This window comes from Halichoerus grypus, chromosome 2 (assembly GCF_964656455.1).
Source record: "Halichoerus grypus chromosome 2, mHalGry1.hap1.1, whole genome shotgun sequence".
Lineage (NCBI taxonomy): Eukaryota > Metazoa > Chordata > Mammalia > Carnivora > Phocidae > Halichoerus > Halichoerus grypus.
This window is the reverse complement of record NC_135713.1, coordinates 61,932,495-62,004,583: the sequence shown is the minus strand read 5'-3', so window position 1 is coordinate 62,004,583 and position 72,089 is coordinate 61,932,495. Positions and strand designations below refer to the sequence as shown.

The 72,089-nt window shown below is 46.6% G+C and overlaps 1 protein-coding gene across 1 annotated transcript; it reads right to left on the bottom strand.

Moving 5' to 3' along the window:
- Nucleotides 1-14,483: 14,483 nt before the first annotated feature.
- NSG2 (neuronal vesicle trafficking associated 2) lies at nt 14,484-68,964 on the bottom strand. The gene is made up of 5 exons (XM_036068859.2): nt 68,809-68,964; nt 67,757-67,907; nt 51,991-52,074; nt 17,200-17,310; nt 14,484-14,776 (listed from the first exon to the last, which is right to left on the bottom strand). The coding sequence occupies exons 2-5, from the start codon at nt 67,883-67,885 to the stop codon at nt 14,585-14,587; spliced, it is 516 nt and encodes a 171-aa protein (XP_035924752.1). The 5' UTR covers nt 67,886-67,907; nt 68,809-68,964; the 3' UTR covers nt 14,484-14,584.
- Between the last annotated feature and the right edge of the window lie 3,125 nt (nt 68,965-72,089).

Here is a 72,089-nt window from a genome sequence, read left to right as displayed (position 1 = left end):
AGATGGTTCTCAAAATAAGTCACAGTATAAAATGCCTGGCGCTGAGAATTACCTGGATGTGGTATGCATTTCCTAAAGCTGCAGTAACGAAGCACCCCACAGTGCATGGCTCACACAACAGAGATTTGTCGTCTTGTAGTTCTGGCGGCCAGAAGCCTGAGATCAAGATGTTGGTGGGGCTGGTTCTATCTGTCAGCTCTGAGGAAGAACATATTCCATGCCTCTCTCCTGGCTTCTGGATGCTTTGCTGGTCATCTTTGGCATTCCTTGACTCGTAGGTACATCTTTCTGATCTCTGCTTCACGTTCACACGGCATTCTCCCTATGGACATGTCTGTGTCTGTGTCCCAAATGTCCCCTTTTTAAATTGGGACACCTGTCATATTGGATTCGAGCCCACCTTAATGACCTCATTTTAACTTGATCATCTCTAAAGACCCTATTTCCAAATAAGGTCACATTCTGAGATTCTAGGGGTTAGGACTTCAATGCATGAACTTGTGGGGGACACAGTTCAATCCATAAGAGTCATTGTCTCAAAATCAGAATGCTCCAAAGAGAAACAGCAGGGGCCATGTAAGGGAACAAAATGCACTGCACCGAAGTCAACCAGCCTCCGTGAGGTCCTCATGGTCCATAGCTAGAGCACCAGGAACACTTTGATTTATCCAGCTTTCTTTCCCAGAACTTAAAATAGCTACTGACCTCTAAAAGCATGGGCTTGGTGAGATGCTTAGAATGTGGGTTCCAGAGGCGGAGTCCTGGGCTGCAATCGGGGCTTACATCTAACCACCTCTATGACTGGATACATGAACCTCTGTGTTCTCATCTGTAACCTCAGGTGGTGCATGCTTCATAAGATTGTTATGATGATTCAATGAGCAAAATGCCTTATAAGTAGCTCATAGCAGGCATTGTGCTAAGCCCTGGGTATAGACTGACGTTGAAGACAAGCCTACCTTAAAGGAGTTGTACAGTAAAGAGCCATGCACCCACCCCCTCGTATCTCTCCAGCCAGCCATCCCCGCCATCCTGTCATTATTCCATCTTATTTTTTATGCATTTTGAAATACATTTTTTCCTAAACATTTCAGTGTGCATATCATTAACCAGTGTTCAGTATCTATTTATAGTTCTTTTTTTTTATCGTGAGGTAAACTTTCATACAGCAAAATGCACAAATCTGGAAAGTATTTGTTGATGGGTTTTGACAAATGATACCTCTGTGAAACATAAGCAACTGTCAAGACACAGAACATGTCCATCACCCCAGAACCTTCTGTTATGTGCCTTCCCAGTCAAGCTCTATACCCACCCCCCCTCCAAGACAGCCATTGTCCTAATTTCTATCATTAGGGACAAGTTTGAAAACTATATAAATAAATCAGACAGTCTGTCCTCTTTGAGGCAAGCTACTTTCACTCGGCATAATGCTTCTGAGATTCCTCCATGTTATTGTGTAGACCAGTGTTCCTTCCTTTGGCTTCCTGGTAGTGTTCTATCGTGTTCCTTTACCCAATCTCCCACTGACGCACACCTGGGCTCTCTCCTGTGCTTCAGCTATTGTGAAAAATGCTGCTATGGAGAATCTTACACGAGTCTTTGTGTGGACGTGTGCCTTCATATTTCTGAAGAGTGCCATTGCTGGCCATAGGGTAGGGTTATGTTTCGTTTCACTTAAAAAGTTCCAGAACTTTTTCCAAAGTAGTTGTATCATTCTATATTCCCACCAACAATTTCCTAAGATACTAAAAAAGGAAGATCACTCTGGTGGCCTCTGAGAAAGATGGATTAGAAGAGAACGAGCCCAGACCAGGCAGATGACCAATTGGGAGGAATTTGCAGTGTTCTGGAGCAGGATGACAGAGGCTGGACAAGTACCTCCCAGGTCACAAAACCTCTGTTTAAAAAAAATTATAATGCAGCATGATCTTGATCCTCCGTGTCTGTTCGGAATAACCCCAAACCACGACCAGGACACCAGACGGAGCTCAGGGAGAGAGAGAGCTCCATTCTTGCTTTAGACAATAATTTCTTGGGACAAAAAAAGACTTACAAATATGGAATATTTCAACATCCATGCCAGCGTATTCTTTTATTAACTCTGAAGATGTTTAACCTATTTAATACTGAAGCAGAACAGTGCGGGCTAAGAGATGAGGGTCCTTCAGTGTGGTTTCTCCATCCCTCCCCTGGCCTGCAGCTGTTGCAGGGGATTAAGTGAATTGGCCTCTGTATCTGTCCCCCCGCAGCATTTTGAGTGCTGTCCAGAAAGCTAAGCCTGGAGTTGGGGTCTCCAGCCCTCTCATCCGGGCTGGGAATCTGGGAACCTCTTAGCAAATTGTAATCAATCCCTTTTTCAAACTCCTTATACTACCTGGGAACCTTCAAACTGGGGGAGCAGAGACCTGGGGGTACACAAGGACTTGCGTGTGTTTTATTTAATCAGTTGCCAGATCTTCAGTTTGCAAAAGACCATGATTCTAAAATGGGCCGTCTGCCAGCTTCTAGGGTCTCTGCTCTCCTTTCCCCTCTCCCCTTTGCCCAACACCGTCCTGCACCTAGCCGAAGAAAGGCTTGCCTCCCCTCCAGCCTAATTATGACTGTAGTCTTTGCCGCAGGGGCCAAGGTAGCCAGGCCCAAATAAAGGGAAAGATTTGAGAAGGAACAGCTGCAGAGGCGGGGAGAGTCCCTTAGCAAAGCAAAGACCTCCAATGACGAACACTGGAGCAAATACCTTATAGGGCTTCCCCTTCTGACTTTATTCAACTGTCTATCTATCCATTTCCATCTATCTATCTATCTATCATCTATCTATCTATCTATCCAACTTAGAACTGGAGTTCAGAAGGGGGATAGTTGTGTCAAGGTCAAGTTTTTGAACTAAGTAGTGAAGTCAGGTGTTTTCTGATAGTTTGATTTGGCTGCTAGTTTAAATAAATGGCCTTGCCATTTAAACGAGGTGGCAGACATTTTCCAAACTGAAAGAGTTTAAATGTGCAGCTTCAAGGTTCCAAAGAAAATAGATTTAAAGCATATACTTAGCATACAATAAATAGCAAGCTACATCTCTTGCAACCATTTAAATTTGTGGTTTACACATCAACCTAAAAATGTGCAAGGGAAAACGACGCTTTTTAAATTATTATTGTCTTACGGGGACTTGGAGTAAAATATTTTGAAGCCCTCTGCGTTGGGATGTCACCCTTCATCCATTCGAGCTGCTTGCTCAAGGTGTTTCTTCCAAATAAATACAGTGCTCTTCTTAGAAGGAAATCTGGCAAATTGACTTCTCCCTATCTCATTGCAGGAGGGGAAAAAAATTAACAAAACTGTCCCTTTGCTTTTGGAAAAAGAAATTCATTTGCAAAAGATTCCATCAGCCACAGCAAAGCTGTCTGCCCGGCCGGATGAAAGACAGACCTATCACAGAGGCGCAGACTCACGAGGCAACACCTCTGGGCCACACGTCTTTTGCAGGCCTCCGCTGAAAGACGCTTTCTTCCCGGAGCTGCAGGAAGAGGCTGCAGGCTGAAGCCCAAGCCAAAAGCAAATGCTGAGTCCCAAGCCCCTGGCTGTTTTCCCTTGGAGGGCCCGCTCCGCCCCCCCCGAACACCCCCCCCCACCAGGCAGCAGCCCCTGCACCAGCCCCGAGGAGAAGATGGGGCTGCCCGGGGGCTGGCTTGAGCCCAGCCCCACCAGGCTACACCCGGGTTGCTGAGGAGGGGGTCAAAGAACAACTCATTAAAAGCACCACTTCTCACGCTAGAGAAAATGCAATAATGACTTTAAAAGATTTTCCTCTGTTTTCTTTCCAAACCCAATTAGATGCCAACTACCTTTGCTGATTTCAAGCCCAAATTGCTGATGCTATTTTATCTAACTCATGATTGCAAAGGCGCTGGAGAGCGCACAGCAATAAGTGGGGGAAAGGGGTTGTTTCCAGCTCATCTAGTCCAAATGAAGTTTCGCTCCTATTTTTTTTTCTCGCAGCCAGCCCAGGGTAGGCTGTTGTGGGTGTGCCCCCCACCCCGGCATGATAATGGTCGTTATTATCTGGGGGTTGTGCCCCCTGTCACCACACGGGAGGCCCCGGGCCCCGGAGGCCGTGCTGGGGGCTCCCCTCCTCCAGTTCCCAGCAGCTCTCCAGGCGGCGTGGGCACTGCCCGCGGGGGTGTGGGAGGTCGGCAAGAATGCAGGGCAGCCCTTGGGAGCTGTGTGTGTGTGTGTTGGGCGTCTGCACTCTCACCTTGAAGGTGGGGGTCTGCATTTTCAGTCATCCCTGGCTCCCCAGGTCCTAGCAGAGACCTGGCACGCGGTGCGGTGGGCTGAACGCTGAGCTGGAAAGACTCACTCAAACCTGTATTCATTTCTTATAACACAGCGAACAGTTGTTGCAAGCCGCTTGGAGAAAGAGCACAGCCTCCGGGGTCTCTGTTAGTTTGCTAGAGCTGCTGTTAACAAGTTCCACAGACCGAGGGGCTGCAAATAACCAAAACGTGTCTGCCAGCTCGGCAGCTGGCGGTCTGAGGTCAAGGCGCTGGCGAGGCGGTCGCCTCCCGAGGGAGAATGCGCCCGGGCCCTCCCTGGCTCCAGCCGGTTTGCCGGCGGTCTCGGCGCGCTTTGGTTCATACATGCGTCGCTCCAAACCCCGGCCTTCCCAACGGGGTCGCCCTCTGTCTGTGCCCCTGTATCTAAATTCCCTCTTTTTTAGAAGGACCAGGCACATTGGATGGCCTCATTTAAACTTGAGTACCTCTGTAATAGCCCTATTTACCCATAGATCACATTCTGAGGCCCTAGGGGCTAAGATGTCAGCATACCTTTTTGGTGGGGGACACACTTCAAGCCACAACAGAGTCTAAGAGACCATGAGGTCATGACTCCCTGAGTTTCTAGCAGTGTGACCATATGCGCTAGAGTCTTGGAGCGGAGGCGCGGACCACTCGCAAGGTTTTCTGCAATTTAATGTAAAGGACTCTTCTTCCTGTACTTCTACTTCCGTAGCATCGCGGAGCTCCCCAAACGTTTGGACGCTCAAATGACCTTTCCAGCAAGCCCGTGAAGTAGGGATTGGCACCGTCGCTCCATGGATGAGGAAAGGGAGGCGCGGACTGGCGGCGTGGCCTGCCCGAGCTCCCAAGGGCAGGAATCAGTGCAGCCGGGATTCACACCCAAGCCCAGGACTATTTGGATGCCACTGATGTGCTGACAGCTCTCTCGTTTTCTCTTTCAAGAGCTCACGGGTCTGAATTGTGGTGTTGTTTTTTTCTTTATTAATTAGTTGGACAGTTTGCATAGAAGGGAATAAATTGCCAGCATAGACACACCCTCCTCATCAAATGTGTTTATTTAAAGCTGCAGGGGAAAAACCCAGCCCCGCACACAGTCAGCAGATGATCTCTGTCCTGCAGGAGAGCAGGACTGGGGGGGCCTCCAAGCCAGAGGGCAGAGGGCCGTGAGGAGGATGGAGGAGGCAAGGGCGGGCGCCAACAACTCCACACGAGGGGACAAAGGCTGGCACCCAGGAGCTGGAGCGGCCAGGCCGTTTCAAACGCCACACTTGACCTCTCGGAGCCTCCATTTCTTCATCTATAAACTGAAATCATAATGATAATACCTACGCCATACTCTGTTGGTTGAATAAATAATTATAGAATAAGGAATACACTAGAAGGATAGATGAGATGCGGTGGGGATGCAGAGGAGGGGTTCCCGCAGAGTGAGCACACAAATAGGGAAGGGCTGGAGGTGGTGAGAAGGGCAGAAAGAGTGTGACCCTCACTCTGTAAATTCAGGGGGGCAAGATCCCTCTCTCTTTTTCCTCCAAACTCAATGAGATTCCTATCTAAGTCCCCATTCTGCTGGGACAGCAGGAGAGGTAACCTCAGGCCTTTGAGGAATTTGGTTCTGGAATCCTAGGCGTCTCTTAGAAACAAGTGTGCCTGTCTCCGGGGCCTCTGTCAGCCTGCTTCTGAGCCACTGATGGGCGCCTGCGGTCTTCCGGACATGCGGACACCCCATAGCCAGTCCTCAGTGCCCCTTGGTGGGCCCCCCCCCTTGGTGGGGGTGAGTGGCATGCACGGCTCTCCTCTCTCTGTGACCCACAGAACTGTCCGTTCCATGCCCTGCTCCCTTCAGCCCAGAGGATCCTTTCTGGAATAAGACAAATCCTTCTCCATGTTTCTGCAAGACACTTCATCTGTATGCAGGAATTATCTCCCCTCTGAGATATAGATTTTAGAAACAAAAGCAAGAAGGTGAGGAAGGCACTTTCTGCTTCATGCCGTGCTGTATCCCTTTCCCACACAGTGAGCACAAAGACAATTCCCAATTCCAGTCAGGCATGGTGAGGAGGATGGAGAAAGGGGCGGGGAATGAAACCTTCATCTCCAAAACATGATCCCAGTTCAAAGGGCAGTTGAGGCTGTGGGTGCTTGTGAGGGGCCAACTTGGTGGGACTGAGTGTGGATGGGAGGGGAGGGTTGTCCACGGAAGACATGAGGGGGTAGGAGAAATCAGGGCTCAGGCTGCAACGGGCTTCCCATGACAAGGTAAAGAGGCTGGATTTAATCCTGAGGGCCAGGAGAAGCCAGTGAGAGTCTGTAGGCAGGAGCGTGACAGGACCGATGCAAGCCCTTGAGAGGGGCGGAGGGAGACTGTGAGGCCGTGCGAGGGCGAAGTGAGCAGGCATGAACTCAGGTTCCGGTGGAGGAAAGGGCAGAATTGAGTCACACTTTGAAAGTGGAATAGGCAGAACTTAGCAGCTGACCAAATGTTGGTTGATGGCGGGGGGGGGGCGTCTAAAATGACACCCAGGTTCCCAGTTTGGAAAGCTGAGTAGTTGATGAAGTCATCGCCCAGTTTCATGAAAAATGAGGCACACTTGGGTAAAATATGATGAAGGTTTTGGGGGGCATGTTGAGTTTAAGGTGCAGGCAAGGTCTTCAATTAGAGATGGTCAACAGGAAGAGGCACACGTGGGTGTGACTCTCAGAGGGGAGATCTGGATTGGAGATGGACATTTAGGAGTTATTGGCATAAAGACATTTTTCATCTATCAATTTAACCCGGAGTTCACAGATAAGTAATCTGATGATAAAATAGACTGTGTACCTCTGAGATACAGGGATGCACAGGATTTGGGGGCGTAGCAGTGGAGGATCCAACCCAGTTTGGGGAGAGAGAGGAAGACTTCACAGAACAAGTGATGTCTGCTTCCTGCAGCATGAACCAGAATGTGCCTGATGGCTGAGAGAGCGCGGAGGCTGGAGAGCTTACCTGAGGGACCACGGAGCTGGTATCATGAGTCCAGGCCAGCGTAAGTCCTAGTCACTGTTGCAATCAACTCTAAATGAGGTATGGTGTCCAGAAGGAAAATGGATTTCATTTGTGTATTGGTCTGGGCAATTCTTTCTGCCGTAACAAATAAAACCTAAAATTTCATTAGTAACACCATGAAAGTTGTTTTTCATATGTAATAACCCAATGTAGGCAGGTGGCTCTCCTCCACACGGAGATTCAGGAATCCAGGCTCCTTCCATTACCCCAAGTCCTGCGAGTCCTCGGCTTTAAGACGTTGCAGAGTGGGGAGGAGTGGGAGGGAAGAGAGTAGAGAGGCCCTGTCCCCTGCTTCAAAGTGCCAACCGAGAAGTGACACACATCACTTCTACTAACATTTGAAGGGTGAAAACCGATGTGTAATCAAGCTTGGATATGAGGGGGGCTGGGAAAGATGGCCCCTCACCAGTCAAGGCCCTCCTGGCAATAACTGCATGCTCTGGGAGGGGGTCATGAGCGACAACATCACATCGAGCAATAGAGCGAGTGTGGAGAACCGGTGCAGGGAGAGGGGCCCCGGCGGCAGCAGGCCCCACAAGAGTGAGAGAGAGAGACACGAACAATTCACAGTCCGCCCTGGGTGCGGGCAGGAGCAGCTAGGGTGCTGGCCTCTCCCTAGCACCCAAGCACGCTACTCCCATTTGTCTTTCAGTGCAGACCTCACGAATTCCCACAGCGGTCCCGTGTAGGGCACAGAGGAGGTAGGAGTGACGAGGATACAATAGAAGAATAAAGAGAGCTATTTTGGTTAAAACTCTGTCAGGTTCTGGAGGCACAAGCAGTCCCGCAATGGGCCCCTGATAATAAGGTGAAGTTTAAAGGGCAGAGAACACCATGTCCCCTTATTCCACCAGAGCCTGAGGAAACAAACCACACTGCCTCTAGGGTATCTGTGGTATTGGCCATCGGTGTCTGAGAACAGCTGGGGCACGCGTGGAGCTCAGCAGAACCCAGCAGGAGTTCACATCTGTCCTCAAGCGCACATGAGGCTCCGCCTGGGCTGGGGAGGAAGGTCTTTACAAGGAGCTGAATCCTCCAGGAGCCGATGGAGGCATGTGTTTATGACATTTAAGGTATTGTTGCTAATAAGAGCCCATGATTATTCTCAGTGGTGAGGCCTTGGGAAACTCAGCTGAAATATACCACGATGCGGCGACCTCCTAAAGTGCTAACCTTCAGAAAACAAATGGGTCTACCTGTGAGTCTTTACAAATTAAGCACAAAGGAAAGTGATAGGGGCACCTGGTGGCTCAGTCGTTGAGCGTCTGCCTTCGGCTCGGGTCATGATCCCAGGGTCCTGGGATCGAGCCCCGCATCGGGCTCCCTGCTCGGCGGGAAGCCTGCTTCTCCCTCTCCCACTTCCCCTGCTTGTGTTCCTGCTCTCACTATCTCTCTCTCTGTCAAATAAATAAAATCTTTAAAAAAAAAAAAAAAGGAAAGTGATATACTCCAAAACACAAAGTTAAAGATTCGAAAATTGTCTCTAGGGATGTTAGAAATTCTAAATGTCAAAAAAATGTACCTGAAACGACTTTACCTGTATACTAGAGACAAATAAGGCAGGAAATATATGGTAGATAATAGTCATATTTTCCAGTATCAGAGATAGAAATTACAAGCAAGCAAAGAAGGGATGCTAGCATGAACGCTTTGGTTTTGCACTGGAAACAGAGGTATCAAAATAAATTCATGTCTGTTTGATTTTTATAGATGGACAGATGATAAGTAGATGGTAGATAGAAAGATGATAGATAGATAATAGACAAAAAGAGAGAGAGATAGTGATATACACATGAATTACTATACATTTATAGTTTCTTTTTTTTTTTTTAAGGTTTTATTTATTCATTTGACAGAGAGAGAGAGAGAGACAGCGAGAGAGGGAACACAAGCAGGGGGAGTGGGAGAGGGAGAAGCAGGCTTCCTGCTGAGCAGGGAGCCCGATGTGGGGCTCGATCCCAGGACCCTGGGATCATGACCTGAGTCGAAGGCAGACGCTTAACGACTGAGCCACCCAGGCACCCCCATTTATAGTTTCTTAACTCTGTCCGCTGAGAGTGTTTGGAATACACACAACTAACACCCAGATCTTGGTTTCTAAATCCCATTTCTCAAAAAGGGAACCAGGGATCCTTGGAAACATGGTTGATACCAGGTCTGGGAAAAGGAATACAAGATGGACCTGGGACGTGCCATGGTGCCAAAGCCCATGGGCTTCCTAAGGGCAGGTGGGAGGTGACCAATTTCTGGGTCATGGGCACGTCACAGCGCTGCCTTATTCTAAACCACAGCAATCCTGTGAGGGGAGGGTTTTTGTTGTTTTTTTTTTTAAATAAATAATTCCAATTTACAAATGAGGAAACTGAGCCTGAGGAAGGGAGTTGTTCAAGATATGGCAGCTATAATTTGTTGAATACGGCCCATAGGTAAATCTTTAAATATTATTTCATTGAATTCTGGCAAAATAAGGTAGGTAAAATTCTTGTCCCCATTTTAAAGATGGGGAGGCTGAAGCTGAGAGGGGGAAACGGAGTTAGCCAAGGCCGCAGCTCCGGGAAGGACAGCGCCTCCCAGGGACTCTGTTTCTCCCTCTGCCACCCATGCCCAGCACAGCGCTCACCAGGGGCCTCGAACTGAAATATAAATTACATCAACTCGGTCCACAGCCTCCAGACATCCTTCCGTTGGAAGGAGGCAGAGAGGCAGAGAGAGAGAGAAAGACAAAGACGGAGAGAAGAGAGAGAGGCAGAGAGCGTCCAGGGAGGGGATGGCCACCTTTGAGGACAACTTTGACTAATGAACTCTGGGTCTGGATTCTCAGAAGCAGATCATTTCTGACAAAAGGACAGAATCAGATAAACACCCCGCTGTGCCAGATTTGAGGCTGATCTATGGGGAATGACATTGATGTTGCCATGGAAACCAGTCTTTTTCCCTCAACTGTTCGGGAGCACTATTTTTCTAAAGAGATGGTGGTGTGTGCTTCTTGGAAAAATGATCAGGGATTTATCTCTTCTTCTTCTTCTTCCACATGACTCTCCAGTCGGATTAGAACACGAGGTAGGGATGGGGGGGCAGGATAAACTGATCAATAACACTTCTGACAGGTAGTCTCTCGATTTTCCAAGAAAAACGTACATCTCTCTGAACACCTCCGGACCTGCCTGCCTTCTGGGATTACCATGGTGCCATCACGGCCTGTCCCCGAGGTGCAGCAATGGTCTCTTCCGGCCCCTGCCTGCCCCTGCCCCTGCCCCTGCCCCCACCCCTGCCCCCGGCCTGGCCTGGGAGCCCCAGGGGAGCGGCAGCTGTGTCGTGGGCCTGTTTCGTCTCTGCACCCAGCACGGGCATGGAGGAGACGTTCCCTTACCCAGGAGTGCTGTCTGTTCCGTGGCGCCTTCTCTCCACCCTCCTGAAGTCTCTCCATCCCAATGCAAGCCATCCTTCAAGGCCCAGGTCTAGGGCTCCGTCCTCCAGGGACCCGCGGCTGACAGCCACGCTGTCCGGCCCTCCCCTCCACCTCTCCTGCACCCCTTCCGTCTGTCTTCTCTCCCGGTCAACTAGGAGCCTCTCAAGAGAGCGGCTCCCAGTGTCGGTGAGTAGGTTACAAAGGGTGCAAAAGCCACAGACGGAGCTGATCCTACGGACCAAGGGGCTGGTTTCTCGTGATTTCCTGTCTTCTCCTGACTCTCCATCAGCCAGTGGCGCTCTGCAAAACCCCCTCCTCCAAAAACCAGAGCAGCTTTTCCCTGACCAAACCCCCGCTGGTTAAACTCTCTGAGAACTAATCTCCCACTCCTTGGGTCTTATGGGAAGAGTTAGGTGTCCTCTTTTTTTCTGCTGAGAAAGGTATGACTCTACTGAGCAGAGCGCATGGCCCCAGGGTTGCCCCTAAAAACAGAAGTGTCTGTGGCCCATCCCCTGTCCCCCATCCTGTGCCTCCTTTCCAGTTACATACCCATAGCCTGTTCATTCCAGAGAGAAGATGGCTTTGGTTTATTTTTTGAGGCAATGGAGTGGCAGATCCATTTATGACAGAATGTTTGAACATGTGTTCATTAAGTCTTTAGTTGACTTTGTGTAATTGAAAAAAATAGTGGGTGTTTACGCGTTGGCCATATGGATCAGCCTGCCTCAACGAGTGGGCTGCCGGCCCAGATCCCTGCCCTGGCTTCCCCCCGGCCTGAAGAGAGGCTGAATTGCAGGGCTCTGTGGGTGCGCGTAGGGCTGTCTCACCCCAGAGCTCAGCAGCGTGGGCCACCCCAAAGGACGGGAGCCCTGCTCTCTTCCTTCTCCTTCCCGCCAGGCGTGCATGAATGGCCACAATCCCCCATGCAGCGATGAACTTGGAGCCTCAGCCTCCAACTCTGCCCAGAGTCAATCCCAGCCTTTCCCTCAAACATACTGTCATCTGAGTTTCAGAAGAGCTGTGAACACAAACCATAAACTACCGAGCAAAATATAGGGATGAGCGGTTACTGCTGAATGGCACCGCGGTTAGGACACCGGTCCCAAAACCTGTGGGTCAGAATCATGGCTCGGCGGTGGCTTCCTAACCACGTGGCCTTGTACAGGCTGGGGCACTGCTCCGTGCCTCCGTGCCTCCCTCCCAGAGTGGGGGTGAGGATGCCAGCGTGACGACAGTGAGTTGGTGATGAGGGTGCTTACCCCATGGAGCTGATGGAGGGTTATATGACACACGTAGTACCTGGCACGGAGCAAGGGGCATTCACGTGTTTGCTATTCTTTTTTTAATTGGGGGGGGGGCCTCTAAATCACAATCCCAAGATCAAGAGTCGCATGCTCTACCGACTGAACCAGCCAGGCACCGCACATGTTTGCTATTCTTAACATTAACCATTAATACTGAGTTCTGGCTGAGAGTAAGCTAGTTTGCTTTTATGATAACAGTGACCTGACTTTAGGGGGGGAATGAACTATAACCTTGACAGGGTTGTTCAAGGTCTTAGAGAAGCAGGGTGGGGGGCAAAGGAGCCATACACACCTGGGTTCGAATCCCAGCTCATCTTCTATGGCCCTAGGGCACCTCTCCAGCCCTCTGAGCTTCAGTCTCCTTATCTGTGAAATGGGGTCAATAACTACGCCCTGCCATGGTTATAATAAACCTAAAGCTAATTATGAAGAGGACCCCACTGATCACTCACGACCTTCCTCCTCAAGCTGTTGGCTAACAGCCCCCTGCCTTACACCAGTGGCATCCTCAAACTCTTCTTTTGCCAGCATCTCTGTCCACATCCAACTCCATCTCCAGATGTCAGGGTGTTGACTATGCATCATTCACCCCCGAATGCTCCATGCCCAGCGTAGCCTGGCCCTCCAAGGGTGCTCAGCAGACACTCATGGGGTGAAGGACAGTGCACTGCAAGCCAAGTGCCCAGGTGTATCTCTTAGTCCTTGCTTCTGACCACAGCATCATTTCAGGACCCACCTGCCAGAGGATGGAGGTCCCCCACAGCCCAATTCCAGCCCCAGCCCCACAAGACACTCTGCCCCCAGAGCCCACCCTATCTTCGGGGACCGATCCCTTCCCCCAGCATCTTCCCACCAGGCTCACCGAACAAAAGGTGAGGAAAGTTGCAAAGGAAGGTCGAGAATTTCAGACACATCTATCTTTATTTGTTTCCTGTCAGAAAAGTTCAAGAATTACACCAAAAAATACTTCAGCCTCTGCTACCTACTGACAAAAATACACCACAAAATTATAAAGCGCTCAGCGGTTTTGCTAGGGACAATTTGTTATTCCGCTTCGGATGACAAATGAATTTACAGGTGACTTGAGGTGATGGGGTGGGAGGAGGAAAGTCAGATGACAGCATTCGGCAGGATAGTTTGAGCGATGCTAGTCTTCTTACCCAGCTGTTGTGTATGATTTCGGCAACATAGCGAGGCAGGAGAAAATGTCCATTCAACGGCCTGTCGCAGCTTCATGGGGAAACAGTACTACATCTCAGATAACCAACTCTCCCAGCCCATTCTGGCCCTGCAGGCCTGGAGCCACGCCCCACTGAGTGGGCCTTCCGGAAACCTTTGCAGGAGAGCCACGTGGGAGTACCTGATGGGGTCCCAGCGCGGCAGGAGCCCTGGGCAATGCCAGACGCTGCCCTAGTCGGGAGCTTCTAGAACTAGACTGGGGACTTTGGGTGCTTGTCCAACAGCTGTCAGTACAACAAGTGGGCAAAAGATGGTCACATTTTTCAGCTTCCTTTAGGGGTGATTTGGCATTGTTGCAACCCTGGTCTTAAAGTCTCCCTGGCTGTCACCTGCGGTTCCCGGTTATGACCTTTATCACTCTTCCAATTGTTATTAGCACTTTGGGAAATAACAAGCAAACAAGACTTGCAAAATGTGGTGCCTGTGCTTACAGCTCGGCCACATATGATACGCCTGTCCCGTGCCTTGCTTCGTCCTGCGGCCTCTAGTCCCCTCTCCCTTCCTACCCCTGCTGTATCTTAAACATAGGCAGTATCCGGGTGTCGATCTAGACACGCAAGAAAAAGACAGAGAAAGTCTGCCTCTGCTCAGTGTTTGATTGCAACTATGCATCCCCAGGCCTCATGCGCCGGCCCAAGCCCCAGCTCAGATTCCTGTATGGACAGTCTGTGTTAACTTGGCAAAACACACCCACGGTGGGTGCTCTTGACTTTGGGTTGTGTGCGTCCCAGACCTAACCATGCCAAAATCAGCCCTCTTCTCTAAATAGGCCAGTCCTGACTTCCTCTCTTCCTCTCCTGCAGAGCAGGGGCCAACCACGTAGCCCCCGCCTGCATCACTCACATTTTCTGTACCTTCCAAACCCCCACTGAAACTACGGCTTCTCATCGAAGAAGCCCAGAGTCTGTGCTCTTTACTGCCCGCCAACATCTTCCAGATGCAGCCAGTTTAATCCTTCTTTGTTCATTTTGTTTCCTTTTCTGTTTTTAAATTTTCCTAACAAGAAATAAGCAGTGGCTTTGAAAATATCTTACATGGGAACAATCAACACGAAACATGCCTTTGTACATAATCCTGACTTGGGGACGAATCAACAATACCAAAGGACAAAAAGAAATATCGATTCAGACAACTCCAGTGCACGATATTTTCGGTGAGTTCCCCCCCACCCACCCCGGCCCCACCCCCGCCCCCATATCCCAGGAGTACAGTGGTGTCTTGTAACTGGAGCTTGGCTTAGCCAACAGGGGGGCTCCCCTCTGTGCCCCCCATTCTGGCTGGGGGTAGGCCTCTAATGGCCCTGGGTCTTGGGCGGCTTGGGCTCGTGGATGACAGCAGCCGCCGACAGCCACGGCCCGATGGCCCGAGCGGTGCTCTGCTTGGCCACGCTGTAGTGGCTGATGACCGTGTAGAAGCGGCTTCTGGAGTTGGGGTCCTGGGATGAGTAGTAAGCATCCAGGGAGGCCGGGATACAGCGCTTGTGCTGAGGACGAGAGAGACAGAGTCAGGGGGAGCTCAGCGGACTGCTTCCAACTCAACCTGTGCCTCAGCCACCCCGTCCGGGGGACACGGCCACAGGAGGCTCTGTGCCGGAGGGCAGGTGATGTCACCTGGCCTGAGCCCGGCCCTCAGCACTCTTTCCCCAGCATCATCACCATCGCCATCTCAAAGCCGCCACCTACTTGACACTAGAAAGAATAAACCTGATGCTAGACCAGTGGTTGCGAGAGGCTGGGGGACAGGGGCGGGGGGTGAAGGTGGTGAAAGTGGCTAAAAGGCACAGACATCCAGTTTTAAAATAAATAAGCCCTGCGGATGTCATGGACAATGGTGACTATAGTTAAGAACTCTGTCTTGTATATCTGAAAGTTGCTAAGAGAGTTGATCTTAAGAGCTCTTATAAGAAAAAAAATTTTTTTTGTAACTGTGTGGTGATGGATGTTACCTAGACTTACATTTAAAAATATATGCAAATATTGAATCATCACGTTGATTCTTGAAACTAACATGTTATATGTCAATTATCCCTCCATTTGCAAAAAAGAGAGAAAGAAACCCGAGGCTGGTACTAATCCACGGTCCTCTGCTCAGTGACTGTGAGGCTACACAGGGGACCAATTCCGCCCCCCCCCCCCACCAACCTCTTGATCCAGCTCATTCACCCATCCCCCAGCCGCTTCTCTGGGCCATGGCTCCAGCCTATGGCTGTCTATTTTATTTCTTTGATTTTATATTTGTAACTCCTCTCTCTTTGATACAAATCTTTGGTTCCCAACAAACATTGATAGAATGGTCTATTTGCGTTATCCTACAATATATACCCAAATAGTCACAAAATAACACGAATATTATGACCAACAGTTAGATTATTGAATCAACTTTAAGATTTCTCTGTAACTTTCTGTATCCTTAGAACATATTCCTCTGTGGGTTTACAGTCAATGCACTCTTCTCGTTTGGGATATTTATTTTCTTTGTACGTTTATGTCCCCAAATTGATATAGAGCTAGGTTCTTTGTTAAGCTTGTTTTGATTTTGAGGAATGACTTGCTGTTATTTAATTTTTAGATATGTCAGACATTTACAGATACCAAGGACAAATGGATAGCAAGATGTATCCAGAACAGCCTTGCTCCTCTTCCCTGTCCCCTCTACTCTCTTCCCTCCTCCACCCCCCCACACCGAGTAACCATTTTCCTAGTTTTTTCATTTATCCTTCTAGAATTTCTTTCTGAAAATATAAGCAAATATCCTTCCCCTCCCCTTTTCCTCACACAAAGGCAGTGCCTTTTTCTCTTCATTATTATCCTGGAGGATATTCCAGGCCCGGGTCTGGAGACCTTCCCACCCATTTTCACGGTTGCGCAGAAATCCCTTGTGTGAACATGTCATCGTTCATTCAACTGTCCCCTCTTGAGAATTGTTGCCTCTTTGAGAACCTCAGCTTTTAACTACCAGGAATGTAATCTGAAGAAGCCACAGAGCAGAACTGAAGGATGTGTGTTTCTAAGGCAGAACATACCCCATTTGACTCCCTCACTTAGGAATGTAATGTGACGGTTTGGAAAACTCTCTTACCCTACATGTTCTTCCCCTGTTTCCTTGTATGTAAAGTGGGAGCAATAAAATCTATTTTTAAGAATGCATGTACAGCTCAATTGAGATAATGTTTATGAAAATATCGAGGAAAGGCTGTGACTTATAATAGGTGCTCAGTAAATGGCAATTTATAAACATTTGAATCACCTGTTTTTGCTGTAGAATAGATTCTGTCTTTATGACAACTAATATTCGTTGAGAGCCCATTATCTAATAGGTCTTTTGCTAACTTAAATTCTCTCCTTAAGGCCTCACAAAAGTCCTGCAGGCAGGTATTACCAGTGCCCATGTTGCAGGCAAGAGAACTGAGGTTCAGGGGCGAAGAGACACCCCAGAGTCACGCAGCTGGTTCGGTTCTTCAAGGGAAGGAGTGCGATCAGAGCAGGGTCCAGTGGGACAGGCCCAACAACAGAAGGACTCAGGAGACTTCAAAAGCACCCGCTCCCACCAGAGGAACCGGGAATCGGACATCAAACCAGGAAGATGGGTGCCAAAGCAGAGCTTTCTGAAGATGGACCGGCCTATCTCAAGCAGAAGTGAGCTCTCCCTGCCCACTGACCTCCAGCCCAAAGCTGGACCACCTCCTACTCCTGACTCCAGAGAGCACCATCTGGGAGGAAGAACTCTACTGCCTACTGGAAGGAAACCAAGTCCTTCGTGAAACGCCTTGCCTGACACAGACTACATTTTCAATAGTCTGCAGGGAGGTCCCCCGAATTCGGATACCAGCGAAGAGAAGACATTGATAAACCCTCTAATTGAGGTTGGCAGTCACCTGGGGCCACTCACCTGCCAGAAGCCCCTTACCTTATAGACAAATCCCTCTGGGCAGCTGTGGTCATAGGTGAAGGCTTTGTAAACCACCAGGAACACGATGCAGGCGAGGAAAGCGAGGGCCAGGCTGACAAGAATGGTGACCTGGAGGAAAACAACGTTGAGAGTCATCCAGCCTCAGCCCTACCTGCCTTGAGCCCGGCACACAGGCAGCCTTCGAATCCTGGAGCCGGTAGGCAAAGTGGTACGTCAGAGAGAGAGGGGTGGCCTGGGGCCCGAAGAACTGGCTCTGTCTCACTCTGTCACTAACTTGCGGTGTGACCTGGAGCAAAGCACCTGTACTCTTTGGGCCTCAGTTTCCCCCTTCTGCTAGATACTTTCTGAAACTCCTTCTTGGCCCAAGGTGTGATTCCCCCCCTCATTTACTTTTCCTGTTTTTGTTTTTGTTTTTCACTTTTCCTGTTAAGTGTGTGTGTGCTCGGGTGCACAGCCCGAAGCAGGGGGCGGCAGGGTGTGTGGCGGGGGGAGTCATTAATCCACCTGTCACTTCCGGTGCTTCTGCTTTCCATCACCACCACCCTCCCTAGAACTCCTGAATTCCAATCTCAGGTACACCTGCCTCTTTCACCTCTGCTAGGACATGCGACCAAACTAAACCCCTGCTCCTCGCCATCCCACATCTGTTCTGCCTACATTTTTCCCCAGGTCCACCTTTACAGTCACTTAGGCCAAACATCTTGGAGTCATCCTTTTTTTTAAAATTTTTATTTATCTGAGAGAGCGAGAGAGAGCAAGCATGAACAGGGGGAGAGGCAGATGGAGAGGGAGAAGCAGGCTCCCCACTGAGCAGGGAGCCTGATGCAGGACTTGATCCCAGGACCCTGGGATCATGACCTGAGCCAAAGACAGACACTTAACCATCTGAGCCACCTAGGCACCCCTTGGAGTCATCTTCAACTCTTTTTCCTATAATCTACATCCAGTCCTCCATCAGAAGCTATGGTTTCTGCCTTCAAATATATCCCATAATCTAATGGCTTCTGACTTCCCAATTGTCTCCAACCCAGCCGAGTCATCACCACCTCTCATCTTTAGTCCCAAAGCAGCCTCTAACTAGCAGCCTTCTCGCCCCCTTCGATGCAATCACATGCAGCAACCAGGGAGGTCCTTTCAAAATCTAAGTCAGGGCATGTCCCTTGTCTGCTCAGAAGCATCTCATGGTGTCCAAATTGCTCACAGTGAAAGCCTAGCTCCACATTATCTACGAGCAAACTTTAAAAAAATAATACAAGACTAAACAGACAGGATTTACCAGAAAGGAGTAGATGGTTAATTTCAGAGGCGCCTCCAGGCTTGCACCAACCCCATCCCACTCCCCGTGTACAAAGTGGTAGGGTAATCCCATGACATGGGGCACCTAGTGTTACACGCAGAATTCTTTTTCATGCTATTTTTAAAAGCTGGTGGCTTTTTGAGCCAGTTGGACGAGACACATGGCAGAATTCCTCTCATGGAGAGGAGGTTTCTTTTGATTCAGAAGAAAAATAAAATCAACCTTGGGGGTCCCCATCCCATCTCCTTTCCACTCCAGGTCATGGTTTATACGGACCAGAGAAGACAGAAGTCTATGTTGCTCCAAATGAACGGAGTTGTTTGTTGGCAGCTTTAAATACTGGGTGGGAGGCATTGGAAAAGGCAAGAGGAAGATGGAGATGGGAGGTGTCCGTCCAAACCCAATGGGCAGACACTGTCTGTGAGAAATACCTTGCGCACGTGTGTATGAAGTTTTAGGACAGTGAGCTATCATGATATAAGAAAAATATATATTTGGGTCTTGTTCCCAATTCCTGGCACAGAGCTCCTAAAACCCTTATAATTTCCTAAATGAATAGGAGCACTAGAAGCATCTTTTGTTCTAATATTTGGGTTTTGCGCCCAGTTCCTGAAATAGCCCAGATCCATAAAAATGAAAGGAGTCTTTTATTATTCATAAGGAGCCCCTTTCAACCACACCTGAGTTTATGTTAATGACGTGACTTTTGGAAAGCCTCTAAGGAGGGGGGCCAGTTGCCAGGGAGCCACCCATGGGATTAGAGGGTTGGAACTTTTGACAGCACCCCTCACCCACGGGGAGGGGAGAGATTGAGTTCAATCACTAATGGCCGATGATTTCATCAATCATGCCTATGTAATGAAGCCTCTATAGAAACCTTAGCTGAAGGGATTTAGAGAGTTTCCAGATTGGTGAACAAGAACACGTCCATATGCAGGAGTGTGGCTCACCCCATTACTCTACATGGGGACAGAAGCCCCCGTGCTCAGGACCCTTTCACACTTCATCCTGTGTATCCCCTCAGGGGGCTGTTCATCTGTATCCTTCATAATAAATCAATAAGACTAATATTAAGCGCTTTCCTGAGTTCTGTGAGCTGTTCTAGCAAATTATTAAAACTGAGGAAGAGACAGTAGGAGCCGCCCGTGAATAGCCAGCTGGTCAGGAGCACAGACACAGCCTGGGACTTGGGACTGGCATCTGAATGGGGACAGTCTGTGGGACGGAGCCCCTCAACTGCTGGCTGTGCGCTAACCCCAGCAGCTAGTGTCAGAGGTCAGTTAAATTATAGAACATCTAGTCACCGTCCCCTGAGAATTGGAGAATCACCTGGTGTGGGGAACACCTCACACGTTTGATGTCAGAAGTATTGTGGAAGGATGGAGAAAAAGCAGTTTTTCCTTTCAGATGGTGACATGCAAAATTCACTTCTAAACTCTTGTCAGCACAGTGCACTGTCCGCCCCTCCATTTGCACGCTGACCCCTCAGCTGCAGCCTGTTGCGCATGCACCAGCCTCCTGCCCAAGACTGGGGTGGGGTGGGGTGGGAGAGTGCAGAGACCGGACTGCAATCACCCGGGTAAGATGTGGAGAGAGTTGCAGATGGCAGTGGAGGCTGGAAGCTGGGTCAGAGATGCCTGCATGCATACACCCCTTTAGGGACCTCGGAGATAGGATTTGATTAGTACAGGGAAGGGGGCCACCACAGACCTCTGGCTAATGCTAAGGACCTGGGAATACCTGGTCAGCAGATGTTTGGAGTATAGATATAAAGATTTGTAAATGCCCAGATTTCCCAGTAGCTAAAGGCAGAAACAGCCCAAATATCCATGGACTAATAAATGAATAAACACATTGTGCATCCATACAATAGAATATTATTCATCCGTAAAAAGGAATGAAGTACTGGTAGATACTACACATGTCGACGGACCCTGCAAACACGCTGAGTGAAAGACACCAGGCATAAAGGGCCACATATTATATGACTCCATTTATAGAAATATCCAGAATAGGTCAGTTCAAAGAGAAAGAATGCAGATTGGTGGTTGCCCGGGGCTGGGAGGAAGGGGACTATGGGAACAGAGTTTCCTTTTGGGTGAGGACAGTGTTTTGGAACTAGGTAGAGATGGCACTTGCACAATATTGTGAATGCACTAAATGGCATTGGAGTTTTCACTTTAGTTAATTTTATATGTGGATTTTACCTCAATTTTTAAAAAATGCCCAGAGCCCAGGTTCATTCTTTCCATCAAAAGGCCCTTAAAGGGTGCCTGGGTGGCTCAGTTGGTTAAGCAACTGCCTGCGGCTCAGGTCATGATCCTGGAGTCCTGGGATCGAGTCCCACATCGGGCTCCCTGCTCAGCGGGGGGTCTGCTTCTCCCTCTGACCCTCTTCCCTCTCTTGCTATCTGTCTCTCATTCTCTCTCTCTCAAATAAATAAATAAAATCTAAAAAAAAAAAAAAAAAAAAGGCCCTTAAAGTCCTGCTGGCATGCTCTCACCAGAGCCGTGCGTGGGGCTGAGACAGACATGCTTGCAGGCGCAGCCCCGGACAAAGGACGGCTGCAGGGCTCGCGTGTGCCAAGGAGAGAGCAGAGACCCGCAGCCCCACCCTGTCACCACTGCCAGCCTCATGCAGGGTCGGGGGAAGCCCCCGGGAAGCCCCCATCTTAATGTGATCTGACTGAACAGAGACCCAGTCTCTGGGCTGACCCAGCATGGGTGTCTCCGGGGAAGCAGCAGGTTGGTGAAGAGGACGAGGCACTGAGAGCCGGAGCATGGCCCAGCACACCTGTCCTTGGGACACGTTCCCCTTAGGGAGCCGGGGGGGTGGGGGGGCCTGGGTTCTTCCCTTCCTAACAGCTCTGAGTTAAGCCCTGTTAAGCCCCCACCTAGGAGGGGCAGGGTCTGATTCACCTCAGTGCTCCCAGAGCTCCAAAGATAAGCCCAGCAAATGTTTCTGGAACAAGGAAAGAGAGGGAGGGAGAGATGGAGGGAGGGAGGGAAGATCCTGTAGGATTCAATGCTGATGCCAAGATTGCTACCACCCTGGTGGATTCTCATTTGTTGGGTCAGGGATGGTAGGTCCAGGACATGGGGAGTCTTATGAACTCTCTGGGTGATTATAACATACAAGCTAGGACGAGGACCACTACTCTAGGATGACTAGGTGTGAGTGGTTCTCAAGCTGGCTACACATTCTTAGAATCACCTGGGCAGCGTTTTGAACAATGCTGATGCTCTGGACCTGCCCCATACCCATTATAGCAGAATTTCTGACGGTAGAGTCCAATCCCCAAGGTGACCATCGTGTGTCCACAGGGTTGAGAAGACTTTGGCACGTAGACTGTGGGCAGGGTGCCCGATATCACTGCCAGAGACCAGGGTCTGGTGCTAAGGAGGGTGCCAGGAGTGTGGCCACCTGAGGGATTTTGCTGAGTGAGGCTAACAAGCCCCGGAACGAGGCTGAGCAGAGACCATTTTAAGGGAAGGAGACTTTGCCTCCCTGTCCTGAATCTTGGTAACTTCTGCAGCTGGAGGCCAGTCATTCCTTAAAACCTTGTGGAAGTCAGAGAATACAGGGCTGTGAATCAAGCACAGGCCCTCCTTTGGAGCCTCCCAGCCTACAGGGTGAGGGAGAGTGGACAGATGGATGTGGGCACGTGCACACCAGGGGTGGCACCCTGACTGAGGGCATCAGCACAGGGGACTGCTGGGCCTAATCAGCCTGGAAGTAGGGGATCATGGAAGGCCTCCTGGGGGAGGCAATGTTGGAAGTGACTTCAGGGAAGAAAATAGGATAGGGAAGAAAGAAGGTTCTGGGCAGAGAAGTCGTATCTGCAGTGGAGTGGAAGCTGGGGCTATTCTGGAAACATCATACGGTTTGACATGGCTGGCCCAGAGGGTACGAGTGAGGGGGAGAGGTCTGGGGCAATGGGTAGGTGGCAAGAGAACAGATAAAGAAGGACCAGGCTAAAACTTGCACTGTATCTCCAGGGTAACAGGGAACCCCTGAAGGTTTTAAGGAGGGAAGTGACAGGATACAAATTATATTTTGGAAAGATGTCTCTGGAGGCAACGTGGAGGCAAGTTTGCAGGGGCATGGCTAGAGGCAGAGGTCAGTAGGGAGGCTGATGTACTAGGGCATGCCCCAAAAGCGGAGGCTGGACATGGGGCCGTGAGGGTGGAAAGGAGTGCATGGTTTGAGAGGCTCCTAGGAGGTGAGCAGGGAGATGGGAGGGGGAGGAGCGAGGGGCTGACTCTGGGGACAACGGGTGACATTTGGGTTGGTCTGGATTCTTGTGAACAGCATTGATTGTTGGAAGCGTCCTCAGAGAGGACCCCAGAGAGAAGCTCCCACTTCCCCACTGAGCACCTCGCAATGTGAAAGCCTGGCTGCACATCAGTAACAACTAACTGGGTTTGTATAATCTCAGAGAGGTCCTACAACCCTCGGCTTCACCTCGTGATGTAACAACCTGGAACTAGAAATCAATTCCGGGCTAGGTTTGGGTTTCCTCGGAGATGCAGTCCTCACCGCTGGACATAGGCCCCCTCCCCATCTCCAGCCCCCGCCACGCGTTCATCCGTGCATCCACGCAGCACACATTTATGAAGAGCCCACGGCGAGCCAGATGCTGCCCTATAGTCATCGCCTCGGGAGCTTACGGCAGAGACAGGGTCAGACGCTGAACAAGCACAAAGAAAGAATTCTAAAACAAGCCTGAGCAGGATCTGGAAGGGCACATAGCAGGGATAGGATGGTCCAGGGTGGGAGAAGGAGGCCCGCATAAGAAGACTCTGGCGGGAGTGGTCCAGGATGAGGCGCCAGCCCAAAGACCCACAAAGGGAGTACCTGGGTCCTAGTGGGTCTGGAAGGAGCAGGGTAGCTGAGACAGGGGACAAGGGGAGAGAACGCTGAGATGCTGTGCCACAGGGCTTTGAGACCAAGGTCACCTTTGTCCTGCCCAGGAGAGCGACTTCCCACAACATCCATCCCATATTTCAGGTAACGTCCTGCTCAGCCTGGCCTGGCTCTGCCACCTCCAGCCACACAGGCCACCACTCTCTGGCTGGCCTGGTCCCCTCCAGCTATGCCCAGCCCACTGAGCCCTCCTGCACTCGTGTGTCTCAGCGTGGAACTCCCACATGTCCCTCCTGATCACAGAGAATGGTCCTCAGCCTTCCAGTCCAGCCCGCTATCCCTTCCCTGCCTGGCTCTGTACCAGGGCCTGCGTCGGCCGCTCTGAGGGTGCTCCCTCTGTCATCGTGACCTCTTCATACCTCTGAACCTTCCCTTCCCCGGGGAATGCCTTGGGCAGCGAGCGCATCTCATCGTTTACTCTGTGCCTGGCACCATGACTCCTACAGAGGGGGATCAGTAAACATCTCCTGAACCAAAATGCTGAATCGAAGACTGCACAGTGCAAACACACACACACACACACACACACACACACACACACACACAAACACACTCTTCCCCAGACATACACAAGCAGACAGACATGCAACCTGGTCCCAACCACATTGTGTTTATCTAGGATGGAGGACTGAGATACCTGCACTTGGCCTTCTGTTCTTTTCCATCCCCTATTCTCAATCCCATCCACCACAACCCCTAACACACGCTCAAACAAAAGTACCTGAACCTTGAAAAGGGCCAGGGTTTAGGTTGGAATCTGCTAAGACCTGCCCAAGATTTCTCCTCACAATTTTGAGCATAGGTCAGAGAGAGAACAGAGAAAGAACTCAGCACAGGAGTACGCAGCTCACAACTCCAGCAAAGCCATGCTGGGACGGGGGCCATAATGACCACCCGCCATGGGCCACACATCCATACAATAATAGTAGCAGCGGTAGTAATATTGATATTACTCAGAGGTACTGGGGCATCTGGGTGGCTCGGTTAAGCGTCTGCCTTTGGCTCAGGTCATGATTCAAGGATCCTGGGATCGAGCCCTGAGTCAGGCTCCCTGCTCAGTGGGGAGCCTGCTTCTCCTTCTCTCTCTCTCTGCCCCTCCCCCCCACTTGTGCTCTCTCTCTCTCTCTCTCCCCCTCAAATAAATAAATAAAATCTTTTAAAAAAATCAGAGGTGTTGTTTTTGGGAGCTTATTGTATACTAATATCGGCACAATCATATACTGCAAGTAGAATTATTATGCCCACTTTGCTGATGGAGAAACTGAGGCTCTGACAGGTTAAGTGACTTGCCTAAGGTCCCACAGTGAGTAAAAGATAGGTTCAGACAACACACCGAGGCGCCTCAAGGACACCTTGAACTCTCCATTCCGGGATCAGCCACGTTGTCTTCTGCCTCAGTGGGATTTGTGTTCAGCGTCCCCCCAGGCCTCAGTCCCTTCCCTCCACTGCCTGAATGCAGGCCTCTTATATTTGCTGGTCCTGCAGCTCATCCTAGGCCCAGATCAAGTATCTCCTTTTCCCCAGAAGTCTTCCCCCAAAGTCTTCAGGCAGTACTCAGCCCCTCCCCTGTCTGCTCACAGCTCCCTGACACTTTTCTCAGTGCACCGTCATTAACCACCATGGTCTGCTTCCCCTCTCGAGAGGTCGTGTGGAATAACACTTCACATTTCCATTTACGAAGCACTGATTATGTGCCAGGCACTGTTCTTGGCACTGGACATGGATTTATTCTTGGAAACCTCACAACAGCCCTACGAGGTAGGTTCATCTTCATTGTTTTAGATGACACGACTAAGGCACAGAGAGGTTAAGTAATTTTCTCAGAGTCACACAGCTAATTAAATAATACAGCCCGGGGTGCCTGGGTGGCTCAGTTGGTTAAGCGACTGCCTTCGGCTCAGGTCATGATCCTGGAGTCCCGGGATCAAGTCCCGCATCAGGCTCCCTGCTTAGCAGGGAGTCTGCTTCTCCCTCTGACCCTCCTCCCTCTCATGCTCTCTCTCTATCATTCTCTCTCAATAAATAAATAAAAATCTTTAAAAAATAATAATAATAATAATAATACAGCCCAGAGTCTAATTCAGTGAAGTATTGGCCTAGGCCCTTCACCCATGCTGTATTCCTCGTAAAGCATTTATTCATTAAATATCAGCTGAGCCCCTACAATGTGCCAGAAATAATTCTACACATTGGACATATGCTGAGGAGGACAGGGGAGGGCCCTGCTCTCATAGTTTTCCTCCCATCCCTTCGAGTGAGTTTCCTCCTCTGTAAAAGGGGAATAATAATAGTACCTGCCTCTCAGAGTTCTGAGGATTAAATCAGATAATGCATGTGAAGCCTTGTAGTGAGTTGACTCACCCCGCAAGACAGATGTCCATGTCCTCACCTCAGGAACCCGTAAATATGGCCTTATTTGGAAAAGAAGTCTTTGTAGATACAATTAAGTTAAAGATCTGAAGATGAAATCATCGTGGATTATGCAGGTGGACTCCAAATCCAAGAACAAGTGCCCTTATAAGAGACATACAGAGGAAGACAAACCCACAAGGAGAAGAGGGGGCCATCTGAATGGGGAAGCAGAAACTGGAATGATACGCCTGCAAGCCCGGGGAACACCTGGAGCCACCGGAATCTAAGAAGCAAGGAAAGACCCTTCAAAGGGACATAACCCTGCCTTGAGTTCGGACTTCTGGTCTCCAGAGCTGTGAGAATACATTTCCATTGCATTAAGCCACACAGTCTGCAGTAATTTGTTATGCCAGCCCCAGGAAACTGATAGAATGCCCTCCCATAGTGCCTGGCAGTGCTGCAAATGGGAGCTCTTGGATTTCTCCACATCATCTGCCATGCTCCTCAGCATGTACTCCAAAACTTCCAGCCACTCCGGAAGACTGTCATTTTTCTCAACATGTGTTGCTCTTATGCACCTTTTCAGCCTTTCCTCCCTTAGTGAACTCCTAGGCATGCTTCAAAACCCAACTCACAGCATGTTGCCTTCCCTGGCGAGCCTTCCCTTGCCTACTTGTGCTTTCACCACACTTTCTTTCCTCCACCACTAAGCACCTGGTCCCGTACGATGACTGTCCACTCTATTGTGTGCGTCATGGGGCAGGGACCGTATCTTGTTTGCTTCTGTGGTCCCACCTTCTGGCTCATGAGCTGGCACGGGTAGAGGGGATGCTAATGTATATCCCACATTCCCTACCCCTCACCCCCTTTCTCATCTTTAGCACAAGGCACTACCAGGAGCAAATTTTCAGGGCCCTTCTTAACTGTTTCACTGCCTGGCAGGGTGACTGGATAAAATCACTGTGTAAGGTCATCTGAGTAGTTCATTTGACGCTGGAAGAATTATTAGTTGCCCCTGGAGCGATCTCCTCGTCTGTCTGCTGTGCCTGTCAAAGATGAGAGGCTTCTCTCTGATGGCTGGGAGGACTGGCTCCTCCATTCTGGGCACTGTCCATGAAGTTCTGTGCAGCAGTGGTGGCCCCATCCCAAAAGGGCTCTCAGCCTGCGTCTGCCTCTGATGAGCTGTGTGACCTTGGGCAGGATGATTCACCTCTCTGAGCTCATTTCCTAATCTGTTAAATGGGGACAAAACTTCCAGCCTGCAGGACTGCTAAGAGGATCCATTGATTCACTGTCTGTAAAAATGCCCAAGGTTGTCCTGGTGCACGGGCTCAACCGATAATAACAATCATTTACTGATTGTTCGGTAATGCACCGGGTACCGTGTCCAGCACTTTGTAGGTAGTATCTTTTTTAAATCTTTCATGGGAAACCGATAAGCCCAGTTATTACCCCCATTTTACAGCTGTGCAAACAAAGGCGCAGAGGCACCGTGTAGCCTGCCTGAGGCCACCTGGTTATTGAAGCAGCAGAGCTTGAGTGGAACTCTAGAATATCTGATTCTGACATTCTCAACCCTAACCACTACCTTAAGTAGACTATTGGTAAATATTTCTCTGCCCTGCTGCTGCCTTTGGTTGCAATAGCTCAATGAAAGAGGACAATCTATACTCTTAACTAATTCTAGGGGGGATGCCACCTAGACGTGGACGTGGACGTGGAAATCCCAGGAGTTAGGAAGACAGAGGAGAAGAACAAAAGCCTCCCACTGTCTGCCGAGCCAGGACACTGATCTAGGACCCTCATTGTGGGAGGAAACGTGAATTTCATTCACATTCATGTACTGCAGCCTCGCGGCATCACAATGCCCAGGAAACCACCCTTTTTATGAAGAATGCAAACCCTGGAAACCTCAAAGCAATCGAACCACTCACATCGGGGAAATTAAACTTTGTGGGGAGATAAAAACAGAGCTGCCCGACAGACATTCATCTTTTGTATGCGACAGCTGGAACCTCCAGAGACTGAATTAGGCCACCCGATGCCTTGCTCCTGGCTCGGTCCCAAAGATCCTGACAATAGGGCTTGAGTGGAAAGTGCAAGGGGATGGTAAATTCTCCATAAATCCTGCCTCAATGACATCCTGGTTTCCCTGGCCCTGTCCCTAGCACCAAGCACTTAATGGAGTAGAGTTTTAGAGCCAGGATGTCTAGACAGAAAGCCCAGCTCTGTGACTGACTTGCTGTGTGACCCCGGGCAATGCATGAAGCCTTCAGGATAGGCCCGGCCCGTGGTAATGACTTCAGCACCCATGGAGCACATACATGGCTCACATCATTTCATGTCCTCGGAACTCCATGGGGAAGGTACTAGCAATGTGCCCATTTTACGGATGGCAATGACTTGACATATATGAAGACAGAGTGGAGATTTAAACTCAGGTCTAACTGAGAAATACAGCTGCCTTACCATAGGTTATACTGCTGATAAATCTATAACTGTGTTAGAGTTTATTTTTATTCAAAGTGCGCTGCACCATTATAATAAGAACAACACTGGAAATCCAAGAGGAAAACACCCATTACAATCCTGCCATCCTCTCAACTCTGTTTTTACACACTTTCTATTTATTCTTATCCACATGCATCCTTGCATAAATCTTGATTTCTTCCATTTCTTCCCATTTTATCCATTCGTCGCCCATCCAACTTTCTACAATCACAAGGAAAGCCTGGCCCCTCCCAGCACCATACAGACCTCACTTTACCACCTGCCAATGGCTCTAGGTCATTACACTAATCTACACAAAACTGTCAGGAAGTATGACCAAGACGAATAATGCAAAAGGCCAAAGGTCCACATAAATGTGAAAGTGATGAACTAACACTTCTCGTGGCCACCACTGTTACTGTTATAATTGTGCATCCTCAGAGCTGAGTTTGGTCCAGGTGTTTCCACAGCACGAGGACCATCGGGTATTACACTGTGTTGCCATCACCTGTGACCTGTCCTCCCTGACAGACAGCCCCTCAAGGGCAGTGCTGTCTGCCTTTGGGCTTCCAAGGGCCCAAAGGTCCCACTGGTGATTCTTGTTGATGGGACAGAAAGGCACCTCTCATGGGGGTCATCTTTTCTCTGGCTTCTCCTGCCTTCCCCTCTCAATCCATCATCTCTGCTGGCCTCCAAAGGGATCTTCTTAAATTATTCCTCAGCACATTTTGTGGGAGCAGCTGTAGATCTCATCTTGGCCCACTGCGGGGCTTACCTCATGTCCGGACATGGTGCGTCTACGATTTACTGAGCATCAAAGCCATCTGAAGAGACTGAGCAGATGCAGGGTCCCGGGCCTTACACCCAGAGATTCTGGTTCCCTCAGTCTGCCCTGACACCTGGAAACCAGCATTTCCACATAAGCCCAACAGTTTCCAGGTTTCAAGTAACCTGGAAACTATAGTTAGATCAAGGCAAAGACCAAAACTCTTTGCCTGGCCTCTAAGAGAAGAGAGCAAGGAGCTCACATTCTTGATTGGCAGATACTCAGCACTTTACAAATATTAGCTCACTCAGTCCTACCCAGTATCCCAGAAAGTGGGTATGGTTGATATTCTTGCTTTCCAGATGATGAACCTGAGGATTGCTGGCACTTCTTCGGTTCCCAGAGTTTTCCAGCCCATCGGTAATGGGGCAAGACCTAGACGCCAGATCTATTTGGATCCAAAACACATCTTCTTTCCTCAGCACTGCACTGTCTTCATCATCTGGCCTCTGCTGACCTGTCCCACATCACCAACTACTACTGCCCCTGCAGCCCTCACACACACACACACACACACACACACACACAGACCAACATACTGACCCAGGTAGACACACAGACACAGAGACCTACGCACCGACGCACACAGACATACATACATACACACGCACGCTCTCCCTCTCTCTCTCTCCTTAGTTCCTGAAAGTTTTAGACTTCCTGCTACTGGCATGTCTTTCCACTGCCTTCTCCCTGGAGGGCGGTCCCACAGCACACACCAGGTAGCCTTCCCAGACCTTTCCCTCAGGAGTGAGGCCACTCTGAAGCCCCCAGGTGCTGGTTCTGGCCATGGTCACTTGGCGCCCTGTGTTGTCATGACTTCTTGCCCCATCAGCCTACCCCACTAGACCAGGAGCTTTTCAAGGGCAGGGGCCATGCCTCCGTGACCTGTCCAGTTCTTGTCCTGGCCCTGCCACAAAGAACCTAAGAGGGAGCTGGGAAGGACTCATACCCATTTGCTTCAGCCACACCCAGAGCCGGGCCCCCGAGCAGAGCAGGGCGGGTCTCCTCCAGCCAGGGCTCCGTGCACATCATAGCCACAGTGAGAAGCACACAGCTGTCTCTCGGTGTCCCAGCCAACCCTTGTCTAGACCCATCTCCATGGAGACACCAGCCCTGCAGCCCAAATACCCAGTTCCATTAAGCTACTTTCATTCCTCAATCCCCTTTCTTGGCACAGGAGTTGATTTTAAAAAGAGAGAGAGAAGCAGGTCAGCAAGATTAGTTTGGAAAATTAGAAATCATCCTCCATGTTCCAATGTGTGGCACCGCTAGAAATGCCAGTGGGGTTTCAGAACCAGATAAGCCACTCCACGTCTTTCTATAAATCTTGCAAGGGTGAGAAACCATGCCTGCCCACAGCACAGCAGCCCCACAGCAGAGAGTCCTCGGACAGAAAGCAGCTGTGCTTGGGGGAGGTGGCATTTCTCCTCTCCTCAATCTGCTGCCTTTGTCCGTGAGGAGGAAGGAATCTGTACCCCCACCTTTTACCTCCTCTCCCTCCCGCCCCACACACAGACACACAGACACACCGACATGTGCACCCTCCCCACCTGGAGGAGTCTTGGAAGAGACTCACAGAAAAGAGTTAAAGCCCCAGGCCTGAGACCTTTACCTTCAGAAGGTCTACTTGCAAGGCTGGCACTTGGCTGGTGCCCGGGACATGCACGTTCCCAGAACTAGTAAGAGTGGCTCGCTGTGCCTAACTAACCTACACAGACAGTACAGGTGATGCTGACACCTGCCTTCCTTCTGGGGGTCTGGAATGTGGGGACGTGCTGGGCAAGGGCTGCCTACGTGAGCAGCTCCCAGTAAGAACCCTGGGCGCTGAGTCTCTAATGAGTTGCCTGGTGGCCACAATTTCATGCATGTCACAACTCATTGCTGCGGGAGCTGTGTCCAGCATGACTCCATGAGGAGAGGACTCTGGAAGCCCGTGCCTGACTGTGGCCCTTTTTCCTTTGCCTTGTCTCCTTTTCACTGTAATAAAACAGAGTGCTGAATACAGCTATACGCTGGGTCCTATGAGTCCTTCTCATGAATCACCAGCCTGGGGGTGGTCTCAGGGACCTCCAGTACGGCTCCCCTCATTGGCTCCCTTTCTGGTTCCCCTAAAGGAGAGACATCACAGACCCGATTTTTCAGAGCCTGGCAGGAATATCTGTTGCTATGGACCCTATGCCTTAAAGACAGGCACCAGGTTCCAGCCTTGAACCTTTCCCTTCCTCCCCCTTCCAGTTCAGGCCCCCTGAATCTCTCTTCTTTACTTCTTGCCTCGTGGATCAGGACAGGGTAAGGGTCTTCTTCTTCCTGCCCAGAAGGAGCCTGTGCCATCTCTTTTCAGGTCTATACTTCCTCTCCTTGTGGCCTCTTGACCCATGTGATCATTGGGTGAGCCTGACGTTAGGATTTGGGAATAAACACTCTCTCTCCTATCTTCCAGCTCACATTTTTTTCCCTCCGGTGGTGGCGAATGTGCTTTGGACTGCTCTTTTCTCAAAGTGTAGTACGAGATCCCTCCTTGGGGTGAGGGTGAGCAGGCCAAGATGAGAAGCCAAAGACTCTGAGGCCTCCCACCAACAGCCTCATGCCCGCTTTGCTCACGGAAGAAGCGGTCTCTCAGGATATCGGCTACTCTCCAGGGGTACTTTGCCTCCTTATGTACAGACGGCCTTGGCAGGGAGCCTCAGAAGGAAAGAGTGGAAGGATTCTGGCACCAAAACCTTTGTCTTCCCAGCTCTTGGCAAAGTACACATGTGGGTATGTAAGCTGACGCCACAGGGGCATTGCCCAGTCAGGATGCTCAGCACTTTCACCTTTAGGTCACACCTAGGAGCTGAGTCCGCCCGCAAGGCCCAAATATTCTCAGGTCAGCCAAGGATGTTTCAGTGTGGCCTCAGGCGGAACATTTTTACCATCAGTCTGTTCCATCCTGATAAAGAGAGAAAAATGCAATGGCTGTCCCATTTAGATTTCCCAGGCCTCAGCTTTCTCATCTGGAAATTGGGATCATAATAACTACTTCAGAGCACTGGGGTGAGGATAAAATGAGATTGCTGTGTGGAAATACCGAGCCCAGTGCCTGGTGCAGGGCCAGTGCCCAGAGCTGTCCAGCCCATTCTTCGTCCTCACCAAGGATCTGGGAAGAATAAAGGTGCCTCGGGATCTAAAATCTGATTTCCTCTGACTGTCCCACAGTTCCACGCTTTGAATGATTTTTTTTCATGCCAAACAAACGGCATTCATTGAATACTAATGAATTCATTCTCCTATTTTGGATTCCTTGGACTCAAGTACATACCTGTGAATGAGAGATAACCAGAGTGACCAAAACAAAGACCCTTGGTGTCTTTGTGGGTCTGTTTGGCCTAATCAGAAGAAAAGAAATTGTTTGGGTTTTATGAACTATCCAGGCAAGACTGAAGACAGCCATCAGTAGTGGCCAGGGCCTGTCTGAGGCCCGTGCAGACTCAGAACAGACCTGCTCTCCACTTCTAGCTCCTTCCCCTGCTTTCTGCATGACTTTGGACAAGTTCTGTGATGTCTCTAAGCCTCAGGTTCTCCACCTAAAGATGGGAGTTACAATGATCCCTAGCCCCTAGAAGCACTGAAAGGTACTGTGTGGATCATACAGATCAGCGGCCCAGCTTTGCTCTACACGTTCAGCAGAGGGCAGAACAATTTCTGTCATATTACCTCTGGGGTAGAAACGCTGACCCTGAAGTGGCAGGCAAGGTCTGGAGAGTGAGCGTGTGTTTTGTTCACTCCCATGTTCTGTTTAATTCCTCCACGGGAGTTAGTTCCTAGAGAGGGAGCTGGCTGTGCTTATGGGCCGTGCTTCCATATCCAAGATGATTTCACTGGAAAGGTTTAAGATGGGCAGTAAGAATTATTAAACACAGTTGGTTGTTTTAACTTTATTTCTTGTTGGTAGCTTTTTAAAACCAACTCTATAAGGTAGGTCTTCTCATTTTTCCTGTTTTATAAATGAGGAACATAAGACCCAAAAAAGTTAAGTTGCTTGCCTAGGTAGACTCAAATAACGAATTAAGATGCAGAATTTGAACTCAGGTGCGATCCCAAAGGCTGTGTGTACCTTCCACTCACACTACTTCCTCTGGAATGGCTGCTAGTAGCGTGGCTCTTTGGAAGACAAAGGTTCCCTCCATCCCCAAACCAAAAAGATGGCATTATTACACTGTTTGGCCGGCTCCCTGTGGGAGCTCCCAAAAACCCATTAAGGAAGCCTATCCTCTAGGGTCCCAAATGAATCCCACTCAGTAAATTGCCTTTTGAAAGGAAAAGGAAACATCTGCGGCCTCAAACTTTATATGAGCAATAATTTGAGAGTCTCTTTCAGAACCCAGGAAGGGGAAATTCCCCACGGAAGGAGGAGTGGTGCCCAAGTGTGGACCCAGCTCGAACCAGGAATTCATTAATAATTGTGGAACCCTTGAAAGAGAAGAAGCACAATTTAAACTGGAACATTCCAAAGCAATAACTTATCTCTCAATATAGTTTGCTATTGGCATAATCATTAGAAAGCAGAAATGAGGGTCTGGGGGCCCAGCTTATGTGGGAGATAAAACTCTGGCCTCCTGAAATATTTTTCATTTCAGAAGTTCAAACCATTGTTCGTTTTGGACCAGAGGACCTTAAGACAGTAATGCTTTCACAGGATGGAGAGGCTAAGGCCTTACAGCACAAGGTTGTGTCTTTCTAAGCTGATAAAGACAAATGCAGAACAGAGATCTAAACAAATGCAACTTGATCTAAACGATGTATCAAGGGGGAGGGAGTCAACGTTTCCTAGACTCCCGAGATGTGTGAGCACAGAGTAGACAAGCAACATAAATGAGGGAAGAGGGCCGGGGCGAGGCACTGGAGGGAAAGCACCCCATCCACGGGCACAGCAGCTGCTCAGCCCCAGGCAAGTGCCATCAAGGACAGGAATGAGGGCTTATCACAGCTGATCTGCTTTCTCAAGAAAAGACGGAGGTTCTGAACCTTAAGTGAAATTTCCCGATGTTTAAATTGGGGGCAGCAGATACAAAATTAAGTTTTCTTTCATTATACATTTTAAATGTTTCCTTATAAAATTGGCCTTTTCAATCCTATTTTATAGGAAATCAGGTTCCAAAAAGTAGTTGGTTCAGGGTCAGATAGCAGTAAAGTTTGAAACCAGGACTTGCCCCCAATCAGTTCTACAAGGGAGGTGATGACCGATTACTGCACAGGTCAGGTGGGGGGACTCAAGGGGTCTGGAGCATGTGTCCACAAAACATCTCCAAAGAGGCCCAGCACCTTCTACCACAGGGAAGGGAGGGGATTTGGGGGTATGGAGAAGAAGGACCTACCATTTATTGAGCATCTGCTATGAGCCAGGCACTGGGTTTTGCACACATTGCTTTATCAAGTCCACACAACAAGTGTTTGATGAAGCTGTTATTGTCCCTGTCTTATTGAGGTCAAGCTAGGGGACTTCCCAGGGTCCCACAGCAAGGCCAAGTCAAGGCCTTCCTTCTAACATTTGCTCAGCACACCTGGGCCTTCCTCCTGCCTGGGCTGCTGAGCAAGGGGAGCCCTGGAGTCTCCCCTACAACCTTGTCACTCACCAGCATTTTGTAAATATGGTCCAGATAAAGAGACCCTCACAAATCTTGCCAGGGCTCTTTGGCACCAGGGAAACTCAGTAAATTAAGATGTCACACAAGCCTTGCTGTTTCCACAAGGAGTGATTATAGCTACAAATCTGTCCCAACATGTAGTCAAATGGGCTTTGAGCAGATAGGTCATGAAGTTGATTTACTGCTGCCGGGATTATGATTTTAATTTATTATGGAGAAGACAAAAGGCTTCCAAGGGATCAGGATACAAGGGGTATAGCAGTTCAGTTTTGGCTTTGCAGAGACTGGGATGCAGAGGTTTAAAAGGGAGGCAGTGAGAGGTGGGAGAAGGAACCAGGCTCTAACACCAGACTGGCCTGGGATCCAGTCTCTGCTCCACCATTTTCTGGCTGTGGGACCTTAAGCAAGTAGTGCCACCTCTCTGAGCCTCCATATCCTATCTGCAAAAATGGAATTATCATAACAGCTACTTACCAGGCACATTGGAAGGACTCCCAAAGACACTTGATGTAAAGCTCCCAACATTGTTGGGTGTCATTATTGTCATTATTACTGAAATACATTCCTTAAGCAGTCATCTGCAGAGCCAACTGCTTGACTTCCTGTCACTGAAATAGTCAATGTTTAGCTGAACCTCTTAATTTCATCAAAATGGTCTGGTGAGTCAGAACCTTAATTAACTTTTGCATCATGTTCTTGGGGCACGAATCAGACCCTTGCATTTCGCCCACTCTCCCTGACTCCAAATAATGGAAGTGCATGTCCCTTATAAATTGCTCTGACTCTACAAAGATGAGCAAATCACCCAGTAGACACACAAGGTTGAGCACACAGCCAGCCTGCAGGGCCACAGAGAAACCTCTCTGCAGAACACTAACGCAAGGGCTTGGAACCTAATGAAATTACGCTCCCTCTGCTGAGTTCCCTAAAGGGATTGCAATCTGCCCCCCCCCCCCCCCGTTTGTGTGCTGTTCAATGGTGACCTCAGCCCGACCCCTCCCAACAGCCCTGGTAGGAGGAGTTGAGCATCGTGACCCAGAGTGAAGGGGCAGTGTCATTTCCTGGATGCTGCTCTTTGCAGGATTGCAGAAAACCAAAGGGTTGGGAGTGAGGTTCAGGTCAGGGTGGCTTCCTGGACACGGAAATCAAGCAGGGCAGAAGATGCAGAGTGTAGAATGTTCTTAGCGACAGGATCCATGGCTAAGAAAGCCAGTTTGACATTTGCCCCATGCTGTCTGTTCCTTGAGGGTCCCCAGCCTTGAGGATTTATCTTGGCACCCCCTGTATTGGTCCAAGGCTTGACTGCAGTAGGTGTCCAGTAAATATGTGCTGAGTAAATAAATGCCACCTAACCAGTTTCATTCATCTGATTTTTATTACACCCCCCCCATCTTTTTCCAGAAATGATTTAAGGCAACTTACAAGCTACATGATTTAGTAATCACTACCATTCATTGAATGCTCACGATGTGCCAAGTTCTGCCTTGAGTACATTACCTGGTTTCTCCAGTGTGTCTTCACAACAATCCTCTGTGAGGGGATTATTCTGATTAGGCCCATTTTACAGATGAGGAAAACAGTAATGAAGTAAGTGGAAGGAACAAAGATGGGCATAAATTGGAAGCAGGTGTTATAACAGTGCCCATACTCAGAGCAGGGGGGCAAAAATATGCTCAATGTTTACTAGCAGCCTGACAAAAGAAAGGAACTGGATCTGTTAGAACATTCAGAGTCCAGAAGATTAAAAACAACAACAACAACAACAACTGACTGCTCATAAGATGCACAAATGGTTCCTATCTGACTTGTGTGGCCTTGGGCAAGTCACCTCTCTTTCACCCTCTGTTTTTTCCTCTGTACAAAGGGAGTGATTACAGTAATGTCCCCATCACAGGGCAGTTAGGAAGGTCCAGGAGATGATAAAGATAGCAAGCCCAGTGCCTGGAACCCAGAAGACACTCCATCAATATTCGCCCTCCTCTCTCTTCTCTGACCTTTTTGCCCCATCCACTTATTAAAGGAGGCATCTTGGAGCGTGGGTGTTTAACTGTAAAATCATTGGCAAGGCTGCCCAGCCAGCTCATTATTACTTAAAAAGAAGAAAGGAGCTGTGCAAGGCGTCTCGGGGCTTTTCAAGAAAGCCTGCTTCTGAATTTCATGAGCAGTGGGTGGCTGAATGGTTTGGTGAGTTCCAGCCTGGGCCCTGCTTGAAATCCACGTTAAATGAAAGGTGCCTCCAACTCCCCATTATAGTGTCGTGCCCTGGGAGGCTCCCGAAAGTCACGCTTTTCCGTCATCTCCTGCAGCCGAGAAATGCAATTGATTTCCCTGGCCTCATTTTCGTGTTTTAAAGAACTATTTCCCCCGGGCTCCTCTGAGAACTGAAATGGAGAAAATCTCATTCATATTTTACCATGTAACCCAAAGACTAATCATGCACCTGACAACAGATACTGGCAGAACACCTAGTCCATAGCAGACCCAGGGCCAGGCACATGGGACATAGGAATGACAGCTATGTGGTCTCTACCCTCAGGAGAGCCCTTTAGAAGGCAAGCTGTGATGAAGACAGCACCAGGCAAGAGGGCTCCTAAGCCAGCCTGGAAGGAGGCGGGGAAGGGTGATGTGGGCTGAGAGAACAGCCTGTGCAAAGGTATGGGGGTGTGGATGGTACGTGACGGTGAAAGAGGAAGCTTGAAAGGTAAACAGAGGCAAGCTCAAGAAGGAGCTTGATGTCAGACTAGAGTTTATTGGGAGAACCGGAAAGCTAACCCGTGTTTAATATCCGGTGTTCACTGATGTGGTTCCATTTGAGCATTAAATATTACTCTGGCAGTTTGGATGGAAATTGAATTGGAGGTGGTAAAATTGGGAGGTAGGAAGACCAGTCAAGGGCTCTAAAACTAATCCAGACCTGAACACATATTCCATGAGTGGCTTCTTGATAGCCTAGTACTAAGCTAGGTATTTGGGGAAATACCAAAATAAGGAGATAAACTCAGGCTTACTGGGTGCCCACTGCATTTTGATGTTTTACAAGTGTTTTCCCATCTAAGTATCACAAAACAAGATCGGGATCTCCATTTTACAGATTAAAAAAAAAAACCTAGCTTAGAGAAGTAGAGGTGAGTAGCACCAGGAGCTCCACCCGCTGAAGACCAGCATGGCCCTACTCTGCAGACCAGAGTCAGAGACTGCAGCAGGCTCCAACACAAAAAGGAGAGACAATTTGCTGTGTGCGGGAGTGAGATGTTGCACTCTAGAGCCAAAAATAATTCGTGTATGCCTAAAGGGGAAACTGTAAATACAGAGCCCGGAGCTCTGCTAATATTCAATGATAAATGATATTGCTTTAAAATCAAATAGATGCACATGAATGGAGGTTTTAGCTTTATGCCGGGAACATTAGATTGTGGGCCAAGTCTGGTACTTCCATGAATCACCCACACCACCTACCCCAAGGCCTGGGTCCTGGTCGCTATTCTGTAAATATTTATTTACTGAATGCGGCCACTTAGAGAAAAATTGCTGAAGGGAGTTACAATTAAGAGAATGACAATGGGCGCATTTCAAAAGATAAACTTTCAAAGCTTTAGAGAGGAAGCTGGGTACAAATGAAATTTGTTTATTAGTTCTTTACATATTTACTGAAAACTACCCACACCCTCCCAATAATACTAAGCCAGATGACTTTATGTGTTAATTCTTAAAAAAAAAAAAAACAACTCAAAGATACAGTATTTCTCTATTCTTTCGAATTTTCTAGAGCATCAAGAAAGAAAAAGGCATGTACATTTTCTTAACAAAGGCAGCACACACACAAAATTACTCAACACAAACTCACAACATTACTAAAGCAAATTTCCAAAGAATATATTATCAAACAGAATTCAGTAGTACACCATGACCAAATGTGGACATGTATGAATGGCTTAGTATTTAAAAATCTACTCATATAATTTAGCATAATGTCAGGCCAAAGAAGACAAACCATATGATCCCCTCAGTACATGCAGAAAAGGTATTTGGGGAGGAAAAAAAAAATCCATCAAAATGTAAATGACAAAGGAGCACCTGGATGGCGCAGTTGGTTAAGCATCTGACTCCTGGTTTCAGCTCAGGTCTTGATCTCAGGGTTGGGAGTTCAAGCCCCACACCGAGCTCCATGCTGGGTGTGGAGCCTACTTAAAAATAATAATAAATAATAATAAATAATAAAACTATGTAATTGAGACAATTTGGTATTGTCTCAATTTTTGATATCAAATAACTGTCAGATCAATGGAAGAAAAGAGAACCCAGAAATAAACTCAAATACAAATGGGAATGCACTATCTAAAAACGGGGGTATGTCAAATCAGAGAGAGGAAGGATTCACTAATAAATGTGGAACCAATGGCAAACTGCTGTTCACAAAGAAAGAAAGTTGGATTCCTACCTTGCTCTTTGCAAATTCCAGATGGATCAAAATTTTAATATAGAAAATAAAATCATAAAAGTACCAGAAGAAAACATGAGTTTAGGGTGGGAGAAGGCCTTGATTTTTATAGAGTCAAATGTATCAATATTTTCCTTTATGACTTCTAGAGTTGGTGATTAATCTCAGTTAAAGCAAAAGTAGGAAATCCTGCAGGCTTAAAAAAGAAGTTACACCATAAACAAAACCAAAAGGCAAAGGACAACTAAGAAAGTACCAAATAGGTGAGAATGACTAAGTTCTTACCTTTGGGAAGAGGCCACACAAATCAGTAGGAAGGAACAGCAAGTCGCCCAACCAAATAAGATGTTTTCCAGGAAGTAAGCAAAGGTCAAACAGTCAATTAGAACACAGAAAGTGGCTCCATCTCACTGTTAATGAAAGACATACAAACTAAAACAAAGAAGAGGCGCCATTCTCTCTATATCAGATTGGTAAAACTTTTAAAGTTTGCTGAAACTAGCAATGTGGGGAAGAACGCACTTGTAGGCATGATGGAGGAAGTATAGATTGGTGGGAAAAAATTTTGGTAGATAATTTGACCAAATCTATTAAAATCGAAGATTCACAGACTCTCTGGCAAAGCTTGTAAGATGAAGATTCTCATAGCTTACCAATATACTTGTAAAATATATGAAAGATGTGTGTGTGTGTGTGTGTGTGTGTGTGTGTGTGTAGACACGCACACTAGGAAGTTCACTGCAGCAGGGTTTTTAACGACAAAAGACTGAAAGCTAGAACAACAATAAGAGACTGATTAGGAAGATTATGAAAACCCTCGGTCTACAGTCATTAACAAGAACATAAAAGGATCTCAATGTGCTGATGTACAAGGATCCCTAAGCTATATTATTAAGAGAAAAAAAGCAAGGTACAGAAGAATATATATAAAATGGTCCCATCTGAGAAAACAAAAAGGATATCAAATGTATACATGTGTATATAAATCTATATATGCTGACATGTAGAAAATGTCTCTAGATGAGAACATAAACTATTCCTGGGCCATCCAATGGAGCTTCCTGCAATGATGGAAACGTCCTGTAAATCTGAGCTATCCAGTATGGTAGCCACTGGACTCCTGTAGCTATTGAGCACTCGAAATGTAGCTTGTGTGACTGAGGAATTAAATTCTGAATTTTATTTCATTTTGATAAAGGAGTATAGCCACATCTGGCTAGAGGCTTCCAATTTGGACAGCACAGACATAGATGATGAGTATTTGAGGTGAGAAGGATTACAAAGGGAGAGAAAAAGAGACACTTTTTCATTTTATGCCTTTCTACACTGTGGGAATTTTGCACATGTAGATGTGTTACTCTTATTTAAAAAGAAAACTTACTGACCACCTATTGTTTTCAAGGCCCCATGATCAATAGCTATGGGGGATGTAGAACTCAGCCAGGGGTGACATCTGTCTCCAAGAGCCCAGGCTTTCACAGGGCCGTGGAAAATTGCAGGTAAGGAAATAACTGCATGAAGGAAGTCAAGTTGACAAACTCTGTGCAGTGAGGAAGATCCCAGAGGAAACGGTCTGTTCCACAACTGACAGCAGGGAAGAGAGGAGGTGATGTTTGAGCCAGGCTAATGAGATGAACAGGTGTGCACTAGACCGTGGGGGAGAGAAAAATATTCAGGGTGCAAGAAACAGCTAAGCTGAGGAGTGGAGGAGATAGGGCAGAGTGTGCCCAGGATTCCGCGGGTAATGTAGGTTGGCAGGAGGAGTTTGGCAGAAGGAAGGAGGGGAGATTGAAGAGATGAGCAAAAGACAGGTTCTGAGGACCAGGTACAATGAACTAAGGGGTTCAGATTTCACCCTGAAGGCCAGGGGAAGCCCCAAAATGATTTTAAGCAGGAGTAAGGAGTGATCACAATGACTTTGAGGAGAGACACACACTGACTGTGACTTGGAATGTCAAAATCAAAGGCTGAAGCTAGAAATGAGGGTGCAGTTGAAATATACACAAAGACTTATTTTTATTCTCTATAGGGAAATAATAATAAAGCATTTATTATATAATAATATAATAAAGCAATAATAATAAAGAAATAATAATATTTATGGGTCTAAAATTGCACTGTTTGCCCATGAAACAATCACATTTGGTGTGTTTAGAGTTATGCAGTACCCAGAAAAAAGAAAATTCACAGGACCATATTTTCCCCACCTCCCAAGGCCATCTCATTTTTTATTAAGCCCCTGGGATCTTGAGAAGTCTTAGTCTTTACCTTAACTAATTTTCCTAGAGCTTCAACTCTCTAGGAGATGGCTAGGATAAGAAACTGAATACTCGACAAATCTGACAATTCTTAGTGGGGCGACAATGGCATGATTCCTCTTTTTAGACCGATAAACATGTTGGTAAGTCCTAGACAGATGTTTCTCAGCCTTGGCACCCATGACATTTGGGGCAGGATAATTCTTCATTGTAGGGGTTATCCAGTGCATTCCAGGATGTTTAGCAGCATCTCTGCCCTCTACCTACTAAGTGCCAGTAGTATGCACACACACATGCACGCACACACACCCCCCACAGCTGTGACAACTGTAAATGTCTCCACATATTGCCAAACGTCTCCCCTCATTGCAAAATCATCCCTGGTTGAGAACCACCGTAAGAACATCAAAGACAGCAGAGACCTTGGGGGCAATCCCACCCAACTGCCCATTTTACAGATGGGAAAACTGAGGTCCAGAGACTGAGACTAGAAGCTAGTTTTCCTCACACAGGTTAGAGATTTTTTGGAGACCAGAGATCTTTTTCTTAGCTTCAAAGAAATGTAGTTTAAAAAAAATTGGCAGAATTTTCATTCAAGTCAATTTCACCTAGGTGCATATTCATTTATCTTTTCTCTCTCTCTTCTCTCTTTCCATCTCTCTCTCTCTTTCTTTGCCTCATATACATGATTCATCGTAGAATTTCTATTTACTAATTTGGTTTTCTAGCCACAAATGCTACCAAAATTATTATTATTATAATTCTGTTATTATTAAAACAACCACCCTCTCTAATTCAGCATTTTTCATTTTTTATTTGTTCACAGTGAAGAGGTTAAGGGGAACATATCTAATATATATCAGGGGCCCCTGACAGATACATCACAAACAGAATCATTACAACAATCCTCTGAAGTGGGCATTAGTATCCCCATTTTGCAAAAGAGGAAACTGAGGCTCATGGAGGTGAGGTGACTTGCCCAAGGTCAAACAGCCAGTGAGCCAATGAGTGGTTCTAGAACCAGATTCAAACCCGCATCTGTCAGAATGCATAACACAGCTGAGTTCAAGTTGTGGAGAATTAGAGTGAGCTCACGATTAACACCCAAGTGAAAGTTGAATGTCCTCAGAGAACCAAACTCCCTCCCAGTTTCTTGGATCACGGAGCTCAGGAGCTTGTCAGCATCTCCAGGAGAAAGCCAGGCCTCTGGCAGTTGCTATGACAACTACTTTTCTTATAATTATAGAACATGGTGGTGACACGCAAGCTGCACATACAGTCACTTTGTTAGGACCTGTCTGCCTCTGACACTTCCAGGAGCTTAAACATCATAAATTTTTTTAAATCACATTTAATATAATCATGCATTGCAGCAGTGGAGGCCCAGAGAGCGAGAAAGTCAGGAGATTCACCCTCCCACCGTGTGATGGGACCATGAGGCAAGCCACATGACAAGCAGTGAGGAAAATGGCAATTCTCCCTTGGGAAATTTTGCTTCTCTTTTTTTCTTTTTTGGATCCATGCATTTCAGGGCTTGGCCAAACAGTGTATTCAAAGAAAAGAAAAAGGGAAAGAGCCAAGGCAAAATTAGCCTAATTCTTGGCAAATAACAAGGAAAAGCAGCAAAATTTAGAATTCTAACAACCACTTTTCAGTTTAGTTTCATTTAGCCAGTTCCCAAAATGTGCAGGGTTTCCCAATTTGGAAGATGGGTATAGACAAAAGAGCACATACACTCAAAAGCATCCATAGTCACACACACCACTCTGGGTCAGAAAAGCCTGATTCTGCCCCTTTTTGGCTGTGTGATCGTAGGTACCTTAACTAACCTCTCTGATCCCCAGTTTTCTCCTCTGTATATCAAAAATGATGCCTACTTCATGAGCTATAGTAAAGATGAGATGGAAAATGATTAGCTAACTACCTGACACATACAGATGTTCAATAAAATGAAAGTTATTGTTATTAATTAATTACAAATAATTTTAAATACTGCTTTACCTTCTATGAACATCTTCCTCTTACTACCCCCATGTGGGATTCAAGAAACATTATGAAGCCCTGCCTTCAGTGCTACCTTCAGCAACCTAACCAGGTTGCAGGAGAACTCTGCCCAAGCAGAGAGAGATACAGGGACAAAGGGCAATGCTGGGACCTTGGGACTCCCAGATGAGAAACTGACTTGGGGAATCAAAGACTAGTTTCTGCAGGAGGTGACATCTGAGCTGGGTCACAAGTCAGAGAACATGGGATAGAGGTGGGGGGAGACTGCGCGGGCAAAGATCCGGAGGTGAGAAAAGGCGTGGTGGCTTTACAGAACTACGAGAAGGCTGAAGTCCTGGGGGTGCAGGAGGTCAGTGGCACAGCGACTGGAACTAGCAGCGAGGACCACCTTGGGACGAGCCTGCAATGCCATACTAAGGTCCTCATGCTGTTGCCTGTAGGAAGTAGGGAGCCGCTGAAGATTTCTCAGGCAAGACCAATGATCCAATCTGATGTTGCTCATAATGGGTGGAAGGAGGTGGGAGGGAGATGGAGGGTCAAAAGCTGGCACAGTAGAAAGGGCGAGTGGGGAGGGACAGGTGTGCCCAGGCAATGTCAGTTGAGACAGAGGGCTCACAGAGATGGAATGAGGCAGGCTTCCCACTGGAGGCCCGACCTAGGTGGATGCATTCCATCCGGTCAGATGACCAACGCCCCAGAAATGTACAAGAGGAAGCTCACATTTACTGAGCTCCCATGGGACAGTGTTAGTTTATATTATCTCACTCAGTCCTCACACCAGGCTTATAATGTAGACGTCACTATCCCATTTTACAGATCAGGAAACATGGGTTCAAACAGGTGAAATGACCTGCTTTAGTTCACACAAATCCCCGACCCCTGTATTCCCCCTTCTTCCATATTGCCTTTCATATTGTTTTTAGTGGGGCGGGGCTAATTTGTCTGTGTTTGCTCATTTCCATGGTGTAAATACTCCCACTATGGTTGGTTACAAGCTTGCAACAGTTTAACAACTGGCTTGCAGACTTTTAATAACTGGCCCTCAGGAGGGGGTGTGAGCCAGCTCCAGCCCCCGCTGAGGAGTCCCATAGGAAAGAAGAATATTCACTAAACTCTAGCAGCCTTCTTGTACATCCAATGTATTAACTAGTCACTTGCTTTATTGCAGCATTTACTTACCAGTGTTTGTTTGAATCAACAAGCATGAGAAGTCAGCAATTAAAAGCAGCTTCAGTTATTGAGCTATAGAGTGGTCACTGAGCCACCCAGACACCCAGGCCCCCACTGAAACCCTGAGCACATTCCTTCTGAGACAGCACCATGGAGGTTTTTGTTAAAAAAAAAAAAAAAAAAAAAGCCACATTTGCTTTTCAATGATCAATTGATAACAATATATATATTTCTGGAAGTTACTCTAACAGTACGATTCTATCAGGCCTGGAGAAAGCACCCAGACAGAAACATAGGCCACCATCTTTACTCTGATTTTCAATAAAACCCTAGCCAGAAATGTAATAATAAACATCAAATATGATCAAGGCCTTTCTCTACCAAGTACTCAAATGCAAATTCTTTCCTTCCCTGCCAGATAATGACTCTGTTCTTAACCCAGCAGGCAATGTTTTTAATAACTCACCTAGAATATTCCTCAGAATAAAAAAATTTAAAAAAAAAATAGGAGAGCAATAAAAACCAAGACAACAGATAATAAAGTAAAATGTCTTATCTCCATTTGCTGCTGTCAGCAAAGATTAGAATCCCATCCAAGGAAGGCAGCCCCTGGGGTTTTGATGAAAAATTGGCAGAAGCAAATGGCAAAGGTATAAATGGGGTCTCACCTCCCTTGGAATGTGGCATCAAGAATAAGACATTTATGAGAATGTGTCATCGTCAAGAAGCTTAGGAACAGAGATAAAGCCCTGATTTTAAATAAAGATATTGAAAACGAGGCAGCCAGAGCTCTGGGGTTATTCAAATGCGGAGTTTCTCAGTCAGCCAGGTGGATTTTTTTGTTTACTCGTGCACCTGTTCATTCAGTTATTGAAGGCATCTTTTAGTTCCTAACGTGGCCAGGCGCTGGCTAGGCTCTTGAGGTGCAAAGATGAAGGAGACACCATTCCAATCCCAAGTCAGTGCAAGACATGGCAGGTAAGTCCATGACGCCAACACCGTGTAACCGGTGCTAGAATAGAGGCTCATACAGCAGGTGCAGGAAACCAAGGAGGAAGGACAGACCATGTGGGCAAGCCAGCAAGACCGCACAGGCCAGGGGCCATTTGGGTTGGGTGTTGAAGGGTGAGTATGGACTATGCCCATTGAAGGCAGGAAAGGCATTCCAGCTGGAAGGCACAGCACGAAGAAAGACAGGGAGGCATACTGTGTACAGTGTCATAAGGGAAGTGCTTTGGGCGGTCAGAGTGCTTGTGGGAGAGGCAGGTGAGCTGTGGAGCTGCAGAGGACTTTAAAGGGGGCAAAGCCCTCATGGGATCTGTGCTTTAGGAAGAGTCCTCCTCTGGAGTGGTGAGAAGAATGGACAGGAGCCTGAGAAAGGAGGCAGAGGGACCCAGGATGAGGCTGGGTGATGAGAGGATGGGTGAACAGAGAAGAAGGTACAGTTATTGGAGACTTTCAGGAGGGAGAGGGGCCTGGACTCTGCCGGCTTTTACACGTGGTACTTGAGCCTGGCGAGGCTGGTTCCAGGGCTGCCCCATACCTTTTCCCATGTTGGTGGGGCGGGGGGGACGCTAGTGGAGCAGAGGCCTGAGACGGAGTACCAAGGCCCCATCCCTTGGCCAGACAGAAGGGAAGGAGGAAAGGAACAACCGGCAGGTAAATTGGCTCAGCAACATCCCCAGAGAGCTACTCACTGGTAGCCCAGCTCCCATTCCACTGCAAGCAGCCTTGCCTGACTGCTGAGCCCCTGCGTAGGGCCTGGGAGCCCAGCCCAGCCACACAGCCTCCTGGTGTGGAACTTGGGGGAAGCACCAGGCTCTCTGAGCCTGTTTCCCTTGCCTGTAAGTGGGGTGATGAGCTCACCAGCCCCGCATGCTGGGATCACTCAATGAGAGAGCATACATAAGGCATCAATCACAGGTCAGGAGCAGAGCAGGAATCCAAAAGAACTGAGTGGATCACAGCGGGTAGATGAAATAGTGAAAAAGCAAAGCCTTATAATGTTAGGCCTAAAGTTTCAACAGGACTTTTGTTTATTTTGTGTGATTTGTTCGTTGTTCCTTGTTTTTTTTTAGTAATAGCCCACAGACCCCTATTCTCTAAGAATTACTAGCCCTCCCACTTCCAGTCCTCCCCCACCTGGCTTCCTGGTAATGTGTCCGTTTGCCTGACAAGAATGGTGAGTTCTGGTCCCTTACCACTTATGCATCCCTGCCATTCTGACTTCTCCCACTGACTGTGTTCTGGGTCCGATCTGCAGACATCCCCCTACTTGAGCTTGCCCGGGCCATAGCCACCAGAGTCAGACTTTCTGGACCCCAAATCGGGCTGTGGTCGGAGACGAATACTGAGGCAGTCCCATAAGACTGGGGCTCCAGTGGACACACACCAGACACCCACTCTATGCCAGGCCCCGTGCTGGGAACTGGAGACACGTGGGTAGGCCAGAAGTGACCTTGCCCTCCAGGGACCAGAGGCTGGGGGCAGGTCTGCAGATACAGGAGCAGCGGCATTCAAGGCCCCATGTGACCTGCAGAGCCAAGAGGAGGCACCAAACCCAGCTGAGAGGATCAGGGGAAGCATCCCAGAGGAGCTGATCCTATAGGCACAGTATAGCTGAGAAGGTGGCCAGAATGTTCTTGACGAATCCACATTTGTGAGCTCCTCCAGAGCAAGGATTTTGTCTTATGCATCTTTGTGTCTCCCAGCAACAGGCACTTGGACCAGCCCAGAACAAATATTAATAAAGACAAAAAAGAAAGAGGGGGAAAAAGGAAGGAAAGAAGGCAAGCCAGCCACAGAATGGGCACAGACAATGGCAAGGTGGCATGGAGGTGTGGCAGAGAAAGCTATAGCTGAGTTCCTATCTTGTTCTAACACTTCCGGGCTGAATGACCTTCGAAGCCACCTCACTTCTCTGAGCATCAAGTTCCTCATCTGTAAAATGGGGATAACAATAAGCATTGTTGTTGTTAGGCTGAAAAGTAGATTAAAAGCGTTTTTTAATAGATACCGGGATTATTCATGTTATAACCAATGTGTTGAGAAATAGCCTACAAAAAAAATTGCCTATACTCCCCAGTAGGCAAAGAGGTCACGGTAGACAGCCAGGGGCTGCCCATGAATCCTGACATTGAACTGGCCACCCTTGAACAATTCTGCATGTTTCCCTAGCCACGTTCCCAAAGGGGAAAGCCAGAAAGGGAGGCCCAGGTTTGTCTCAACCAACAGACAAAAGCTGGCTAATTAGGCAGGAAACTAAGAACCCAGGAGGAAGAAAGGGGATCTGAACAGGAAGGAAATAAGATGATCATTCATTAAGATCTAAAGTGTGCCAAGGACTTACACTATTTGTTATGTCCACAGTGTGTCTTGGTTTATTGATGAGGAATCAGGAGCTCAGAAAGGTGAAGGGACTTTCCCAAGGTCATGGAGCTAAGAGGTGACAGAGATGTGATCTCAGCTTCCCAGGTCATTCTAGCCCCAAGGCCCTAGAACAACCTCTCATCAACCTAACACAGTGGCCTCCAAATGAAAAACTCAGTTCCTTCTCACACCAGCTTGGGGGACAACCAGGTCTGACAGCATGGCCAGATACAACAGCACCCTGCACCGACCGGCACCCTGCACAGACCGGCACCCTGCACAGACCGGCACCCTGCACAGACCGGCACACTGCACCGACCAGCACCCTGCACATACCAGCACCCTGCACCGACCGGCACCCTGCACCGACCAGCACCCTGCACAGACCAGCACCCTGCACAGCGCCTTCCATGGCGAAATGAGCTTTAGAGGAACACTCAGCTCCCAAGACTAAGAAAGAAGGAAGGGCTCCTCTCTGCATGCTACTGTTTTCTTAAATAGCCTGCTGAACACTTTCTCAAGTCTGTGACCTCTCACAAGAGCTTTCTTGGTTTTAGAAAAGACAAAAAGTCCAGGCAATTCTTTCAGCCAGCCTTTCTCACTTCATTGCCCCGCCACTCTCTCCTCTCATTCTCTCTTATGTGGCTTTGAGCCGCTCTGTCTAGATCAGCTCTGAAATGTGAAGTCATAAGCCTTTCCACCTCTGTGAGGGTATTGGAATAAGGGACAGATGCATCTTTGCCATCCCCATAGTTACCTCCTCCATGAGCAGTATCCTTGGGAAGTAGCCCAGCCACTGTTTACCAGCACCACACTCTCTAAGACTAACTGGGAATTCTGACTTCCAGCCCTGGTTCTCCAGCACAGAGCTCCATCCTGAGCCCCAGGCCATTTACATACAAGGGTGACCAGACCACCATTCATGGCCCATATGCTCCAGGCACCTCTCACTCAATGCATGCCCCCAACCTAGGTCCCCCAGTTTCTCCATTAGTGGACAGAGTCCTCCTGCCCAGCCAGCCAAGCCAAACACCAAGGAGTCCCCCTTTTCCCACCAGGAACAAGTCCTATAAATTCTATCTTCAAAACAGACCACTTGCGCCCCAAGCCTTGTTGCAGCCAACAGCTCAGACCCTCAGACTCTCCCACAAAGCCTCCTCCCAGGTCCTCGAGCCACCCTCACCGCAACAGATATATCCTCCACACAACCCAGAGGCAGCTCTCTTTAAGAAAGCAAAAAAAGGCTAATGAATGCTCACAACTTTACATAAACAAACGGATTTCCTCCATTCCTCCCATTTTGTTCCTAGTGGCAGGGTCCTCTGCCCACCCCTGACACCCATGCTGACAAAGGACTGCTGCCCCCAAACCCAACACCCTTCCTTCTTGACCCCCAGGACTAATCGAGTCAAGCTGCCTGGGGGGGCTTCTGCAGCCCCAGACCCTGACTGAGCCCCTCCTTTTCTCTTCGTTGACTCACTTCTGTTCTGTTCGAATGGGGAGTGACCCACCACGACAGGTGGCATGGCTAAACAGAAAGGTCGCTCTGGCTCAGCTCTGAGCCCCGGCCCTGCTACTTGCTGGCTAGAGGAGCAGATCACGTCACTGCTCCGAGCCATGGCTCCCCTTCGAGAAATGGAGGATTACATCAGTCTCTCAGGGGCTTGTGGGCAGTAAATATGATTAAATAGCAACATCACCAAAAGTGGTCAAAGAAGAGGAAAAAATCATCCAACACCACATGTAACATGGCCACAGAGGGCATATACTGATACATTCTTGCCATGTCTTTTTCCCTCTGTTTACTTGTGGGTTTTTGCATAGTTCCAGTCCTGGAAAACACACAATTTGAATCCTTGCTTTCTTCACTCAACTTTCCCTCTGAAGTATTTGCCCAAATTATTGTGTCTTCATAGCTATCATTGTAAAGCAACTGATAAATAAGGAATAATTCCATCAGAAGCTTGTAACACTGAAGTATTTTCCAGATTATTGTGTGTCTGCATAACCATCATTGTAAAGCGACTGATAAATAAGGAATAATTCCATCAGAAGCTTGTAACACTCTATTTGGTAAAAAAAAAAAAAGAAATTAATAATCCTACTTTTTTTCTGATTATCAAAATCATGCATGCTCATATCAAATTTGGAAAGCACGGGAAAATACAAAGAGATGAAAATATTGCAGAAGCCCATAATTCTGAGTAAATGAAATACTTTCTGAGAGAAAGGGAACCCTGAGAAACTGCTAAAATAATCCATCATATGGCTGTGGTCTTATTTACAGAATCACGAGGAAGTTGTTGAAAATATAGCATTATTTCCAATACTTTGATGTTCTAAATAACGTTGCAGTAAACGTTCTTGTACGTGAATCTGGGCGTATTTCTAATTGTCTCCGCTGCCAGGAGAACAGGTCAGCTTACTCTCTGGCCCTGTGCATATACTTTATGCACCAAGGTACCCTCGCCTTCCCCTTGAAGCTCTGATCAGGCTCATTCTTGTGGGCATGCAGTTCAGGCCAGGTCCATATTCACGGGGCCTACACTGTGAGCCAGACACTGAAGTTACAGCCAAAAATACGAGCAGCCCCTGTCCTCAAAGAGGGCATCAGCATCCAGGGAGCTCCCACACTCCAAGGGATGCATACAGAGGGGCCACACTCCCTCTCAGGCTCACACACCCAGCGGCTCTAACCCAGATTTAACAGGGAGATAGGGAGGGACGGGAACAGACCAACATGTTTATCCATGTACACATTCCAACCAAGGGCTGTTTTCACTTTCAAAGCCCCCAGTCACAGCTGATACTGAAGAGCTACTGTTCTTTTGTATTTATCATGTACAGATCATAGTGCTCTGCATGTCTTCTGCACTTGACCCTCACAGTGACCCTACTATTACCTCCATCTGATACATGAGGTTTGCGGACTTGCCGTGGCCACTTGGCCTGGTATAAAGTGGAAACAGGGCTCATACCCAGCCAGACTGCTCCAATATCCATCTAAAGAACCACTTTGTTCTAGTTAAATCATGGCCGATTTTGCCTCCTAAATATCTTTTAAGTCTTTCCATGTCTCTCTATCTGCTCACCATTCTTGTTGGAGCCACCATCTCTTTCTACTTGGACGATTGCAGTAGCCTAATAGTCTCCAAACATTCCTTCTTTCCCGCTACAGTCCACTGGCCACATAAAAGCCAGTGTACTTTATTTAAAACTCAATTAAATCATGTCTCTTCCCTTCTTGAAGTCCTTCCGAGGCTTCCTTTATGCTTCTAGCATAAAATCCAAATTCCTCCATAGAGTCTACACAGCCTAGAATTGTCTGCTTTCTGCCCACTTCTCCTGTCTCATATCTGCCTACTCCCTGCCCCCTTCTAAGAGCCTAGCCTCACTGCCCGTATTCTTATTCAGAGTTGGGACCAGCTTCAGGGCCTTTACACAAGTTGTGCTCTTCTCAGCTTCCTAAGTGACTTCTCCAGGGCACTTCCCTCAAGTTCCTCCCTTCATCCTTGGAGAGCATGCTTCATGACTCCTTCATCACAGTGATATATATTTATCAGCCCTCCTAGTGACTGCTCACCAAGAAATAGAAGGTCAACCATTTGGGTTTTTTCCACTAAGAAGTCAGTTTTTTCTTCCCCTTTGTCTTTTTTGTATTTTGTTACAACCATCCACTGACTAAAATTTGAGGGCTTTCTTTTTTTTTATATACATTTCCATCATATTTCCTGGAGATTGTGATGGAAAGGTAGAGAGATGGGGACAGGGGGAAAAAGAAGAAAGGAGGCACATTCATCAATTATCAAATTATCTGAGCATTCCAGAGCAGAAGAGAGCATAAATAGTCCTCCGGAGGCAGAGCTTTTGTTATTTGATTAGACTCAGTGAGCCAGATAGTGTGGCCTCAAGAAATCCTCCAGAAATAGCCTCTATCATTTCCCACTCCCCAGTAGCACCTGCTTTACTAGCGCGGGGAGTCTTGAGCTGGCTGAAGCCAGCCTTAGCTTTACAATTTGTGTAAAGAAACTGACCGTAAATTCGGCGATTTTCGGCACCCGAAACTTCCCTTTGTTCTTCTGTTCAGGCTGATATTCTGTTCTTGTCTTCACAATCACCTGAAATGTTCAACGAGTGTTAGCACAACTGGAGACTTGAACTGCTTCTTTTTTTCTTTTCTTTTTCTCAGTAGCTAGAATTTTTATACATTGCATAAAGATCAGAAAATAAAGAACTTCCTTCTCAAACATACAAGAAAGTAGAAAATTCAAATTACCCATACTTCCCCATGCCAACAGAGACAACCATAAGTGACAATTTGGTTCGCACCTTTCCAGATGTTTTTATATGCATACATATGCATATATTAGATATATGTGTGCTATTTATATAAACATCTTTCTTTTTATGCGACAGATTCATACTTCATGAATTATAACCTATTTTAAACATACAATATATTAACATATATTTATGTAGACAAATACACAATTGTATTTTGCCTTTTGATGAAGCATAATATTTCACTGTATGCATATACTACAATGAATCCGATGAGTCTCTATTGTTGAACATTTAAGTTGTTTCCACAGTTTGGGTTATGTAAACAAGTTATGATGAACATCTTGTAGCTCAACCTTTATATATATATACTTGATTCCAATTTGACTTAGGCACTTGCACAGAGAAAAACATAAAGGTCTTTGAATCTCTTGTATCATCTTGTTTTTCTAAAGTCTGAATATTTTGCAGAGGTGGTTAATATCTTATCAAGATATGCTGTCAACCTGCCAAGACATTTCTGGAACTCCATCCCACTGTGTAGGCAAAGTGAAAGAAAAAAAGAACCTGACAGATAATCAATAACCATGGCCAAGTGCCACAGTGTCAAGGGGAACACAGAAGCTGTCTGAGACTCAGGGCCTCACTTGTAAAATATGGGCAATAATCATAATCATCATCCCTATTTCATAAGCTTGTTTTGAGGGTTAAATGAGATGAAAATGGGTAATATTTTTGGAATTATTTATGTGCCAGAACTAGATCAAGCACTTCATAAGCCTTTATCTACATACCACTACTATTTCCAGTCTTCGGATAAGGAAACGGAAGCTCAGAGATACTAAGTCACTTGTCCAAGGTCACTCAGCTAAAAGGAAGCTGCCTTCTAACCATGATCACTCTTACTTCTCACTGGAGCTTAAATTAACTGAAACTTCACTGAAAACTCCCACCACGTTTTCCTGGAGACAGTAGTCAAGTGTACTGACTCAAGCAAAAAATTCTCCTATGAAGAATATTCTTTAAGTCTGTAAGGCATGCCATTAACTAAATGTAGCTCAAAAAGGAAAGGATGGAGAAAGGACTACTATTACTGAACATTGCCTGTGTGGCACTTACATATGCTGGTTAAGGAGGCTCGGCGACCAGCCCATCTAACACTTCTCTTCCTCCCCATGACCTAGAACCCAAAATTTGCAGATGTCAGTCTGCTCTTGTGTCCCGCCCCTCTCTGTAGTCTGCTCCTCCAAACAATGGAAGTGAGCCTTGGCTCCTTCAAATAGGGAAGTAAGGCAGCCAAATAAGGGTGACGGTCTTTTGGGAGGTGGGGTGGGTTGTTCTGTTATTTTTATTTTCTTTCTACCTCCTATTCCAAAGAATAGGAAAGCAGAAGCTTCTTTGGCACAGGTAATAAAAATAAGTCTCTTGGGGCGCCTGGGTGGCTCAGATGGTTAGGCGTCTGCCTTCGGCTCAGGTCATGATCCCAGGGTCCTGGGATCGAGCCCCGCATCGGGCTCCTGGCTCGGCGGGGAGCCTGCTTCTCCCTCTCCCTCTGCCTCTCTCCCTGCTCATGCTCTCTCTCTCTGTGTATCTCTGTGTCTCAAATGAATAAATAAAATCTTTAAAAAAAAAAAAATAAATAAAAAATAAAAATAAAAATAAGTCTCATGCTCTGCAAATTTACATTATAGCAGGCACGGAACATTTGACATGCATATCTCACTTAATTCCATGCTGTGGAGCAGACACTGATACTGTCAGTGCTGTAGGAAGGTGTAAGGGTATGTGCTGGGTTTGAACACTAGCTCCACTCCTAAGCCTTCTGTGTCTTTGTTTTCTCCTCTATAAAATGGGACAATAACCATAAATATCTCATTGGGTTGTTGTGAGGCTTAAATGAGTTAATAGAAGATAAGCACTCAAACCATTCATTCAAAAACAAATGTTTATTTGCACACTGCCTCTGAGTGCTGCCAAATTTTCTTCCATGGATGTTCAAAGCAGATGTGGAATGGAGCCTGGCCTGCACTTGTCAGCCTGCAGGTCCTCCCTACCCAGTCCAACAAGAGCAACACAAGGGCTTCTCAAGAACAATGCTGTTCAAGCATGCTCCTGACCTCCTGTCTGGAAAAAAAAAAAAAAAAAAGGTAGGGAGTGATGGATGAATAGAAATATCCTGGGTGAGGGGAGCCTGGGTGGCTCAGTTGGTTAAGCATCTGCCTTCAGCTCAGGTCATGATCCCAGGGTCCTGGGATCGAATCCCGCATTGAGCTCCCTGCTCAGTGGGGACCCTGCTTCTCTCTCTCTCTCTCTACCCCTCACTCATGCTTTCTCTCACTCTCACTTTCTCTCTCTCAAATAAATAAATAAAATCTTAAAAAAAAAAATTTCGTCATAACAGACTAGAGAAAGCATCTCCTACTGGCCTTGAAGAAATACTCTGACTTGTTACAAGAAGACTATGCAGCTGGAAGGCAGACTCTAGATGCTGAAAGTGACCTCAGCTGACAGCCCGGTCACTCAAGAAGATGGGGACTTCAGTCCTACAACCACAAGTAACTGAATACTGCCAACAACCTCAGCAGGCTTGGAAGAGGACCCTGAGTGCCAGACGAGAAGGCAGCCTGGCCAACACCTTGACTTCAGACCCGTGAGACCCCAAGCAGAGAACACAGCTAACCTGTGCCCCAACTTCTGACCTACAAAAACTGCAAGATAATATATTTGTGTAGTTTTAAGCCATTACATTTTTGGAAATTTATTGTACAACGATAGAAAACTGATATGCTTTCCCACACTGCCAAGTCCATCTCAACCAACAACCATCTTTTGGGTTGATCTGTTTGCGGCTAGATCCTTAGCCATCAGATCTCAGGTGTTTACACATCACAGAGGAAATGTTAAGAAGCATTTGCTTCTTAGTCCTTCCCTCTGCCCCTCAATTTCTATAAACATTTTTTCCAAAGCTTCTCAAAAAGCTCAAAATTATTTTCATCATTCCATATAAATTTAAAAGACCCTATGCATAGCCGACATTTTGAGACAGGTGACAGAACTTTAAAAATATTACTGTCGGAATAACATTCTAAATACCATATTAAACATTTTGTGGTTGCTTCCCTAGCATCCATTTAGATCAAAAGTCCCCAGATATTCCTTTTGGGAACCCACTGCTGCCCCTTTGTGTGGCAGCCATGTGGTTTGGTGGGATTGATGACTCCCTTCGTGATAGGAATGGTAGGTTAAGCCAATCAGGGCCTACTATCCTCTTGATCACAAAATATGATTGGCTCAAGATTAGGACCAATGAGATATGAGGCAATATTGACTAGGGACTTGGGGAAAGAAGCCTCCTTGCTCTTTATGGGTGTTCCTCAAAGAGCATGCTCTTCCTCTGGCTGGTGTGGTGAGGACTTGAGTTCTGAAACTTCTGTAGAGATTGTTGTCACAATAAGGAGGAGCCAAGATGAAGACAAAGGTGGCATATGAAGGAGAGCAGAGCTAAGAGGAATCTACAGAAATGGAGATGGGCCCTGACGACACACTGCCCTCTGGATCACACCTTGCCTAAAGTTCACATTGAACTCTGCAGTTATAGGGGCCAATATATACTCTTTGGGCCTTCATCCAATTTGGATTAGGTTTTCTGTTACCTGAGGTAAAAAGCTCTAGCTGATAAAAAATATGTTCCAAGAAAAATGAACTGAAAAGCTATTAGAATTTAGTAAGACGGCCAAATAGTAAATAAGCATAAAAAAATCAGATTTTTTTGGCACCAGCAAAAAAAAAAAAAAAAAACACCTCAAAGGGCACGTTCTGCATGGAGCACTGGGTGTTATGCACAAACAATAAATCATGGAACACTATAAAAAAAAAAAACAAAAAAACACCTCAAAATATAATGGATCCTCCAAAACATACAAATAAAATGTTCATGGCCACTTTTTTCATAATATCCCTGAACTGAGAACAATCTAAAAGTCCATTAATAGGAGAATGCATAAATTATGGTTTATTCATAAAATGGAATGCCACACACATGGGTGAATCTTACAGACACTACCTTGAACAAAATCTGACACAAAATTTTTTTGTGTATTATATGATTTCATTTATATCAAGTTCAAAATATATAGAGAGAATTTATATATTATTTTATATAATTTATATATAATATTTATAATAAATACATAAATAACGTAATATTTATAAGTATATATATACTATTTCTTTTTAAAGTCTCCCGTTTACCATTTGCAGTAATGGTGGGGGTGCTGAGTTTAGGCAGAGTTGAGGTCATAGCCCTCCTTCAAATCCATGTCCTGCTTTGCCCTAAACTCCTATGACAGGCTGCTTATGCCCTGAGTGACTTTCTAATGAAATGGGTTCTTTTTGGTTTTGGAGCCCCATTTCTCAAACTACCAAGTTCAAACACAGGCCACAGGTCAGGTGGGTACCTGACCCAGGCTGGTCCTCAGTCTTCTCCTCTCTTTAGCTAAGCCACATTTTCCCCAAAAGCAACCCAGGTTGCTTAATATTTTACCATTGCCCCTAAGGAAATGTTAGTTCATTAGAACCCCATCTCCACATCAAAAGCAGGTCTTTGCCCATTTGCCTAGAACAAGAACAGACAGTCCTGGCCTCTTCTCTGACCTCTCACTGGTAGGCTTGTTTGCTCCCTACCCCTTGAAATGCCCTTCTCCCTTGGGTCCATGGCCATATTTCTCTTGGTTCTCTTCCTGTTCACTGACCAGCTCTCCTCAGTTTCCCTTTCAAGATCCTCCCCTTCTGCTTAACCTCTCAATGATAGAATTTCTCAGGGTGAAGTCATGGGCGCGCTTCCCTCCTACACACCTCCTCTGAGTGTTCGCACTCCTATAACTTCCAAGTCCATCTTTATCCTTATAACTAAATTCAGACCTCATCCAGCATTCAGATTCCCCTACTGGACATTTGCCCTTGGACCAATCTGCCTAAATATACCATGTCCACAGCAAAGCTCTTGGGTTCCCAGATCCACCTGCCCCTTAACATTTCTTCCCCAAGCCATCCCCCCCAAATAGCAGCAATATCCATGCCAGTGCTTATGTCAAATACAGGAATTCTCCCATGACTCCTCCCTTCCCTGAACTCTCCAAATCCATTTCAGCACCAGCTCCTGCTTCTTAAAAACTTCTCTCAAATTAACACATCTGTCCAGTCACACTGCCTTCACCCTAGTCCAGAGCATTGTCATCTCTCCATGAATGGTTTCTCTGGCCAGCTTCTTGTTTCCATTCTTGCCTCCCCAAACTTAGGGAAAAGGGTTTTCTAGACCGAGGGAACAGCATATACCAGCATACATTCAGGAGACACTCAGGAGGCTGGCACATGGAGGAGCCACAGGAAGTGGTTTTGAGTGGCCAGAGCATAGGGTAGGTGAAAGTGAGGGGTAAACAGAGGCTCTGAATGCCACACCAAGCATCTTGAAGATTAACTTGAAAGCAGTGAAAATCCAAGGAAGGATTATAAACCAGAGAGTGGCTTTCCAGATGTATATTACAGGTAATGGAGAAGCCTCTGGCCACAGTGAGGTACACTGGAAAGATGCAGAGAACAGGAGAAATACAACCCTACAGAGTTACTGGAATCAACCAGCTATTGGGCGTGTCATGAAATTTGGTGTTCTGTTCCCATGGAGGGGAGCCAGAAACATTTCCCTTCTATAAAAGAAGATACGGCAACAGTCGCTTTTTTTTTTTTTTTAGTACTATGAAGGGGAAAGCATAAGAAATGTTAGCAAATCATTAATTGTACCTTGGAGGAATCAGCTTACATAAGCAAAGAAAGAGAGAAGAGAAAATACATTTGCAAAGAAAGGCTCTATTCTCTGCAGCTGAAAAAAAAAGTGGGGAAAATGGAGCCCTGAGCTCTTGACTAATAACAGAAAGCGGTGGGGGGGGAAGTGGAGAGAGAAGAGGAAAAATCCTTTCTATGCTTTTTATCATTTAAAGTGGGGTCTTACAAAGATTTGGAAAAATGAACCTCCAGGTTTTCAAATACCATTGTGGATTTGGGCAAAGATATAATTTGTTTTCATATTTATACATCAGTCCCCATTGTCCTGTCAGTGGCTGATATGAAGAACATAATTTAACATAATTGGCATTGTGAAAATGGGATAAATTATTCATCCCAAAAGGACCCCTAGTCTGGATATATTCTCCCTTCACTGGCAAGGCCAGATAATACATGGTGGTTCAGATGGCGCAAAGTACAGATCATAAAAATTTAAAATACTACTTCCCGGGATTATCAATAATGAAGAGGTTCCCACATGGAGAGGCCCCAGGATTGGCAAGAACAATAAATAAAAGTGCAGAAGTGCTGACAATGACCAAGATTGTATTTTTATGAGCTGCACTTGCACAGGCCAAAAATAGATCTAAGTTGGACCCTGCTGCTCATCCCTGCTGCTAAGAGAGAAGTTCAGAGCAGGACAGGGAATCTGCCGAGCACCTACTATGTGCCAGGCACTGTTCTAGGGGGTCTACTGATGTGTACTCTGTTAATTCTCATAACTCTCCTCACAACCTTCTCTCCAATCTTCATGTATCTCCTTTAAAATCATTATTATTCTCATTTTTCAAATGAGACAATTTAGCCTCAGAGAATTCGTCACTTGCCTACGATCAAATGACTGGTAAGTAGTTGAACTGGTGGTTCAAACTCAAGATTACCTTGCTCTTTCCTATCATTGTTTTAAAATGGGTACCCAGGGGCGCTTGGGTGGCTCAGTTGAGTAAGCATCTGACTCTTGATTTCTGCTCAGGTCATGATCTGAAGGTCCTGGGATCCAACCCTGAGTTGGGCTCTGTGCTCAGCAGGGAGTCTGCTTGAGATTCTCTCCCTCTGCCCCTCCTCTCTCTCTCTCTGACTCCCCAAAATAAATAAAATCTTTAAAAAATTTTAAATAAAATAAAATGGGTACCCACTGCCACTGTGCCAAAAGCTATACATCTTATATCATAGGAAACCCTCTCAATCACTCTGAAGTAAGAATGATTATCCCCATTGTACAGATGAGGAACCTGAGTCTTGGAGAGCAGAAATGACCTCATAACCTCACAAGGCCACTAAGAAGCAGAACCAAAGCTTGAATCTAAGCTTTTGGCTCAGATCCAAGTGCCACCCACTAGGAAGGTCACCATTCAAGAATTCTAACTCTGATCTTGTGGCACCTGGTACACACGAGGGGAATCCATACATACTGTTGAATGAATGAATCCCATCTGTAAAGAGATAAGGTGAAATTGACCAGATGGGGCCTGAATACTTAGTTGGGAACTTTCTCCCATTTCCCTTGCTCACCTCTCAACCCATAGTCCATCTTTTTGGGTTTGAGTCTCTTCTCTTTCTCTGGGCCCTCAAAGCTTGGTAAGGGCCCAGAACACAGGGTAAAATGTCAGTGCTCAGAGGACATTAACGGTAGTGTTGTCCAACCCTATCAACTCACAGATGGGGAGATGGGAGCCCAGAGAGGGGAAGGTATTTGCTACAGGTCACACCGCAAGACTGGGTCAGAAGCGGGACTCTAGTAAGGGCCTGCTCATTCCCAGTCTAGGGCTCTTTCCATGGGATCAGGTCTCTTTTCCTTGCTGGGCTTTTACTTTTTCAGAGGCAGAATGGAAGGTGGGCCGGTATGGCCTCAAATGCACCGGCCAGCCCACTAAGCCTATGACTGTCCAACCCCCCGGCAGTACGTAGCATGAGGGGACATGAGGGACTCTCCATATGGTCCTCTCTGGAGTTTGAGGTGTGGGGAGGCCTCCAACTCCTGTTCTGAGTGGAAACTAGCCTCCTGAGCTGGAATCTTTATAGTAGAGATCCACAGATCTGCCCCTGGGTTTGTCTTCTGTGGTCCAGAGGCCCATCCCACTTCACTGCTCAGCACTCCTTGAGGCCTGGGGCCAGCCCTGTGCTGCCCACAAACAGATGAGAATGGTAATAAGCAACAACAATAATAACAACAGCCTCGCACTAGCATCTACTCTGTGCTGGACACTGGGGTGAACACTCGACATGCATTTTCTCATTTCACCCCTAAAACAGTTGTTAGAGGAAGAGATTATTGTCCTCATTTTACCAGCGAGGAAACAGAGGGACAGAGTGGTTAATAAACCTGCCCAGGGTCACACAGCAAGTAGGTGGGAGAGTTAGGGTTCAAATTCAAAGTGCACTGCTATAATGCCTTCCTCTACGTGCAGGGACGCCGGCTTGCTCCGTGTGTGAGTGTGAGCAAGTCACTTCCGTGCTCCAAGACTGTCTCACCATCTGTGAGAATGGGGGTGATTTTTTAAAAGTAGAAAATTTGATACATGTTCATGATAAAAATAAAGCTTGAAAAATATGGAATGAAAGTCTTCAAACAGTCCACCCTCCAACCCTTATCCCTACTCCCTGAACATTTAATGGTTTCTTGTGCGTCTGTCCAGAATTGTTTTATGAATGATAAGAACAAAACATACACACAGATGTGTTTCCACAAATGAGATGACTCCGTGCCATGCTCTTTAAAGCTATTTTAACTGAGCGGGTGTCTGTGGTTCCTCCCACATTAGCACAAGCAAGAATGCTTCATTCTCCTAGCAACCACTCAGTATTCCACATCCATGCGCTAGGGTTCATCTAACCAGCCCAGTCGCATGGAACGTTCCAGTTGTTCACAGGTTTTCTTTATGCATAAGCCTTTGCATACTTGAAAGAGTATACCCATAAGGTAACTTCCTACCAATAGGAAGCATACCAATCGAAGGTACGCATAGTTTAAATTTTATAAACAATGTCAAAACACCCTCTGCAAAACATTGCACCAAATTATATAACCGACCAGACTGTATGGAGATCTGCTTTGCCTCAGTACTAGCAACACTGGGCTTTATCAAATGTTGTGGGGTCGGGGATTTTTTGTTTTGTTTTTGCCACTCTAATAGGTAAAAAGTTATATTTTGTTTAAAATTATATTTTTAAAATTATAAAAATTTTAAATATGCTGAGTGGTCATTTTTATATCTATTTACTGGAATTGCCTGGTCAGAGCCTTTGCCCAGATTCATGGTGATTTATAATCTGTGTCTTGAGAGTGTCTGAAGAGCGGAATGAAGGGGCTCTGTGAACCTCAAATGTGCAGAGATGTGCATTTCTGCTGCTCCCTAGGGAATGGCTGGCGGTTCTCTGATCCTGTGCTTCAGGAAGAAAAAGAACCCTCTTTTTAAAGCCATGAGAGAAGCCAAGAAGGCTCGCGGGACTCAGTGACAGGAGAAGCATCTCCTTTGGCCACATCCGTCCAGGTCCACCCTGTCGGATCCCCTGTACCTTCACCTTGGAAACCCCGTTCGTATCATGTTTCATTTTTATAGTCATCTTTCAAAAATGTGAACTTCAGGACACATATTCTGGATGTCCAGTGAAAGATAGGAAACTATATCAATAAAGCACCATTTGTGTGCCATTAGACAATTTTCATGCTTTTTCGTCACAATAACCCTGGTAGGTAGATATTATGCTCATTTTGCAGTTGGAAAAAAAAAGTCCAGAGAGGCTAAGCGACTTGCCTAAGCCACACAGTAAGGAAATAGCTTAGCTGAGATCTGAACCCAGACCTCTAGGATGGCAAAGCACATGTGGTTTACCATACAAAATACTAAGTGTATCAAACCTCAATACTGGATCTCCAAATGTCTGCATTCTTTTCCTCCACAAGCAAGTAAGCCAACCTCATCCGGGACATGTAAAGACTTAGGAATCAGTAGAAAGGAAAGGAACATTTTCCCAGAGCTTGGTTGCTGGCTTGCCAAATACATGATTCATCTGGGGATTTGCCAAGGTGGGGCTGTGCCCGTTTGTGGCTTACTTTCTGCAGACCTGCCACCCATTAGTTGGCATCTCCCAGCACACCTGTGTGCTGATCTTGGCTGCACTGTTTTCTTTTGGGTATCCTAGGATAGCATTTCACCTCTCTGAGTCTGTTTCTGCATCTGTAAAACGGCAATAATGGTTGCAACCTCACAGATGGGTTGTGGGGGATATCCAGATTAACTGTGCTCACTTAGACACACCAAAGGCAACGAGGCCCCACGGGCATGTCCCAGAATTTGCTATCTGCAGATTGATGTTTCAGCTTCTCAAGAGCTTGCACTCATGGGCTGAAAAAGTCACCCAACTGCTTACATTTAAGTCTATTCCCACATCTGTCAAGTGGAGAAACTAAGCCCAGCTTTAGGCTATGGAAGGGACAGGGGTCCTCGCTCAGCCAGTACTTCCCACTGCCCATTGCATGCCAGGATTCATGATGAGGCCGAGCCAGGGCCCTTGGGCCTAGTGGGCAAATCTCCTCAGTGCCAACCAGACACAAAGTCAGCCTAAATCTACCCACCTCCCCATTCTCACTGCCACTGCCCTAGCGCCACCCCCCACCTCCTTCATGAACACAGCAGTGGCCTTCTAGCTGACCTCCTGCCTTGCACTCTTTTCTCTACTTCTACCATTCATGGTGGGCATGCTGCAAGGAACCAGTCACCTCTGTCTTGGGGAAACTACTCTGGTGCTGCGAGGGGGATACGTTGGAAGGAATGAGGAAGAGGAGACCCATCATGAGTCCCTCATCCCTAGGGTGGCCCACAGCAGCCAGAGGAATCTTCCTTAAATAGAAATCTGATCCCATTACTCTCCTGCTTTAAACCCCTCCAAAAAAATACACTGAGCCCCCCATGAACTGGTGCCCACCTCCCCTCATCTCCCAAATGTCTCCCCCTCATCAATGTGTCCAGCCCACCTACTTTCCTGCCTATCCCTCCAACTCCCTCAATACCTGTCCACATACTAGACCCGCTGCCCCTACTCCCTTGACCACCCAACCTCCAGGTCTCAAGTGGGGCTCCTTCCTCAGGAGGACCTCCTTGATCAACCTCTATCACAGTTAGGTCTCTCAAGTCTTATCGTCTCTCACATCACAGTTCTGTATTGTTTCCTTAATAGCCCATTTTCAGCTTGTGTCTCTGTGCATCTGTTTGTATGATGGCTTGTTTGAAGTCTCTCTTCCCCACTGGACTGGAAGCTCCATGAAAGCAGTGGCTAGGCCTGGCTTCTTATGGCTGGATATGCATAGCCTGGCACAGGGCCTGGCACATAGAAGTGCCCAAAAAGATGTGTTGGGTGAATGAGTGAGTAGATACCTTCCATGGTGATAAGTAAAATCATAGCTATAATGATGGGTGGCTAGGGAAGAAGCCCAGGGGAGGTGCCATCTGAGCTGGGTTTAGGAAGATGAGTACTGGCTTAACAGACAGGCAAGGGGTGACAAGGACATTCTGGGCACAAGGAATGGCATGTGCAAGGAGGAGGGAGCATGAACCACCCTGGAAACTGTGGAAAACTCTAAGGCAGGGTTTCTTAACCTTGGCACTGTTGACATTTGGGGCAGGATAATTCTTTCAGTTTTGGAGGAGGGGTACATTCTATGTACTGTAGGATACTTAGCAGCATTCCTGGCCTCTACTCACTAGATGTCAATAGTGTTCCCTCCTGCTACAGTTTTCACTACCAAAAATGTCTCCAGACATTGTCAAATGACCCCTTGGGTGGAAAAATCACCCTCCACTGCTCTTGATATGTCTGACATGTTGGTGTTCAAGGTACAAAGTGGGAATGGTGGGAATGGAAGCCAGTGGGGCAGATAAGGATTTGCCAAGGTAAAGATTTGAGCTGTAGCCTGTAAATATGATTGAAAAGGGTTTCCATGGGAGAAGCACCTGGTCCCAACTCTGGGAGGCTCCCTCAGGTGCAGTGTGGAGGATATGATTAGAGTACTAGACAAGGTGGGAAGCTAGCCCATCTCCTCTCCTGAGGCAGGCATGAATCCCTCCAGTACTGGGCAGGGAAGAAGCATTTGGGGCTGGGATGTTCTCTCTGGAGGATCACACCCAGCCCCCATCAGCTGGTCCAGGGAACCCAGCATGGCCTTGGATGAGGGATGTTGGGTTTGAGGAAGCACTCTTGGAGGTGGGAGACTTCTTGTTATTGAGGACAGCACAGTGCAGAGGGAAATATTGGGGTTTCAGGGGCACTGGGATTCCAACCCCAGCTCTCCCACTCCATCTCTGAGGCTTGGGCAAGCCACTCTATTGATGTGAGCTTTAATTTCCCCATCAGTGAAATGGGTGCACTAAAATCCCCCTCACAGGGCCATTGGGAAGATTAACTGAAACAACAGATATGAATGCCTTTGTGGCCCATTCCCAGCCCAGTACAAGTGCTTCAGACCTGCTCATTTCTCCATTTGGCCTCTGAAAGCTTTTCCCCCTGAAACTCATAGACTCCATACTATAGTGCATTTAGTGAACAAATCTAAAGATGATTATCAGTATCACACACCAAGCACACTCTGTATTTTACATTTTCAGAAAAAATATGATTTAACATTGATGTCAAATATACTTCTTTGTGATGAACATTTTGGCTTCAAACACTCACCATCTGACTGGAACCTAACCAAAGAGCTGACCCCTGTGTCAGGACTCACCTCACCTTCCCTACAGTCCTGTGACCTGAGTCCCAATATTATCCCCACTTAACAATGAGGAGGCTGAGGCAGTCTAGGAAATTTGTTTCAAGTCATTAGCCAAGGTAAAACAGTAAAAGCTAGGGCAGAGATGTGAACCCTCCTAGAGAGGTAGCTTCAGAGTCTGTGCTGCTAAATAAGCATTTGGAGGACCCATTTGGCTTCTCAAGTGGAATTCACTTCTAACACATCTGTTCTGATGTCGGGAAAACTTGTTTACTCTTGTAAATATTATAAAATCAAAATTCTAGCACAGAAAACCACTACTAGAGTTTCCGACTCAGAGAAGAGTAGACAGAGGCCTGAGTGAGGAGAAACAAGTTACACAAATCACACTGTGGGTTGCAACTGAGTTTGAGCTAAAGCCCAAGTCTGTGGACTCCCAGGCCAGCTGGCTCCTTGTTCCCGCTGAAGTGAAGTTTCTGGAACAACACTGCTTAGGTTCTGGGTTCTCTAGACATCGCCAGGATGCTTGCTAACTATGTGCTTTGGGAAGTTACTTTATCATTCCATGCCTGAGTTTTGTCATCATCAAAAATTGGATTAAAATAGCAATTCCTTTATTGGGTCCTATTAACTATTCACAGGTAAAAGAAAAGTGTGTGTGTGTGTGTGTGTGTGTGCGTGCACACGCACCGCACGTACATATGATTTAGAACAGAATCTAGTATTTAGGAAGCACTTGAAAATTATCATTATTATTCTTTTATAGTTACTTTTGTGCCAGGAACTTTACATGAGGCCGTATCTAACTTTGTTCTGACCATTGTGAGTAGGGGTGATCCTTTCCCCTTCACAAAGGAGGAAATGGTGGTGCCTGGTAGGAAGACTTGGTCATGAACATCAGAAAGAGCCTGTAATGTGCCCCTGTGAGGATGTGTCCCAGTAGGGATTTGCATCTTTCGGGATGCACTGCTTTCCCTTTCCATGCGTGCAGGTCGCCAGTGTATTTGTCCTTCAGGCTTTGGGACAGCCTTTTGGTTCATCTGGACTGGGCACTCAATGGTTATTGTGCCTTTTCCTTTCTAAAGAAGAGAAGGAAGCCCTTGAAGGCAAAAGGGTGGGATGGGGAGAGTAAGGGGAAACAGAGGCCACGGTATGTCTGGATGACTTGCGATGTGTCTAGGGATGGGGGGAGGGATGATCTCACCACAATCCCTTTTCCTTGTGCACCTTTTAGGGACATGCAGATCTTCCAGGTTGTAGCTGTTGGCAGAAGGGTAAACAATCTTCCTGAAACCTCACAAAACCTCAAGAAAATATCCCCTTGCTCCTCTCCAATTTCCATTATATCTGGGTTCAAATTCCAGCATTGCCATGTACTCCTTCTCTAAGCATGGATAACTAACCAAATTTCTCTGATCCTTCACCTTTTCACCTATAAATTTGAGTGCATAATCCCTGACTCCCATGGGGAAATGTGCATCTAACGCAGTGGTTCTCAACTTTGGCTGCATGCATGAGTCACCTGGGGAGATTTAATTAATACTGCTGCCTGGGTCTCGCCCCCAGAGGTTCTGACATAATTGTTCTGGGGTGTACCCTTGATATCAGGATTTTCAAAGGCTCCCCTAGGTGATTCTAATATGCAGCCAAAAACTGAGAGCCTCTGTTATCCATGTAGCAGATACCTAATTAATACTGTTCTTTTACATTTCTTTAGTGTTAAGTGCCTGTTCACATTTTATTTTTAAAAGCCTTATCAGTCTCACAGGATGGCTCAAGGATTCTTTATTTCTGCCACCCCCATGCACATTCTCATATTGACAACCTCTGCACTTTCAAAACAGATGACTCAACCCCCAGCCAATCAGCCAGGCCCTTTATCTAGCTTTGGCTCCTCTTCTGTTCATTGGCTAGAGCCAATTGGTTAAGACACACAATGCCCTCCTGGAGATGCCAATGAGAAAATCAAACAGATGGAATGATCCATTGTTTGCTCTTCAGCCAGGGAACTCCATCATTTACCTCCAAATCTATCTCTCACAGTGTGCAAAAGCTCATATTATAAAACCCCAAGTTCTCTCAACTGGATCTTAAACAATAACGTTTCTCCCAGCTCTGCCCATTGGGTAACTTTTGTATCGTTGCCCACCTTTGTATAAATGCCCACCTCCATTCTTCATGGACTACTCCCATGTCAGGAGATGTGCCATCAGCCAGTCATTCATTTCCAGCCACGCCTCCCCAAAGACACTCTACTCTAGTCATGCTATTTCTCAAAAGCTCTCCATGCTTTGCATATGTCTTAAATGTCTTTTCCTCCTATGGTCTATCTGGAAGGTTTTCACTCACCTTTGCAAGCCAAATTCAAATGTTCTCCTCTGCAGTTTACCTAATCTGTTCTTCAGTCCCTTCCCACCCCAAGAGAATTTAATTGTTTCCACCCCTGTGCTCTCATAACCTGTGAAATTCTCAGGTATAACATTTACCCTGATGCATTACATTAAGCATTACACTAGATAGGGATTTTGTAATTTGCCTTTTCATAACCAACTTGTAGCACAGGGATAGGGCCTTAGCAGGTGCAAACTAAATGCTTATTGGACTGCATCCAATATCTCTGTCCTCAAATCTATACCAGTGAATTTTTGAAACACCTCCCCCCAATAATCAAGACAATTTTCTCCATCACCATCCACAAGCTTATTAGTATTCATCTGCTATGATAAAACTTTAAAAAAGAAAGATTTTCTTGCCCATGTATGTATATGTGAACAAAAAATGAGTAAACACTTACCATAAACCTGAAATAACACAAGAGATGTCATGTCTCTGGAAGGAATGACTACATTTTACAAGAAAGGGGACATATTTGGTAGAGGGAATGAAAGGGTTTGGAGAGGTGGAATTTTTACTGCTTTATTTCCTGAGATGGGGGGAGCATGAGGGACTGATGGGGAGAAGAGCAACTGCTTTACCTTTTCCGGAGCAGGCAGCTGTAAGTGGTTAACCTCCAAGGGAGTGATGAGAGGGACGGTCTGGAAGCCATCCTCAACCGAAGGCGGCTTGGTTCCTTTCTCACTGGGGTTACTGTTCAGCTTCACCATCCTTACGCCTTTCTTCCCAGACCTAAGGCAAGCAGTGGGGTTCTGGTTACAGTGGGAGGTGAAGCAGGGTAAGAGAGGGCTGACGACAGAGAAAACAGCAGTGTCCTCAACGGGTCCACTCGGATTTCAGTGTAGAGATCAGTCATCTATATATCTTCTGCTAGATTTCATGACATGATTCTCATTATCCAGCAAAACTTCTTTAATCATCAAAATATGCCACCTGCCTATGGAGTTCAACAGCCCTCAAATTCAGGAAAACTCAAGGAAATCCCAGACTTACACAAACAATATACAAGCTTTAAAAAAAATCCAAGATACTAGAGCTAATACAGTCATATAATTTCAGTGAAAAGCTTATTTTTACTGCAAAATTAAATCCTATTATTCTGGGTCACCCTGCAGTATGATAAATTTCACCTTACCACCACACCTTACCACCTTGCTATTTTATGATGTTGGCTTTTCTTCAGCAATCTCCTTAAACCACAATAAATACATTCAGTGTCTCTATGTGTACCGTACCCTTTCACATGATATGTAGATTGTACAAGAGATACAATTTCCTAAAACAAAAAAAAAGGCTGGCTTGAACCTGATCCTGTTATTCAGCCATGGAATGCCTCCATTTCCTCAATAGCGAAGGGCCATTTTTTTTTTTTTGCTTCCATGGAAAGTTAGCAACCCCCGTATTGCAAGATTGCCAACTAAATAAACAAATCACATTTATTTCTCTCAAGCTCCCTTGGAAGTCAAACGATGCTCCCACCCCACCCCTAGAAGCCCAGACAACTGGATTTCTCTTGTCAATCCTGCTGATGGAACATTATTAGACAAAATAGGATTGTTGTGGAGATCAAAGGGATGGTAAAGGGTCGGAGGATATTGAGGAGTGGTTATAACAAAAACAAATGCCTACTTACTGTGATGCACTCTTGGGGGGTCAGAGCAGATTCAAGCCAATTTGAAGAGGAGGAGGACGGCCAGGAGTCCTCCCTCCTCAGCCCGAGCTTGTGGTGCTGAAAGGACAGCGCCTTGCCTGTGTCTGGATTGGGAGTTTCTGAGAGCGAGGCGCGAGCAAGGGGAAGAGCTCCTGGCAGCTGCCTGCCTGCTCCTTCGCTCGCGCCCCCTCCCATCGGGGAACGGGCTCCCACACCATCTGTCATCTGGCACCACCTGCTGTTTCTCATGCATGGCCACAACCAGGGCATGGGACAAAATGGTTTCAAGAAAGTGGGAGGGATTCTGGCCATAATAATAATAATAATAACCATAGAATAAGCAATCCTTGAGTCTTTAGAAAAACAGAAGAAAAAGACATATTCATTAGGAGAAGGAATCACTTTTTAAAATCTTCCAGAGCAATATTATGAAACCCAAAATGGTTCAGGACCTGCGCTGTGCTCTGACCTGTTGTAAGGAGTGAAGGGAAACCTATATTTATTATTTCCCACGCAGTGGGCACTTTTCCAGGCTCTTTCAGACTATTTCCCTCATTTGCAAAATGTGATGGGATTAGTGTGAGGTGGGAATGTGATCACAACAGGAAAGCAGCTCAGAGCAGGGCACACTGTTCTCGCAATGCTGCTGGAATCACACAGGTCAGGTAGAGCACCAGGAGTTGGACCTATAGCCCTGATCCATGGCCACTGATGTTTGCATGCAGTCCACAACTTTGTATAGCTTCCAAGTTGGTGTCTGGAATCAGGGAAGGTGAAGTCCTAGTATCAGCTCTATGAAGTTCTGACTGTGGAGATCTTGGACATTTTGTATTCCCTCCCCAAGCCTCCATTTCTTTATCTATGATGTGGGAATAATAATACCTCCCTTGCAGGGTGGTTGTGAATAAGATGAGACTGTGCTCAAGGAAACCTCTTTTAGCTCAGGGACAAGGTTCTGAATGGCTGAATTATTTCATCTCTGGGGATTGCTCTTACACTCTTAGAATCCTCTGAGATTAAGACTATTGCCACAGGTTTCTCCTCGCTGTGGTTCAAATCACTATTGGTCACTTATCCCCAGCTGCAGTGCTGTTTATGATGCACATCATGAGGTCGAGTGGTCTTGGCATTAGTAATAGCATCCCCTTTCACTTTCAAAAATATCCTGGTTCCCATGATAAATTGTTTGGTCACCTTAATTAGTGCTCACATGGTGAGCATACACTCTACCACCTAAAAGGCCAGGAGAAAACATGCATATTATCTGTATTGTTCAGTAATGAAATGGACATGTGTGTGCATGTGTGCATGTGTGTGTGTGTAAAGAGAGATGTTTCTGAGACAGTAAAGTCTATAACATATCAGAGCTGCCCAGGGTACTATTAATAGAAGTATGCATATATATGAGAGGAAGTTACTTTAATACTAGTTTCTCACTCTTTCCTTTCCAAAGACCAGGATGATTTTCATGTGCAAGCATCGTCTAAGGACAACACAATGTAGACACCCACATGGAGTCACTTGTGAACACTTGTGTCTGATCCAATTATTGTTGTCTCCAAAGGAAAGAAAAAAGTCCCTTTGACACAGCTTATGATTGATTCACAAGCAGAAGTCACACCTTTAATAACTCCAAGCCAGAGGTCCTGATAGTTTAGTAAAAGGTCCAAGAGAAGTGCCTGTCTCGTGGCAATGGGAAATCCAGGCTTCCTGGTGTGTGGAATCAAGAGAGAGGCTGCAAGAAGAAACAGGGGGCTGGAGTGATGTGGAAAAGCCCCTTATGGGAAAACGATATTGAGAGAAGCTTAATATAATAGACTATTATTCTTCTGTTGAGTTCTGGGAAATATGTTTCACAGTTGAAAACAAAACTAGAGCATTTTTATGAGGTTTTCCATGTGTGTAGATGTAATATATAGGATAACTGCAACATGAAGAGGAGAGGATAAGTGGACCACTATAGTGGTAATGTTTCCATATTCTAAGTGGTAAAGTATATTCCCACTAAACAGTGAAAAGTTAGCTATATCTATTTTAATCCCCAGAATAACCAAAAATATACAGAGATAAGATCAAAACTACAATAAAGAAATATAAATGGAATACTAAAAAAAAAAAAATCAAATAACTCAAAAAAGGCAGGAAAGAAAAAACAGGAACAACAACAAAAACAAAGGAAACAAGCAGAAAACAAATAATGAAATCGTAGACTTAAATCCAAACTTAGCATTATCATCCAGAGTTCATAGTTTACATTAGAGCCCATTCTTGGTGTTGTACATTCTATGGATTTGGACAAATGTGTAATGACATGTATCCATCATCTGGTTATCATACAGAATAGTCTCATTGCCCTAAAAATCCTCTGTGCTCCATCTATTTATCCCTCCCTCTCCCCCAATCCTTCGCAACTACTGATCTTTTAACTGTCTCCATAGTTTTGCCTTTCCAGAATGTCACGTAGTTGGAATCATATAGTAAGTTGCCTTTTCAGATTGGTTCTTTCACATAGTAAAATGCATTTACGTGTCCTCCATGTCTTTTCATGGCCTGCTAGATCATCTTTTTTTTAGCACTGAGTAAGATTCCATTGTCTGGGTAAAACACAGTTTATCCACTTACCTACTAAAGGACATTGTGGTCGCCTCCACATTTTGACAATTATGAATGTGGCTACTATAAACATTTGTGTGCAGGTTTTTGTGTGGACATAAGTGTTTTACTTCTTTAGGTAAAAACAAAGGAGTGCAATTCCTGGATCATATGATAAGAGTATGTTTAGTTTTTTAGGAAACTGCCAAACTATCTTCCAAAGTGTCTGTACCATTGTGCATTCCCAGGAGAGATGAGAGTTCTTATTACTCCATATCCTTGCCAACATTTGGTGATTTCAAGACTCTTGAATTTGGCCATTTAATAAGTATGGAGTAGCACTTCATTATTGTTTAATTTATATCTCCATGATGACATATGATATGGAATATCTCATATGCTTATTTGCCATCTATATATCCTCTTAGGTAAGTGTCTATTAAGGTCTTTGGCTCGTTTTTTAATTAGGTTGTTTTCTTATTGTTGAGCTTTAAGAATTCTTGTGTATTTTGGATAAGAGTCCCTTATCAAACATGTGTTTTGCAAATATTTTCTCCCAGTCTGTGGCTAATCTTTTCATCCTCTTGACAGTACCTTTTGCTGCAGAGCAGAATTTTTTAATGTTGATTAAGTCCAGCTTATCAATTATTTCTTCCATGGTTCATGCCTTT

Excerpts from the sequence above, each read along its gene's own strand:
- NSG2 (XM_036068859.2), bottom strand. The coding sequence starts at position 67,885 with ATGGTGAAGCTGAACAGTAACCCCAGTGAGAAAGGAACCAAGCCGCCT. Across the intron at positions 52,075-67,756 it reads AGCTGCCTGCTCCGGAAAAG|GTGATTGTGAAGACAAGAAC; the intron begins GTAAAGCAGTTG and ends TGAACATTTCAG. Across the intron at positions 17,311-51,990 it reads CGAAAATCGCCGAATTTACG|GTCACCATTCTTGTCAGCCT; the intron begins GTCAGTTTCTTT and ends GTTTTCCTCCAG.